Source organism: Gekko japonicus, unplaced genomic scaffold (assembly GCF_001447785.1).
Source record: "Gekko japonicus isolate JY-2015 unplaced genomic scaffold, Gekko_japonicus_V1.1 scaffold264, whole genome shotgun sequence".
In the NCBI taxonomy this organism is placed as follows: Eukaryota; Metazoa; Chordata; class Lepidosauria; order Squamata; family Gekkonidae; genus Gekko; species Gekko japonicus.
Window position 1 is genome coordinate 263283 of NW_015162484.1, and position 72089 is coordinate 335371.

General features: G+C 42.2%; 1 protein-coding gene across 1 annotated transcript; it reads right to left on the minus strand.

Annotated features, from left to right (window-relative positions):
* Positions 1-18685: 18685 nt before the first annotated feature.
* Positions 18686-55475, minus strand: SYNPO2 (synaptopodin 2). Its single transcript, XM_015405924.1, has 4 exons — positions 55409-55475; positions 50329-51131; positions 43576-45788; positions 18686-19252 (listed from the first exon to the last, which is right to left on the minus strand). The coding sequence occupies exons 1-4, from the start codon at positions 55447-55449 to the stop codon at positions 18686-18688; spliced, it is 3624 nt and encodes a 1207-aa protein (XP_015261410.1). The 5' UTR covers positions 55450-55475.
* Between the last annotated feature and the right edge of the window lie 16614 nt (positions 55476-72089).

Below are 72089 nucleotides of genomic sequence, written 5' to 3' on the forward strand. Positions count from 1 at the left end.
TGTATTCTGGGGCTGTTCTTTCTAAGGATGGAGACAATGTGCTAAAAGACTCGGTAGACAAAAAGAATGAGACAGCCCTTAAAAAATCTCATGAGGCATCTTCCTTCATGATTAGGGCTTCAGCTGTTCTCTCAAATCTTACCAGAGCAATCATGATCTGAGCTGACAATCTTCTGCAGGATGTAGAGACTGATCCCCTGACATACAGGAGATTCCTTTTTAAAATCAAGAGAGTGGCAGAGTTTGCAGCAGATGCATTGCAAGACACTATGCAATTCACACTAGAGCGCAGGCAGCAAATGTGGTGGTCAAAAGAAATTTGTGTCTAAAGCTAGGGGTTTTTTGGTAGAAAAAGCCCAGCAGGAACTCATTAGCATAATAGGCCACACCCAACACCAGAAACTTATTAGCATATTAGGCCACACCCCTGACAGCACAGCTCATTGGCATATTAGGCCACTCCCCCATGTTACCAGAAGTGTGCTCATCCAGCCACACCCACCTTTTGCTTCTTATTCTGTTTACTTTGTTTGTTGTCCAATCCTAATGAGTTTCTACTGTTGGGTGTGGCCTATTATGCTAATGAGTTCATGCTGGGCATGGCCAACTTGGGAGCCAGCCGGAACTCCATTCCTGTGTGTTCCTGCCCCAAAATAGCTCTGTCTAAAGCACTGGAATTGTGACCAGTTATCCGCCTCCTAGTTCCCAAATAAATCTTAGAAATGGATTTAAATTCATATAACTTTGTAACACAGGCAAGTATGTTCTTATCCCCCACCCCCACAACATGCACAGGGTGAACTTTCTAGAAATATCTTTTGATATTTCTGGTGCAGTTTGTGCCTCTCTGCTCAGTCTCTAGTTCTAATCTGCCCCTTGGAGCATCCTGCCTTGGGCAACCTTCTGTACAGCAAGTCCACCCTGTCCCACTCACATGAATGCTGTGCTAGGGACAGCTCATCCTGTTTCCCCATGGGCTAGTTTGCAAAGGCATAGGGGCAGCTTCCAAAGGCATAGGAGCCAGACTGAACAGAAGGAATTGGCAACACCATTCATCAGACCTCACCATGATTTGCTGCTCAATAAAGTCAGAGGTGTTCTACAACACCGTCCCTGCCCGCTTGCTTTTGAGTGAACTAAAGTTCATGATGAATTTTGGCTGGTTCATGAAGTCAAGTTTGTGTCAGTTCAACTGGCACAAACTTTCCACAAACTTTCAAGCTCTTTGTGGAGGTTCATGCGGGTTCATGAGCAGAGACATTTCCAGATGGTCATTTTGACAGGTGCAGGTTCAGGAGTGTATAGAATGGATCTGGTGCAAGCTGGAATCACCAAACTTGCAGTGGACCTCCCCTGAATGCTCCTCTATATGCCCTCCATGTTTGATGCCTCTATCTTGCACTGGATCCGTTTTATATACTCCTGAACCTCATGAACCTGCACCTGTCAAAATGACTACTGCATTTCTCCAGTTCTTGCTCAGCTGTGCTGTTGACAAGGGCATGGGGAGGGAAGAAGAGCACCGTTTGAAACTTGGGGAAAGATTTCCTTCTGCTGGCCAGACTGGTGAAGAAGTTTCCTGTCTCAGCCGCAGGGAGTTTTCCAACTTATCCCAGCCTTTCCATTAACCTGCTCCAGCGAAAAAGAGGGTTCAGTTCTGTTCCTCTTGCTTGTAGTATTGTCCTGTGTCTTTTTCACTGTGGTTTGGGTCAGCTTGCTTATAGATTTGATCTGCTTCTTGCACGGTTGGGTACTGATGCTTTTTATCAGTGATTTGGTTTAACGCTGAAGGCATTTGGTCTAGTAACTGTTCAAAAGCCTCTTTGACTGCCTGCCTCACTGATTCCACAATCACAGCCTGAATCTTTTCCTAAGATATTTGAAACACATTCGATTCTACAGAGCTCTCCATATCTGTATCATCTGGCATGTTTTCCAGAGAGTGCTGAGCACCGAATGACAACAGTCTCAGTTCAGTCTAACAATGCCCAGCATCTCTGCAGGTAACTTTCAGCCGTCTCTTTCAAGCTGCTGGCCTCTGCCAGCTAATACTCCCCTCCACAGTCAACAGTCTCTCACACAAGCCAGATGTTTTGCAGCTTTATGGTAAAGACAAAACAGAGTGTGCTTCTACTCTGTTCTCAGCAGTAAAGCGTGACGTCACAAAGAATTGTTGCAAGGTGGTGAGTTTCACTCTGTATATATCTTTCTTTTTTAAAGAAGAAAATGTATAGTTCTCTTGTAGAAGCTCAAACAAAAGTCCCTCTTAGCCCCGGAAAGGGTTTATCTCAACATTCTTTTCATAGCTCTTATCTCGTCCTGGCCGCTTCACTCCGAACCGGGGGGGGGGATCCCACCTCTCCTTTCTGTCTCATTTTAAAAATGTAAAGGTTTTTTTAAACAAAGTCATTAGATTCTTCAGTGTTGCTGCACATTTACTTACGGTGCATGTCTTCATCAGTGTTATGGATGAGGCTCAGAATAACTCTCTTACTTTGGGGGCATTTACATCTGGTGCTGTTATGGCTACCATAACAGCTCTTCTCAGTTCCCTGCTTCTTGGACGATCCAGGACTTCCACCCGCTTGTTGCCTCAAGTGGGGGGCCTGAATCAAGTCCCTTGCTTCAGACCTCCCTGCAGGAGGTCCAGTGATGCTCAGGATCCCCTGAACCCCCCTAAAAAGAACTAAGAAATGGTCGTAGTCAGGAGCCATTCCTGGTGTTGACCGAGTTGATGTGCTGAAGCCCCACCTCTCCAGCATTTGGACTATTTCTGAAGAGGATTAATAGGACTGTGTTTGTATTTAGATCACGAGTTTTTGAGTTTCTGACTATTTTTCGAGTTTTCTTGTGCAGTCCCTTTAAAGGGAGCGCACAAGAAGGCTGAAACAGCTGAATGGTGGAGATCACCTCCCCACTTCTCAGCTGGTTTTCAGGGTTTCTTGTGCAGTCCCTTTAAAGTTCTCCCTGCTGCTGAACTGTTTTTTGGGTATTCTGCAAACCCTGTTTAAAGGGACTATGGGTTTCAATGGTGTTTGCAGGGCTGGGTTCGGTTCAGTTCAGTTCAACAGAAACTGCATTTTTCCAGTTTGTGTCTATCCCTAGAGATGAGCAGACTTGAAGATGACAAGCTTTAAAGATAATTCATGACATAATTTGAATATAAATAAATCGTCTTTGTCGTTTTGTTAAACCTCCTCTTTCAGTGATCTCCATGTTCTTCTTGCTCGCCACAAAACTTACCTTGTGGCAGTGAACCCAAAGCCTTTACACTTTCTACACTAAGGCTTATGTCTCAGAAACAAGCAGGTCCCTGAGATTCATCAGATAGGCAGTGTGGGTACCATTGGTTTCAAGGAAGGGCCTACTTTCTATTTGTCTTCATGGGTCAGTGGTTAGGATGCTAGTCTTGGGTGTGAGTTTCAGCCTGGCCTCTGTCTGTTGTTGTTCTTTTAACTTTTCCAGGGGTGCATGGCTTCTAGCAGGGATGGTTACACATGGGCAGCACATTTGCTGTCAGGCAGACCCTGCTGGTAGAGGTTTGGGTGTCCTGTGGCTGCATGGGTGCTGTTCCCTATGGGCTGGATGGGAATGCTCAGGCCACACCTCACTCTGGAAGCTGTGCTGTTGCTGAGCCCTTCCTCCCTTTCTGCATTGAGGGGCAGTCGCTGGGTCAGCATGCAGTGATTGGCTGCACCTCTGAATGCTACTCAGAGGGATGCATTGACCACGACTGCCTGGTTGGTGGGTGCTGCTGGGGTTGCTATGGACTCTGTTGCACCTGCTTTGCTGTCTGTGCCAGTGGTACCTCTCATGAGCTCTTGTCTGGACACCTCCGCAAGAGTCGTCCTCAGGCTTACTCTGATATTAGCCTTTAGATTTTAAAGAAAAGGTTTTAGAAAGTAATACCTCTAGCTTACCGAAGATGCGATGGGTCCTGGGGCTGTGAATCGGTTTCTAAGGCTTTTTCTGTCACTTACCATTTGACCTTGGGCAATTGTCATTTTTTCCCCCCCCCCCCATGTTTCGATTGCAATAGCTATGCATTTAAAAGGATTGCTGGGAGGTTTAATCAGCTAATGTTTATAGTGTTAACGGTGTTCCAGCTATGTCTAACATTCCAGTAGCACTCTTGTGACTATGAATCAGGATTCATAGCCCTAATTTCAGGCAAGGGTGTGTGACTGGCCCAAGGTCAGTGTATTGTTGTGAGAATGCAGTGGAGGAGAGGAGAATGATGTAAGGCACTTTGGATCCCCACTGAAGAGAATAGCAGCGTATAAAGGTATTAAATAAATAGAATGCTATTGTATGGATGGATACAGTGTTCTCTGCCACTAGAAACCCTACCTGAATACATTCCACATGTTTCCAATTTTTTTTTAACAAAATAATGAGGACTGGAGACTTGACCCTTTAAAGAATTAACGTGAAACCTGTGACTTGGCTCATTTTTTTAGCCTAGGGAAGCCTATGATAAAAAACACTGGGCTAAAGGTTGGCTCAGCGATATACATTAGATAATGTTTTAAAATATTTAAATTGTGATGTCATCATAGAATAATGTTAAATTCTGTAAATGTTAAAAGTTTTACTTCTCTGTGCATCACATTCTATCGAAAAATGTATACATACATACATACTTATACTGACACTATACCAGAGTCACTCTAGCTGTATAATGGCATACGTGAAATTACCTTTTATTGAAATGAATCAATGACCATACTTTCTTCTAGCCATACATTGTTTGTACTAAGAGGTGGTGCAGGAACTCCAAGACAGATTTTCCTCCGCTCTTCTGCCTAAGTTCTTTAATTGAGGTGCTAGAGGATGAAACTGGAATCTTGCAGTCTGAAGGCTATTCTTCCTTGCTGAGCAATTGGGCTACCCATAAACTGCCTGCTTGCCTCCATTTAAAACCAACCTAACTGGTTTTAAGGCAGAATTGTTCATGGCATGATTTAAATTCCAGTAACAGCTGAAAGTCTGACAGCAAACACAACAATAAGAGGAGGCCTGAAACTATGCAGTACATAGGGGCATTGAAACCAACATACTGATAAGCACACCCTGTGAAATCACAGTTTTCCAAACAAATCCCCCAGCCCCCTTCAATTTAATTTGCTTCACTCTCACACTGCCAAAGAGACATTATGACAGTGTAAGCAGGGTGGGAAGCATGTTAGAAGGGGCACTGACATAGCCCCACATCTGTGAACCCCCATCGTGGGGAGTGGAGGGTTGGGTGAAGCTGGCTTCAAAGAGTATGCATGTTGGAAAGGCTGCCTACACTTTGACTTTACCAAACCAAAGTGAATAAAGTATAAGAACTGGCACATAACTACTTGCATTTGGTTGCACTATAATCACACAGGACTGGTTAAGTAGAATGAATACGTACTATACCATGTTGAATAAAAAAACCCCATCCTAATACCTTTATTAGGATCATTAGGCTGGTCCTAATAAAAGGTAGTTCTCATTTTGGCATTTTACTCTGGACCAAGGCTACTGCCTGCAGCTTCTAGAATCTTAGTGTCTTGTGTTACAGGATGTTACTGCCCTCTACAGTAGGCAACTTGATTTGTTTTAATGTTTGGCTTTTTGACAGTTCCGAAACTGGCTTCTTACTCATTCAGTACTTTCAGTATCCCAAGCAGCATTCTATACATGTAACAAAGGGGGAAAAACATGAATATTCAGCTTGTTACATATAAATATTGACTATAATATCAGGGCTCTTTTTGTAGAAAAAGCCCAGCAGGAACTCATTAGCATAATAGGCCACACCCAACAGCAGGAACTCGTTAGCATATTGGGCCACACCCCTGACAGCACAGCTCATTAGCACATTAGGCCACACCCCCATGTTACCAGAAGTGTGGTTATCCAGCTACACCCACCTTTTGCTTGTTATTCTGTTTACCTTGTTTGTTGTCAAAACCCAGGGCCTTTTTTTTGTAGCAGGAACTCCTTTGCATGTTAGGCCACACACCCCTAATGTAGCCAATCCTAATGAGTTTCTGCTGTTGGGTGTGGCCTGTTATGCTAATGAGTTCCTGCTGGGCGTGGCCAACTTGGGAGCCAGCCGGAACTCCGTTCCTGTGCGTTCCTGCCCAAAAATAGCCCTGAATAAAATAGTAAATGCTACTGAATATAATATTCAGTTGGTTGTGTGTACTGTTAAAACAATAATTTTTGTATTTTTCAGTTTTCAAAAGCATAATGGACAGTTCTTGTTTGCATGGGCTTCCTTGTTCATGTCTACATCTGGGCCACACTTCACATATAGTGAGTCTGTGTTTGAATCTATCAAGCTCTCTTTGCATTGCAAGGACTTTGACAGTTTTAGATTCCATACTGCAAGCCGTTACCTGTGATTCAACATGAAATCACACCCTGCAAATGCTGCAGTAAATCTAGATTTTAAATTATGTGACCATTTAAAAAATGACCCTGTTGATATCTTACATCCATTATAAAAGCATTATATATCCTATTTGTATGATTAAAATCATTATGCTTACATATGTGGCTTCTGTATTTTATCTGTCCCTTGATGTAAAGTGTATTGGAAATGCTGCAGGGATGACTGTCATTCAAATATTATGTTTTCCAGCAATCCCTGAGTAATGATCTCAGATTAAAACTAAAGCTGGCCATTAATATCAGGAAATGGCTGATTAAATCTGAGAGGGCTTAACATCTTATTAACTACACTGAAAAATTGTACTAATTTTAAAGCAATTTCTACAGTCCTATGTAGTTTCTGATAATGAAGAAAATCACCTAGCCCATTTCTTCATAGCTAAATTGTGGCTCTTTATTCCCCTAAGGAAAATCAGAGCACTTTTGAAAACCCAGTTCAGTGACTGAAAGTGCAGGAGATATTTTATGATCTAGAATAAAAAAGCCTCTATTTTTGTGTTGTTGTTGTTGTTGTTCAGTTGCACAGTCGAGTCTGACTCTTTGTGACCCCATGGACCACATCATGCCAGGCCCTCCTGTCTTCTGCCGTCCTCCAGAGTTTGCTTAATTTCATGTTCCTTGCATCGATAACACTGTCTAACTATCTCATCCTTTGCCGTCCCCTTCTTCTTTTACCTTCAGTCTTTCTCAGTGAGTGCTCCCTTCTCCCTTTCTCCAGTGAGTGCTCCCTTCTCATTTGGTAGCCAAAGTATTTGCGCTTCAGCTTCAGTATCTGGACTCTCAGGAAACAGTCAGGGTTGATTTCTTTTAGGATTGACTGATTTGATCTCCCTGCATGGCCAGGGTCCGGCATACCCGAGGGACCGCCTTTCCCCATACAGGCCCCAAAGAGCACTACGGTTGGGGTCGCAACACCGTCTGGTGACCCTGGGCCCCAAAGAGGCCAGGCTTGCTACCACGAGGGCCAGGTCCTTCTCAGTGGCAGCTCCTACCTGGTGGAATGAGCTCCCGGAGGAGATCAGGGCCCTGCGGGACCTTTTACAGTTCCACAGGGCCTGCAAGATGGAGCTCTTCTGCCAGGCTTTAGCGTAGGAGCCACCGCCACCACCACCACCATGTAACTGCAGAGCAGCATCGCTGGGTTGGGCCGACTGGTCATCTGGAACATCATGGCCCATGGCGTCCACCCTCTGCTTTGTTCCCTTCCTGATATTCAATGGGGGTGTGTATTTATAGTTCTCATGTATCCTGTGCGTATGTATTTATAGTTCTCATGTTTGATGTGCATTTGGTTTTAACTTGTCTTTACTGTTTTACTGTGTCACACTTTGTGCCTATGTAAGCTGCCCTGATCCTGCGTGCAGGAAGGGCGGGGTATAAATGAAATAAAGTAAATAAATAAATAAATATTGCAGTCCAAAGGACTCTCAAGAGTCTTCCCCAGCACCATAAATCAAAAGCATCTATTCTTCGGCACTCAGCCTTCCTTATGGTTCAACTCTCGCAGCCATGCATTAATACTGGGAATACCATTGCTTTGACCATACAGACTTTTGTTGTTAGGGTGATGTCTCTACTTTTTATTATGCTGTCTAGGTTTGCCATAGCTTTCCTCCCAAGGAGAAGGCGTCCTTTAATTTTATGGCTGCAGTCACCATCTGCAGTGATCTTGGATCCCAGGAATGTGAAGTCTGTCACTGCTTCCATAACTTCCTCTTCTATTTGCCAGGGAGTGATGGGTCTGGATGCCATGATCTTAGTTTTTTTGATGTTAAGTTTCAAGCCAACTTTTGTGCTCTCCTCTTTCATTCTGAGCAAGAGGCTCTTTAGGTCCTCTTCACTTTCCACCATTAGAGTGGTATCATCTGCATATCTGAGGTTGTTGATATTTTTCCTGTTGGAAATTTGATCTCTAATTCCTCTACCTTTTTGAAATCCAGCTTGTACTTCTGGCAGTTCTCTATCCACATACTGCTGAAGCCTAGCTTGTAGGATTTTGAGCATGACCTTGCTAGCATGTGAAATGAGTGCAATTGTGTGATAGTTTGAACATTCCTTGGCATTGCCCTTCTTTGGGATTGGAATGTAAACTGATCTTTCCAATCCTGTGGCCACTGTTGCATTTTCCAAATTTGCTGTACGTACATGCTTCAGCAAGGAGATCAGCCTATTCCTCCAGGATCACAGCAGAAAATGCCCTATTATAATTGTTCCATTTCTATTTTAATTTTTACTGTTCTTTAATCATAATTGAAAAACTGAGTATTGGAGTTAGCGGGATTAGTTTTCTGTCTTGTCACCATTGTTCAATAAAATACTATAAGTCTTTCTTCGTCTTGAGGAATAACTAAGCCAGAATACTTGTATTTTAGCTGGATTGTGTCCCATTAACAAGAGCCTAAAGCCATGTAGTGATGTAAAGTGCCTTCAAGTTGCAGCTGATTTATGGAAATCTCATGGGGTTTTCAAGGCAGGTGGTTTCCTGTTTAGTAGCCCTGGACTTCTGCATTGGTCTCCCATCCAAGATAGCAACTAGAGCTGACCTTTCTTAGCTTCTGAGATCTGACAAGATCAGACTAGCCTGGGCCATCCAGGTCAGGGCCAAAGCCATGTCCTTCATCTTAATTACTGTATAGATCATGGTCCTCAAGAGCCAGCTTGGTGTAGTGGTTAAGTGCGTGGACTCTAATCTGGGAGAACCGGGTTTGATTCCCCACTCCTCCACTTGCACCTGGCTGGATGACCTTGGGCAAACCATAGTTCCAGCACAGCTGTTCTTGAAAAAGAGCAGTTTCTGTCAAGAGTTCTCTCAGCCCCACCTACCTCACAGGGTGTCTGTTGTGGGGATGGGAAGGGAAAGGAGTTTGTAAGCTGCTCTGAGACACCTTTGGGTAGTGAAGGGCGGGGTATATATCCAATCTCTTCTTCTTCAGTAAAATGTGACTTCTAAGTAAATATGCTATTTCTTTTTTTTGCCAGATGTCTTTATATCTACATACATGTGCACACTCACACACACACACACACAAAGCGCTAGGAGTATAGGTTATATGAATTCTATTCTTTCCTATCATTTATTCTTCTTTTGGTGGGTATTTGCATTCAGTTTGGAATTGGAAGGGGAAGTGTGAAGTTATTTTTTCAAAGGCATTAATCTCATATTTGTTCTCCTATAGTGTTCAGGCTAGAAATCACCTCCAGTTCTGTAAGTAAAGGGATCAAATACAAGATACGTTTTCCTAGGGCCTGTGGAGCAAGATAAAAGAGGCAGAAAGCCCCTTGCCACTGTTGAAAATGGTGCAGGAGGGAATCAGGAAACTCATTCTCCCCACCTCCATTGCTCCCTCACAGAGCAGAGTGAACAAGCGTTGTTTAAGATGAATTCCTCCAATGTGCATCTGACTGTGAGACCAGTTGCACGCCCATGACCTGGCACGTCAGGTGTATCATGTATTTGAGCCCTGAGTCATGAAGTTGTCATAATCTGCTTAGGACTCTAGGATTTACACAGCATTGTATTTGTAATGTTTCACACTGTTTTCAGAATGATTTGCTTGGGCTATGTGAGTGACTCATTATTTTCGTAGAGTCTGAACTGAAATTGTGTTGTCTTTATATAGTATGGTAATATATTAGAACAACAACAAAAATACTCTGTAAAAGATAAATAATGAAGTCTAAAGCACTTTCACATATTAATGCCCAAAATGTTCCAGCTGCTTAAACTCATGATGTAGCTCTCTTTAATTTTATTCCACTTTCCTCTTCTTTGAAAGAACTCAGACCAGTTTATACATGGCAAGATCCCATTTAGGCAGGCAAGGAGACCAAGCTTGCTTAATTTTACCAATTGAACAGCATTATTTTTCTTCAGAATTACATCACATGCCTCCAGATCCATGGTCAATGGCCTTCCTATGAATCCAAAATTTTAATTATCCAAATTCACCAAAGCTGATTAAATAAATATAGTGGTTGTTATTTATAACTCATCATTTCTCAGGAGCTCAAGGCAGAAACAATAATATTCAAGATGAAAGAAAGCATTGTCTACTATAAAGTCTCAAAAGCGACATTAGATAATGTAGTGCTGGAACAACAAGAGATACATGTTAAACGTGTGGTGTGTACTGGATTCTTCACTCGAGGGTGTAAAGCAAGGGTTTTGTTTTGCTTTGTTTTTTATCATGGGACATACACTATAGCAACAAATGCAACAATTTCCGCAATCAGTCTTTCTGCCCCCTTGTTCACTGCTAGGGATGCTGCAAATTTTGCATTGAACATGTTCAACAGTCAAACTTACCATGTTTAAAGGTGTTGGCAAGACATGAGCCAATCACCCAGTCTGAATGGCCATGTACTGAATGGCCATGAAGCCTGTCAAACAGGTTTGCATCATTTTTTTCTCTTTCAGAATTGAGCATGTGCTAAAACACTGCCAATCCAAACAGATTGCCAGAAACTACTTAAATAAACACTGAAGTGTATGATTTTTTAAAAACAGTATTTATTTACGTTTTATGACTTATCTATGTATAGCTGAATCCATACAATGAGCCATCATTTCCCCTGCATTTTTTGCCTGCTGAGCCACCAAAAGGCGTTTTAAAAATGGCAATTGCTGTTGCATTCATATGAACTAATGTTTTAGGATCTATTACCAGAATCACTGAAGATCTTTGTTGATTCTCCATTTCCCATTACAGTTCCCAAAAGACTGATCCAGAGGATTGGGGGAGCCTTAGGAATGATGTGAGAGGTGTGCAATTTCCACCAGTTCTGTCACTCTGGGGTGGCTTTTCAGGAGGAAGAGGGAACTGCAGTGGAAAGGTGGAATTATTCTGTGTTCTGATCACAGGTCTCTGTATCCAACTCATTATCAATGTTATCTATTTTCTTTTGTTTACTGATAAGATTTGTTGCGTTGTATATGGTGACACAGGTTCTGATATTCCGTAGCATAGAATAAAATGGGGTTACTTCTGAGTAGTCCTGCTTAGGCATGCTACCTAAAGGGTTTTTTTTATTATTATGTAGAATATGTCCTGGCAAGATAAATTACAAGGAAAATAAAATTAAGCCTTCAGTTTGATTTTAAAAATCATTTTATTATGTAATATAATTTTATGTCTCTACCATGCATTCTAACAAGGTGTCCTTCCCTGTCACAGCTGCTGGTGAAACCGAAAATACAATTGTGTATTTATGATATAAATGTTACCTGTAATGCAAAGGCAGTGGTCATAGATATTTACTCACACCAAAGCTCATCAAAGCAAACACAAAATGTATCTTCTAAGATAAATTCAGGAACTAAACTTTTGTTAATACATATTGAGACAGCCATCCTAAACATGCTCACCAAAAACTAGAATCAGCTCACAAGAATTCAGTGGAATCACAGCAACTGAGTAAACGGGCTTCAGATTGCTGCTGTAATACAAAAGTCTCAGGGATGTAAGAACCAGTTAGGAGTCAGAATGGCCAGTCCCATCCTAAGCAGAGTGACACTCTTCCATTGAAGTTAATTAGCTTCCCACTAGGACTGCACTGACCAACAGCTACCTTAATATTGCTGGAATATTTCTTGCATTTGATAGTACACCTGTTCACACAAGGCCACACCAAAAACACAAAGGACTTGAGTGGATCATCAGAATCCATACAAAATGCACATGTTTCTATCACAATAAACAGTATGTTCCTGCAAATAGGACTGGGGGGAAAGAAAGTGTACAGTGCAAGCAAAGCAAAAAGGGTGCAGTGTGCAGAGGTCATTTCGGGGGGGAACGCGGGGGAACACAGTTCCCCCGGGTGAGGTGCAGGGGGCGTGGCACATGACGAAGCCCCGCCCCCTGCTTCCGGCCGCCCCACTTCCAGCCCTCATTCAGCCAGGAGGAGGCAGGAGAAGAGGGAGGGTAAGTTGCTTCCTCCCCGCCTCTCCCCACCCCTGCCTGCCTGGGGCCAGGGAGGGCCTTGGCGGGGCTTCCTCGCACTCCCGCTAGCCTTGCAGGTCCACCGCCGGGCCCCTGATGTCAGGGTGTGTGGCATATGCTAATGAGTTATGCTAATGAGTTCCCCTAGCTCTTTTTCTATGAAATGACCCCTGGCAGTGTGACTATCTCCAGGCATGTTGTAGCATGCATTGCAACTCTTGCTATTCCTACATCCTCCTGTTTGCTCTATTGATGATGTCACAAAGTTATTTCCATAATCAGTGAATGCAGAATGCAACCTTAGGATAATTTCAAGAAAGCTGTGCCTAGTATTTCTACACAGCAATGCAATAAATAGACACCCCCTTTCCACAGTTTAAATAATCCTTCTGCCAAACTCAGCATCTTGTTTTTCTTTCCTCAGTGTTTCAGTTCTTTTCTGGGACCTTTAGCTTTCCTGTGGTGGTCAAAATGTGCAGCAGCCTGATCATATGAGAGTGAACAATCGCTTTCAGTGGGGGAGTCCAATGCACAAGATCACTGTAGATAGTCAGTGATTCATGTAATGAATAATATATACCAACATTGCAGGTCTTGAATCAGTAAGCATAGTCTCACCTGTCACCTATTCAGATGGGATTTGCAGTATAATTTCCTATTTTCCTTTCTGATCTTCTGTAACTCTGCTTTTGTCGTAGACAGTTTCATCTAAAAAGTAGTTTCTCCACTGAAGTTTCCTAAAACAATCGACTTTCAATCCACTTTCAATGCACTTTCCAACTGGATTTTGCCAGTTCATACCAGTAAAATCCAGTTGGAAAGTGCACTGAAAGTGGATTATTTAGAGTGTGTGATCGCAGCCAAAGCTTGCACATCTGCTGCTAGATCATAAGATCTCTACACTGTAATTTTTTAAAAAAACTCCAGGAACATCTAAGCAGACTGCCTTGTAAGACAATAGCTCCCTTGCCAGCAGGTAAAATCTCTCGAACTGATTTTTCAATGCAGAATAATAAACACTTAAATTTGGTTCCCAGTCTTATGGTACAGCAGTACTAAGCACCTTAATGTTTTTACTTGTGGGTTTAGCATACATTTAAGACTATACTCTGCATGAATGTAAACACTAAAATCTCCTCCCTTGTATTCATGGCTTAATTTTGTCATGGGTCAAGTACTGTGGACAAACAAGGGGATGTTGAGGCCAAGGGGAAGTTTCCAAATATTCATTTTCTGGATTTTCAAAAGACAGACTGAAATTCAACAGGTGTGGCTCTACCCCCCCCCCCCAGTGCTGCTCTATGCTGAGAAGAGCTGTATATATTCTGCCTGTCACTTAGGTATTAAAGGCACATAACTTATTGGAGGGGGTGACAACTACCATTAAAAGTCAAAGGACTAGATCAGATCCCAGTGTGAGTCCAGCCAGCACTAATGTTGATAATAAGCCAGTTATTAATATGAAAATAATTGTAAGTCAGTCTTCTGATCAATGCAAAGGTTTTTCCATTGAGAAAGATTCCCTTACCACACTGCCAGAGAAATCTAAGTTCGCTTAAATTCCATTGATTTCAATGAGGTAGCAATGCACTTGACTTTCTCTGGCTTGTGCCCACTATTTTTATTTTGCTTTTACTTTTAACACGGTATAATTAAGCATGAAAAATAATTTTTCTCAGGCAAAGTTGTGCCAGAATTAAAATAGAGATGACTCTGTTTCAGCTTGATCTGCTAGCACTTCCTGTGCTGGCTCAGGTATACGCAATCAGAACGTCAAAACATGGCCTAGCTTGTTATGAATAATACTTATGCCTTTGATTAATTTTGAAGTGCCTTTGACTCATAGAGGAAAAACACCCACTGAATTCAGTGGATCTAAGAGGCCACAGTAGTCCCACAGACACTATGTAAATAGGGGCTCGGTATTTGTAATATTGCACAAATGTTCAATCACATGATGATTAGATATTTATATATATCTAATAGCCAAGTTGCCCCCTCCGTGTGGATATCTAAATACGCACATCGGGGGCACTGGGGGGGCAGAGAAATTTTCCTGCACACTTGGAGCAGTCCCCAGGTGTGCAGAAAAATCTAAAAAGTTGAAAAAAGATACGGAGGATACTTAAATCCCCCCCAAAAGTGAAAGAGCATTCCCTGTGCAGAGAATGCCCTGGCAACTGTCTCACCCTTGCTGCTGGCATGGGGAGGGAGAAGGCTTGGCGGGCCGCCGCCACTGTGTGAGGGGGAGAAGGCTTGATGAGCAGCCGCCACGGGGGAGGGAGAGGCGTGGTGGGCCACCGCTGCTGGGGAGAGGGGGAGTGCTTTGTAGGGAAGGGAGAAGGTTTGGTGGGCCCGGCGGCTGGGAGCCATGTAGCCCTTGCTGCTGGTGCCAGGAGGTGGGGGAGAAGGCTCACCTATTTCCTCCTTCTCCTCTTCCATCCACATGGAGCTCCCCCCCCCGTGAGTATTGCGGGTCTCCCTTCTTGTAATCTTCTGATTTTCCCATGATATTCTTCTGATGTGTCTTGTTGTGTGGTGTGTCATGGTGGACTCATAAAGGACAACATTCAGGGTATTTCACAGAAATCTTAGGGAACCAATGGTGTGCCTAAAATGTTCCCAAAGTACAGCACCCTGTTCACTTCTTTTTGGAAATCATCTTGTGACAGGAAAGTCATTGGAAGGAATCCTTATTATCTATGTTGAGACTGGATATTATGTCATTTTTTTTTAACATGCAACGATGGATATTGTGCAAATATTTACAAAGAATACACATATGATAGCTCTCTCAATACCAAGAAAAAACAACAAGTATTTTTTACTTGGACACATTCTTGTTTTCTAAAGGTAAAGGTAAAGGTTCCCTTGCTCGAAAGCCAGTTGAGTCTGACTCTAGGGTTGCGGTGCTCATCTTCGTTTCAAAGCCGAAGAGCCAGCGCTGTCCGAAGACGTTTCCGTGGTCATGTGGCCGGCATGACTAAACACCAAGGTGCACGGAATGCTGTTTTCTAGAAACTGATTAATCATGGTCAAAACCTGATTATTTGAGATTTAATAAGGACTCTGATTCCCTGCCACACCAGTCTTAAGTACAGTTACCTAGGACCAAGTTCCCATACAGTATATCTCCAAATAACTATACTTAAGATTTCAGACACATGCACAAAGATATTCATGGGAATTTGAAGATATACATATCCTTATAGTGTTCTGTTAATTTTGTGGGCATTAGAACTGGATCATTTGGAGTAAAGTTTAGTTTGTATTGGACTCATGTTGTTTGTTTTAAATGTTAGTCCTATTGACATGTGAGATTTATAAATCAAATACCTGGTTACTTTAATATATTGATTTTGATGATGGTCTCTTCATTTATACTGGATTAAAACCAGTATACACTTACCATAAATCTACTTCTATACAAAAACCAATGCTACATTCTTGCTGTATATCCTTATTTTTACCTAATCAAAAGCTTCTGAAATATTCCATGACAAATACTCACTTACTAGTGACACAAGAGAATGTCATTCACTGCATGACTAGGGAGATCAACATTTCACAAACAAATGCTCTTGCTCAAGCCCAAAAGGCTTGTATATTACATCAATGTTGCAACATTCGCTTCTCTTTCGCTGAAACTTAAACCACTGCTTTCCACTTACACTATCCATCATATCAGTCGGTCATCTTGAGGTCATCTCATTCCTGTTGTGTTCAACATACTAGGAATGATTTCTTCATATTCCAAACCTTCCCCAATGCTTTCAAACATATGATCTTGTGAGATAATCCTACCATGTTTACGAGTCATGAGACAGTGACTATCGGCTTGATAGTTTCTCATTGTCAGAGTGTCTGTGCATAATCAAAAACCTTGGAAATTGCTTCCAAGCTTCTATTTGTTTAAGGACCCAACTACATACAGTGCTAGAGTTCTGTGACTGGATACCTCTGTTTACTCTCTACCAAGGTTTAAAGCAGGGGTCCCCAACTATGTTGAACCTTTGGGTAATTTTGGAATTTTGAGAACAGGTAGTGAGTGCCACAATGAAATGGCTGCCAGAAAGTGGGAGCAGGAAGCTTCCTATAGACACAAAGATGATGCCTCCTGGGCCATTCAGAAACAGCTCCTACTCCAAAGATGTGGAAGAAAGCCATGATTGGCTCTTTGTTTCAAAGAACTGGGCATCAGGAAACATATTGGCAGGTGCCATTTTGCTCATAGGCACCATGTTGGGGATCACTAGCTCAAAGCAGCCTGAGGGGCAATTCTATTGGAGCAACAGAGTAGGAGGGAAAGAAAAAAATGACCCTAATCTAGATTGAGCCCCCCGCCAGGGTTCCTTTTTAGGAGCAAATTACATCTCTGGAGTTCCAGCATCACATATAGTTTGGCTGTAAGTACCAAATCCTATTTGTTTGATGAAAAACAGGAAAAAAACACCCTGATTTGCTTAATCAAGTGAGAATGTTCTCACGCAGTTCAAGTCTCAGACTTTAAAGGAACAAAAATGTCATCCTCAAAGAGTCTGAGAAGAGCCAGTACTAATCATTTTAATGGGGCTGGGGCAAGCAGAATATATTAGGACTCAACAAAATTTGCAGTTATAGGCTGTGATCACACTGGCAGCTTGGCACGATATGGTGCCGCCTCTAATTGAACCGGGTTAAAGTGTAGTGGGATATATCAGCCACACAGCACATCCTGCTGTGGGCTACCGACGGAGACATCCCTTGGTAAAGCATCCACATTATTGTGGCGTCTCAGCCATGGAGCGAGCTGCAAAAAAACCCAACCATGTGTGTGCACATGCGCATGCATGCACACATAGGCAATTCTTTTTAAAAACCGACTCCGTAGCGGCAAAACAGATCTGCATATTCACACTGCCAAATCTGTTCTGCGTGTGCTCCCCCATGTTCAGACATCCGGCCATGCGCAATGAATGCGCGGGGAAACAAAAACACCACTTTGGAGGTGGTGGCTTTTTAACTTGGCTCCAAGTCGTCCTCTGACGGGGTGAGTATGCCTGGGGAATGCCTGACAAATGTGGCTGTGTGATCGTGCCCATTTAATCTGTTTGTAAAATGTGCCTGTATGGGGCCAAACTGCCAGTCTGAACACAACCATAGAATGGCTGTAGAGTTCAAGCAGAAGCTAGAGCAGGGTATCCATTAAAAAAGCAAACAAACATAAGATGGCCTTCATAGTCCACCTTCTTCTTCTTCTATTTGCTAGAACTTAAGGACATGTGAAAAGAACTACATCTTCACGTTTCATTCATTCCTTTGAAACCGTAGTCAAATAACATTCCAGGAAGGAGGCTATTCTCAGCACAGCTGCAATCAGCTCTGAACTGATAAATTGCATGAAGAAATCTTTTGGCTAAATTATAGGCTTGCGATATGCTGGAACAAGAACAGAGAGCAGTATTGCTTCAAGGATTTGAAACCTGGCTTTGAGAAATATAACTATACATCATGTAGGCTAATAAATCATTAACATTTACTCTTTAGATCTGATATTCTGCTATAAATCAATACCAATGGTATCTATCCTTTAACTGTAGCATGGTTTGATATTAGACATAAAACGATTCTGCAAATACATGAAGATAAAATGCTCAGTAATGGATATAACAAGTAAAAGGTGAATCATCATTGGTCAGATTTGACTTTTAGTTTAAGGGGCTACTGGGTGAGTACATTACAGTGGAGCCCAGCTTCAGTTTGCTAATCGTCATCCTCAGACAGCTACTGATAGACAGAAACCTATTTGTTCTAGCAGAAAATCCAAATATCTCAACTAAAATTTTGTTTTAAGTTAATGATGATATTTATGCTAAAAAGAGACTAGCAAGTTTTATCACAGCCAAGAACATCTGGCAATAGAGCTGAACCTTTAACCAGCTTTGACCAGTTGAGGTTTAGAAAACTAAAAAGAATATTTTCAAGAGCCCTAGGATTACATTCTGGGTAAAGGTTGAGTCTTCAATTGTTGCAGTCTTCTCAACTGAAGCTTTCACTTACAGAAACAGCTTCTTTCTGCTTGTTATACTAATTTAACAGAGGACATAGAAAAAAACACGCTGGATGAAAACAGAATCTATTGTACAATGGATAAATTAGAGCCATCATGTCTGCTGTGCTCTGCTCCAGCTAACTCTTGATCTCTTTGGCCAAGACACCGTCAGGCCAGCCAAAACCTATCCACACACCACTTTCCATATTCAATTCATTCTAGAATCTATTTGATTTGTAGAACTACAAGGAAGACAATTAAGATGGTCTTTTTGTTTGTTTTTTCATGTTTGGCGCTTCCATCCCTTTGGATATGGATTATAGTTGGAATCAACTACTGACAGACAGTAATCAGACCTGGAATCCATGGAGACCATGTCAGGATCAGTTCGGGCTCGTTGGCCATAATAGGCATACTGAAGAGGAGAGCCACAACGCATGGTGGAGCTAGGTGCAGATATTGTGCTCTTTGCAGGGGATATGGCTGCTGGATGGCTTCTTCCAAATGCAGCTAATTTAGCATGGGCACTTGGGGCAGGAGGCTGATAAGCAACTTTTTGTTTCCAGTCATCTGGAGGTGCTGGCAGTGTTTTCCTGCGAGCAGCTGAAACAACATTTGCCACAATCGATTCTTGGATGGTCTGAGGGCCAAAGGCATCATCCACAAGGCCAAGAGGGGATTTAGCGGCTGCTTCCCAAGGAGTCAGCCTCTTCCCAGGCTTGTCAACTGCTGGAGGTGGTTTGCCAAAATAATCCGTAGCCGACTGGAACGTCACAGGAGAAGCAGGGGACGTGGATTGCAAAGTGGCTGAAGGTGGCCATCCAGGGAGTGATAAGGACCGTTCTCCGTTCTTTTCCTAGAAATGGCAAGACGTCAAATGTAATTACATCTGCTGAATAGCAATGAAAGAGACTCCTACATTAAAGCAGAGGGCTATTTTGCTTGCAACCTATAATGTTGTAATTATAAAATAAATATATAGCTTTCTAATTTAAAAAAATAACATATTATAAGAACTAATATTAGCTGAAAAATCCTAACTGTAGTGAACCCCTCTAATTTTAACACCCTATGTAGTGGTGATTTCAGGTATCTCTTGTCACGTTTTTTGGACAAAACAGGATCCCCCCCCCAATTAAATGTTAACAGTTTACAGTTATGACACTCAAAGAAATTGTAAAAACACATGAAACCAACAGCCAGTAAATGCCAGCTCAGATTTACGTAAATCAGTCAGAATGTTTGGTGGTCCAGGTTCATGGCTGAATTAAATTCAAAGACTCAAGCAGTGATCTATGAATACCAGAGTAAACATTCAGGACATGGGGGGGGGGCAGCTTTGATGAAAGTAAAGCAGCAGGTTGACAGAGTCCCAGTCTGACTGAAAGTATACAGCAGTGAATGGGGGCAAAAACCATTGACCAGTTTACTGACTGCCTCTTCCTGCTTCTTTTGCTGGTCGTGCTAGAATCCCTTGAGGCAAAAGGGAGACACTACATGACATTTTAATGAGTGGGATTTGGGGTTCCCCACGCCTACCTCACTTTCCCCACAGTTGGACAGGGAAATGCCACTTTAAAAGCCTGCAGAGCCCTATTTAGCTCAGGACCGCAGTGTGGGGGGAGGAGGAGTGAATGTCTCCTTCCCATGCCTTTTTCCTGAGCTGAAACAGCCTCAGCGAGGAAGATATCTGCATAACTTTTGAGCTGCATGTGAAGCAGTCTGAGCATGTGCAGCTTCAAAGTGGGGCCATTTTGGTTCAGGAAAAAAAGGAGCCACTCCTACCCCCCATGCCACTATCTTGAGCCATATGGGACTCCTGCTGGCTTTGACAGTGATATTGCCTGCAGGTGCTGCGTGTCTTCGGGGAAGGAGAGCCAAGTCTAGGAAAACGTATTTTAGTTTGGCCTAAAGGCAGGCACCGTTGCAAACTAAGATTGTTCAGGTAGCCAGTGCAAAGCTGGGGAGTAAATCTTCTGCCATTCATTTTGGTACTTAGGGTTGCTAACTCTGGACTGGGAAATACCTGGAGATTTGGGGAGTAAAGCCTGTGGGTGGTGGGGTTTGGGGAGGGGAGGGACCACAGCAGGGTAACAATTTCATAAAGTCCACTTTCCAAAGCAGCCATTTTCTCTAGGAGAACTGGTCATCTGGAAATCAATTGTAATAGCAGGAGATCTCCAAGTGCCACCTTGAGGTTGGTAACCCTAGTTGTGATAACAGAGATATAAGTATGAAGAGATGTATTTTCAAAAAGACATTGTTTCTCATCTTGTCCTCAGCTGCTCTGTTCTAATGAGACTAATTCCAAACTACCAGTCACTGTTGCCATTTCTGTGGAGCAAATTCTGGCTGCAGTCACACACACGAAATAATCCACTTTCAATCCACTTACAGTGTACTTTCCAACTGGATTTTACTGTGTGAACTTCTAAAATCCAGTTGGAAAGTAGACTGAAAGTGGATTGAAAGTGGATTATTTCATGTGTGTGACTGCAGCCTCTCTGATAGAGCCTGACTTTTATATGAAGTATTCCTGAAGATAAATGATTATACCATTGCCAACCTACACTTCACAATAATTTGCCTCTTCTGCTGACATGCTCTATTATTAGACTATTTATATCATGATTTTTCATCCAAAGACAACTTCCACAAAATAGTAAACAAAAACTGGGCCAAATAAAACAAATATTGACATAAAAACTAAAGGAATATAAAGAAGAGGAGGAGGAGGAGATTGCATTTATACCCCACCCCTCACTACCCGAAGGAGTTTCAGAGCAGCTTACAATCTCCTTTCCCTTCCCTTCCCCAAATCACAGCAGCAAAAAGGAGTACAACTGGTAAATGTGATATGAAGGAGAGTCTTCAGCATGTTCAGTCTATAAAGATATCCTGCCTGGCACCCACAAGGACCTGTGCTTGTCAGTGGTTGCTCCCAATTTATGGAACAGGTTCTCCAAGGAGTTGAGGGGGTGCTGTCCTTGGAAATAGGGGTGTGCAAAAAAAATAAAAATCGGCCGATTCGGATTCGGCCGAATTGGGCAGAATCAATTTTGGCCGGCATAAAGACTCCTGTATGTCAATTTTGGCAGTAGCAGCCGATTCAGGAGTCTTTCGGACAGCTGAATGTCAGTTTCAGCCCCATTATATCCTATGGGCCATTGAAGTCAATGGTGAAAACATAGGGTATATTCTGGGGGCTGGAGGGGAGGGGGTTTGAGGGAGAGGCTCCTAACTTGTAGATTAGCTGCTGGAGCCTCTCCCCAAGATACCAACCAAGTTTCAAAAGCATTGGACCAGGGGGTCCAATTCTACAGGCCCTCAAACAGGTTGCCCCTATCCCCTCCATTGTTCTCTATGGTGGGAAAAAAGTTATCTTCTTCAAACTAGGGTGGTATCTTGGGGAGATGCTCCAGCAGCTACCCTGCATGTTTGGAGCCTCTCCCTCAAACCCCCTCCCCTCCAGCCCCCAGAATATACCCAATGTTTTCACCATTGACTTCAATGGCCCATAGGATATAATGGGGCCGAATTGCCACCGAAATTTGGTGGCAATTCGGCGGCAAGCCGATTCAGATCCGAGAATCTGAATTGGCCTGCAGCAGCCCGAAAGGGGTCCGAATGGGCCATTTTCAGGGGTGCATTTGGTTTGGACGAACCGAATGCACATCCCTACTTGAAAACCTTTAAGATGTGCTTTAAGGCTGTTTTATTCACTAGAGCTTTAAATAAATATTTGGAATCAATTTTATTGCATTTTATTATGCTTTATTAGGCCGGGGAGCGGAGCTGAGGTTTCATTGTTATTTGATATTTTTAAATGTATATTGTAAGCTGCTTTGAGCCATGGGGATGGGCAGAATATAAATGTATTATGAAATTAATAATAAAATTCCTACTCTCAGTCGATAACTGCACTGGGCAATAATGGCCTTCTGCCTAGCTCAAAAGCTTTAAGAAGATTTTTTCATTGACTGTCAAAATGAAATAAGTGATTGGCCAGGCAGGTCTCTATTGGTTGGGCACTCATACTGTTTAGGTGCCACGATTGAAAAGTGCCAAGACAGAGCTTGGTACATTCACGTTACATTTTAGCTATTCAGTATAAACTATTTGGTCAAAAAAGCTCTAAAGTTACAGTTGTCTTTCACTAAGAAAGCTGTTGCCTAGTAAATTAAGACATTCTGGGCCATTTACAGGAGGAATCTATCCATATTTTACAAATCTTAATCTTTTAAGGATATAACCACATTCATCCAAAAACTCTCTCTACAATCAAGGATTGCCACAGCAACCATCATCCAGGCATATATATCCTGTTTGTGCGGGTCAGTTCGGCCATAACAATGATTTTATTCTGGACATTTGAAGACAAAGCTTTTATTGGATACATGGAATTAAGTGAGAGAGAAATTTTAATAAACACCTAAATTTGGCAGTTGCACAATCCTGTACACAAATATGGCAGCAAGTTCTGATAACTGGAATATCTGGAAAACTCTTTTTTACTCATATTTTGAATTAGTCACAGCAGTATGCTGGAGAAATCCTCCAATTCAAAATCTGCTCTGATTTCTCTTTGTATCAGTATGATTGAGCAATATATGAAACATGCTATCAGTCACTATGTACAAAGTATACTAAATTCTGTGTATGAAATAAACGAAGCTTTCTATTGTAGTTATAACATAGTAAATATGGATTTGGAATATAAACACTCCTAAACCAATGCCTTACTTCTTAAGAACATGAGAATCCCTTAGTACATCCACCCACCCCACTTCAACAAGGGCATAAGAAAAATCCTGCTCCTTCACACGGTTTGCCCAACTTGAAACGGTCCCAAGTAGGGATGGGCATGAACTGCATTTTTGTGGTTCAGTTTGTGGATGAACCATGAACCAAACCACAAACTGATATGCTGGTTCACAAATGGGTTCACACCAGTTTGTGAGCCACTTAAAGTTTAAACCCCTGCTTTCTGCTCCCTATGGTTTTTTATAGGGAGCAGAAAGAAGGGGTTTAAATGTCTCCAAACTATTTAAACCAAACAGCTGAGCAACAGGGAGCTCCCCACCACACAGCTGTTTTTCGTAACCCCCTGCTTTTGCTCTTTAAGAACCGCTGTGAATGGCATTAAAATTCGTGGAAGTTCATGGTGGTTCTTCAGTTTGCGAACATCACTTCGCGAACCACGAACAGGCCAAAATTCATTATGAACTTTAGTTTGTCAGCCAGTTCATGCCCATCCCTAGCCCCATTACCCCCTGTTTGCACAGCTGTGGAAACTTATGTGTAGCCATCTTTTCCTGTAAGTTTCTCCAATAGGCAAATAGTGGCTTTACAGATGGGTAGCTGTGTTAGTCTGTAGCAGTAGAAAACAGCAAAAGTCCATTAGCACCTTAAAGATTAACAAAGGTCCTTTCCGCACTAGACCTTAAATCCTGGTTCAACCCTGTCCCCGAACTTACATTCTACACTACACCCGAGTTCACCCCTGTAATTATCTCAGGGTATTTTTACATTTTACACTACACTTTAGTTCACCCCGGTTTCACCCCACACTTATCCTGGGATAAACGGATGTTGTTATAACCAGGAATAAATGCAAGGTATTGTGTTGTGAACTGAACTCTGATAAAACCAGGGATGAGATCCAAGTGTGGAAACGACCAAACTTTGTGGCAGGGTATGGGCTTTTGTGAATCACTACAACTTATTGAAATATCTGACGAAGTGAGCAGTGACTCATGAAAGCTCATACCCTGCCACAAATTTTGTTAGCCTTTAAGATGCTACTAGACTGTTGCTCTTTTCATTGGCTTCCCAGGTATGGGGAAGAAGGCTTAATCTTGCACACACCATGGTCTTTTAACTGGAAATGCCAGGGATTGAACCTGAGACTTTCTTCATGAAAAGCAGAGTTACTTCCACTGAGCCACAGCCCCTCTCAAAGACAAAGAATATTTAGAATGGGGGCGGAGAGGTTCCTTCCTTCCTTCCTTAAAAATACACTACTGTTCACCCATTAAGCCATTTGCAAACACAGCTTTGTTTGAACTCAGTCAGTATAAAACCTTTGTTTCAAGCTGGTCTGTCCTTTGGTGCTCATGAACTTTGGTTGTCATAAGTACAGTTACATAATAAGTTGGTGTAATTAATTTTCATTTCACATATCCCTTTTTAATTATTTTTAGCAAACAACCTGTTTTCTGTAGCAAAAAGGTGTTTAGCACTGCCACCTTCTGGAGACCAACAATAATCACATATGGATGACAAGAACAAGATACTAAAGACATTTGATAACAGGTGCAGTTTATGTGCCTGTCAGGAGGATGTCCATAATTTGACGATCAATGGTTTCAGCCAATGCTTCTCAGCCATTCTCCTAGGCCCCTCTTCAAACCTTCTTAATCTTTTGGATCCTTTCAGTATAAAACCCTGAACACTGCAGTTTATGATGTATTAATAAAATTATCATTAAGTTATCATATTGGGATTCAGAAATACATAAAATTACCAAAATATGCAATTATTCTGGATTATAAATTAAATTACAATAAAAAAAATAATGGAATGTTTTGTTGGATCCGAAAAGCACAGAATTCACGGATTTGCACAATGTAGTGCAGGATTCAGCTATAACCTGCATACATATTGCATTATTTTAAACAGAATGTGAATTTGGATGCATATTTGAGTATATATTACCATTTTTTACACACACCCCTAGACTGGGGCAGAAATAATTTAGGACACATTCCAACATTGGTCCCCCTGTGAACCATCTCACAAATGGGTGCAAAAATCACCAAAAAGGAAGGGGCACAATTTGTAGTTAGCAATCATAGAATAGAATCATAGAGTTGAAAGGGATCTTCAGGGTCATCTAGTTCAACCCCCTGCACAATGCAGGAAATTCATAACTACTTCTCCCCACACCCTCAGTGACCTCTGCTCCATGCCCAGAAGATGCCCAGAAGATGGCAAAAAACCCTCCACAATCCCTCGCCAAACTGGCCTAGAGAAACTTGCTACCTGACCCCAAAATGGCGATCAGCATTTCCCTGGGCGTGTAAGAAAGGGCCACGAGAACTAAGCACTGATGCAACCCTTGCTGCTCTCCCTCTCATGATCTGCCTAAGTTCACAGAATCAGCATTTCTGTCAGAGGCTAGATGACCATCAATCAATGAATAAATAAACAATTATGAGATGTGTCTTGCTTTGGCTCAGAATCAATACAGGCCTCAAACTAACCTTGTTTAAAGACCAACACTATAAATAAAACATGAAAAAGAATGAAATGAATAATGAAAACAATAAGAAGGTAGATCACAGTTTCCTTCCGGTTGTCTCACAAATAAAAGCTGCATATAGCTCTAACAACCAGGAATCAGCAGTCCTTTCATTTCTCTTCCCTTGCACCACAAACATGATGTACAAATACTATCCTGAGAGCCAGTTTGCCAGATGTGCGCTCCTACATGGTTAATTTGTTCATATATATATGTGAAATTCCCACCTTGAAAAACACTCAATTTCTTTAAATAACAAACATAAAAGAAACAAGACTCGAAACAAATCCATATCTGTCCTTTCCAGGCCTCATAAAACGCTATTACTAGACCTAAGAAACTCAACCTCAGACTCATTAACTTCATTCTGACTTCATATGTACCTTCAGCTATCTAGGGTATGTATGTTTTTTGTGTTAGGAAACTGAATACTTTGGTGGCAGGACCCTCATTCCCACATTCCTGCGGCAGTGTGCAGGCTAAGTCAGGTGCTGACCTGATATTACTAATATTTGTTCTGCAGTGCCATTTTTAAAAAGCCAAAACCGTGTAGTGAAACTTTTCTGTCCTGTGGTATCAGGTCATCTAAGATGCCAATATGGTCCCATGAGGCCATGGCTTTATATAATGGTGACTGGCCTGGCTCCTCAATTAGTATTAATGGTACTGCCTGAGAAGCCAAGCTAGTCACTAGCTTTTGTACCTGTGAACACTTCATGTTAGTATTTGCTGCAATGAGGGTTACTAACTCCAGGTTGGGAAATTTCTGGAGATTTTGGGGTGGAACCTGGGAATGACAGGGTTTGGGGAGGGGTGGGACGTTAGCAGGGTATAATGCCACAGAATCCATCCTCCAAGGCAGCCACTTTCTCCAAGGGAACTTATCTCTGTAGTCTGGAGGTCGGTTGTAATTCGGGGGGGGGGGTCCTCCAGGGGCCACTGGGAAGCTGGTAACTCTAGCTGAAACATGATAGGCCACCACGTGAAAGAATTAACATCAGAGAATGGATATAGATCAGACAATAAAATACAAACAAAAACCAAGCGTGAGCGAGTACATTTCTCCCAAGGTATTCTGACTGTAGCAACCCAACCACAAGCTTAAACAAATCAACTTCAAAACTCAGCAAGAAGCTGAAACTGCAGAAATAAAATTCATATCTAAGGGACTGCCTCTTCCCATATATACCTCGAAGAGCATTATGCTCTAAAGAGCAACACCTTCTAATGATCCCTTCTGATCACCCACATATGGCCTCCCTGAGGTTGTTGTCACCAGCCCACCTACTTGTTCTAAAGAAAAACTATGGGACCCCTTTGGTTGTATAATTTCCATATATGCATCCGTCAGCAGTTAGTGGGTTGGATCCAACCAGCTTTAGTGCTGGTGAAAAAGGGAGGAGAGAGTGTCCTTTGACCAACAAAAAGCATATGCTGCAAATTATGGGATATACTTGGACGAAAGCCATGTGGGACAGGGGCTATAGTAAGGAGAGAAATTTGGAGAGCTTGAACAACAAGGTGGCTACCACAGTCTTAGGGTTGTCAGGGTTACCAGCTCCAGTCTGAGAAACTTCTCAAGGTTTGGGAATGGAGCCTGGGAAGGACAGGGACCTCAGTGGGGTGCAATGCCATAGATTCCACCCTCCAAACATCCATTTTCTCCAGCAGATCTCTGTAGTCTGAAAATGAGCTGTAATTCCAGGGGATCCCCAGGTCCCAACTGGATGTTAGCATCCACAGCTGTGGCATTCCAGGATCTCAGGCAGAGAAAGGTCTTTCCTATCCTCTGAGGTGTTCTGACTAGAGATGCCAGGGCTGAAGCTGACAAGATAAGCCATGTCTCCATGCAGTGAGTGCCACCACAAAGGAAGCTTTTAATTCTTGAACACATAGAAAGTGGTTGTTAATTTCCACTTTTACAGTGCAGTCCTCCACAGGGTTGAAATCAGTGGGCTGCATTAACTGTTAGCCACTTTTTGTTTCTGCATGTCTTTCTAGTTTGGTGATTGATACACATGTGAGCTTGTAAGGAGGGGCCTGTGCATCTGGTTCATGTAGTTCATGTACAGTGCATAGGATAATCCAGGCACTTCTATAAATACTAGATGATGATGATGACGACAATGATGACAACAATGATGATGAAGACAGCAGTGACTGGGAGCCTTACTGGTGGCCTGGCCTGGCTGGGTACTTGCTAGCTTTGGCGGTTTGTGCTTGCTGTGCACTTGCGACTATCACAGGGTTTTCGAATCATTCAGTTCAATATTCACTGTGGGCCTCATGCTTTAAAAGTAGGCTTGCCAGCTTTTAACCTGGTCCCTTTGGATGTCCTTTTATTATCAGTTTGATCTGAAAGCAATTATCAGGTGATGTTCTTTAATTTCACACCATGGGAAGCATCAAATGCCCATTTCCACTCACTGAACTTGTGTTAAAGGGACAGAACCATTTTTTTCCTGTCCAGTTGGCAACCTTATTTAAACCTGTACCAGTCATTCAAACTAGCCCCTGATGTCACACGACTGTCACATTGCAGGCGCTTAATAATGGGGTCAGGCAGAAGAATGCAGGCCTCTACATTAACTTTAATAGACTATATCAGACTAAAGAATCTTTGAAGGTAGGTATGCTATAACTGGGCATAGAAGGGGGCGGGAACCCAGAAGACAAACAACCCCCTCACACACTATGTCCTGTGTTTAAAATTATGGTTTTACATGACAATTTTACACAAACAAGTTACCAATTATTACAACTAACATACTTGGCTCTCCTCATTTAATTTATGTAATCTGCATGAGTCAAAATTTGATAAGTCCGGCGGAGCCTTTACATATCTATCTACCTTTTATGCAAGTTACCAATTATTACAACTAACATACTTGGCTCTTTACTTGGCCTTTACATATCTATCTACCTTTTATGCAAGTACAATAGAATATATAACAGTTTTTTCTGCACTATTAGACCATGTGAGCTTCTTTGAAGTAAGTGACAATCCTGCGAGTGATCACTGTCCTCTAAGATTGGTAATCAATTGCAATAACAAAATTCTTTTGACCCCTTCTCTTGAAACTCCTGTGGATGCATCCGTAGGCTTTAGGAGACTTAGGTGGACTGACCAGTTGCATAACACAGTTGTGTTATCCCTGAATAACGCCAACATCAAATCCACCCAACAATTCCTCCTCCAATCAGCTACAATACGATTGAACATTACGAAAAGATAGTTCATTCCCTTAAACCATTACTGGTGAATAACAACCCCCTTAAACAACAGCTACATCCCAATAATGGTTGGTTTGACCAAGAGTGTAGAGCCTTTAAAAGAAAATTAGCTAAAGAAGCAAGGTTCACTCGTCATTATAAGGATGCATTTAGGGTCCAACAGCTAATAGACCTTAGAGCTCAGAACAAATACTTGCTTAAAAGTAAGAAAGTGATGTATGCTAGATTTGTATGGAAAGAACTAGCTCAAGCCGTCTTTGAGAGGAAGGATGTTCGTTTCTGGGAACTGGGAACACCAAGTCTAGGTAGACCCCCTCAGTTAGAGGCCCAAATCCCTGGGGAAATCTGGCACACTCATTTTTTCAAAATCTATGAATCTACACCACCTGCCTGTAAATTATTAATAACAAGATGCCTGTGGAAAAGAATGGGAATCCCATCACAGTTTACCCAGCACTCCCTGAGTCGCCCCCTGTGACAGAAGCTGAAGTAAGATCTCTTGTTTCATCTTTAGCTTCCGGCAAAGCACCAGGAGAGGGACTAATTTCCATTGATCTAATAAAAGTGTTTCCTAATTGGTGGGACCCGATTCTAGCCAAATTATTATCTCAAATTAACAGCACAGGCAAATTTCCTGTAGGATGGAAAACTAGTATAGTAATTCCTATCCACAAAAAAGGGGATATAACCAACTCAAACAATTATCATCCCATAAGTCTGTTGGACACAGTATCCAAACTCTATGGAAAGTATCTTTTCCAAAAACTAGAGGACTGGGCTAGTGATAACTACATTCTACATCCCCATCAAGCTGGCTTTAGAAGAGGCCAAAGTACATTAGATCATTGTCAAACGCTTTATCAGCTGGCTTATACCAACATAAATGGTCCTACTAAAGCCATGTATGTGGTTTTTGTTGATTTGGCCTCAGCTTTCGATTCTATCAATAGGACCTGTTTATGGGAGAAGCTTGGGAAGACAAATATTGACAGGAGATTATTGTTCCTAATCCGGGAGCTACACACAGATACAGTGGCCAAAATCAAAGTAGGCATTTCGGGCTCTTTAACAAGTGAACTACCTGTATGTAAGGGAGTGAAGCAAGGATGTGTTTTAGCCCCCCTACTTTTTAATTTATATATCAGTGATATAGTACAGAGACTGTCAGGCCCAGAATTTACTGCACCCTCTTTAAGCCAGCAAAAAATATCAATCTTATTGTATGCTGATGACATCGTACTGATTTCTTTAACAAGAATGGGATTGAAGAAGCTTTTGAGCTGTCTAGGTAACTACTGTAAAGAGGAGAAACTTACCATAAGTTATGGGAAAACTAAAGTAATGGTTTTCCAAAGGAGGCCAAGAAAGCTCCGATGGAGCATACAGGGTGTCCCAATAGAGCAATGCCGATCTTACAAATATCTGGGTTTAACCTTTAGTGAAACCCTTAAATGGGATACCCATATAGAATCTACTAAAGCTATGGCCCTTAAGAGGATGGAAGTTGTAATAAAATTCTACTACTCCAGGGGAGTTTTCCTCCAGAGCTGAAACGTTTTGTTAGTAAAATAATTTCTCAGTTACTGCATGACATCGAGATATAGGGATGGAAAGATCATTTACTCCTTAGTTTAGAGACATTTCAAAACCTATTTATGCGAGGCATCCTGGCACTTCCAAAAGGAACACCGGCTGCCCTGTTACGAGCTGAACTGGGACTTCCATCAGTGAGGGTTCGAGCCCACTTGATGATTTTAAAATTCTGGAAAAAATCCGACTAAAAAGTCCAGACAATTTCAGTAAACTTAGTTACCATATACTGAATGCTTTGCGGGGAGGCTTTGTTATCCCCTGCCAAAGCTTGCCCAGATTTTTTAAATTATATCATTACTAGATACACTATTCCAGATGACCTGCTACAACATACAGGGAACAATACTAACCTACGCAAATGGTTGTTTAGAGAGGATGCTCTAATAGACGCCACTTTGATCTCCCAATCGAGGTTTGCTCCATGGTTTAAAATAATTAAAAAGGATCATTCCAGAGCCTCTTACTTAAACAACATAACCTTGTATAATCTCAGGAGATCCCTTACCTCAGTGCATTTATAATTGATGCCTTTGGAGATGCTAGCTGGTCACTATAAGAAAACCCCAGTAGACCAACATATCTGCATATGTGGGCAGTCAGTGGAAGACCTTCCCCATTATATTCTGGCTTTTCCTTTATACGTAGAACCTAGGGCCAAATTTCTAGCAAAGCTATTGACAGCCTTATACCCCCTGTCTGATTATGATAAGATGGCCATGCTCTCAGATGATGACCCCTTCATCTCTTCAAGATTGGCTCTCTTTGCCTTGGCCGCGAGAAAAATTAGAGCAACGAAATCAAATAGTACCATTGCAAATAAGTGAGTGTTCTTAAGAGGTCTTATTGGATTTAAATATTATAGGCTGAGGTAGTTTTAACAGGTTTTATACATTTTATAGAGGTTGAATTTTCCCTCTTTTATCCAATGTTATGCACAAACTTTCTGAGAGTGTTTGATATTGTGAAGGCCTATGGCCACATACAATAAATTGATTCTGAACTAACATACTTGGAGCAAAAACAATTCCAGTGTGTATATCCAACCACTTAGTCTTGAGTTCGGGTGTCTACAGACCTCCCCATAGGGTCTACATCACTCAGAGGGAAAAGTGCCGATGTACCAGGCCTGGCATCAAATCTCAGCTCAGCTCATAAAGTGACCGTTAATTGCCTGTCAGTCTTTTGTGCCCCACCTATCAGGTGGAAATGATAGTAGAATATCCCCAAAAGTTGTTGAAATAATGAACAAGGGTTTTAAAGCACTCTGAGCAATAATCATGCCCTGTAAAAAGTTTTTTTTAAATGTAGGCTTACTTGCTAGGTACCCTAAGATTTAAGAAATGTTCTCAGCATGAGCATCTCCCGATCACATTTTTATCCCCCCTTCCTCTGTACCCTCACAAGAAACCTGTAAAGTGGGTTAGGCCGAGAGAGAGCAACCAGCCTTGGTTTATACAGTGAAAAGTGGGAAATGACACCTTGTAGAGCTGAGGGTTCTCCTGAATTCCTGCAAGCACAATCATGACTGTAGTGCCTGTGGAGAAGGGGCTTCAGTCCCCCTCCCATCTCCCTGACTCAAAATGGTCCTGTGGGGGGGCCCTGATGTTTGGACCACTAGGGAAACCTACAACTGCATGTGTGGGTTTCCTCAGTGGGCCATATAGTGCTCCCTCATGACATGCTACGTGCAAAGGCAAACTGAACTGGAAGCAAGGAAGAAATACTGGCTATTCCTTGCAGGAGGGTAGGGAGGTTTGGATTGGCTGCCTCTGAGCATCTGCAGAATGAAATTCCAAAATTCTGTATAGCTTCCCTTTCTGCTCCTCTGCCCTTTGAATTTCACTTGTGGTCAAAATGGAATTGATTTGAAACAGACTCCAGATTCCTAAAAAGAGGGAAAGAAATGGATTTTTGGATTTCAGGGAGAAATCCCTCTCAACAAGTTACCCCTTTACTGGGATTCCTTTAGAAGCAGCATAGATGGAGTGTGTACAGTTCTGAAAGAGTAAGCCATACCAAAACAACAACAATTGATTAAGTCTTGGGAATCTGGGGGGGGGGGCTGCTGCTTGATGTACCCTTGAGAGCACCCGCCTTTAACCTGAAGGGGTAAAAACCTCTAAATGTCTCTCAGAGTCAAAGGAGTACAGCACACATTTTGAATTGTGTGATGAAAAATGAACTTCCAGAGTTGTTTCTGGAACTGGGGGGGCCATTGTCTTGTTCACTAGCATTCTCACCTTTTCAGAACACACAAGGAAAATCTTGTCTGAGAAACTGGAGCAGCTGAGCATCTCTGTAATCCAGACAGCATGTTCAGGCAACGTCCTGGATATTGTGTGTAAGCAGTTCTCTCTGTCATGGGCAGGCTTTCAGTTACAGGAATTTCCTTCCCAATGCCTGCAAAGGACATGATTTCTTGCATACAGATCTCAATGTTGTATTTTTCAAGAAGTGTTCTTGGCAGAGTTTTTCCACGACATTTTTGTGTGTGTGTGCCCTAGCGGGCAGAGCAGCTTATCCAAAATGTACTTCAAATTCACATCCAGTGCATTGTGCTGGGGAGATATACAGTGGCTTTTTTATCCCTAGAGACTGATGGTCATAATTTCATTTTGACCTGATTTTATTTATTGGATCATGCGTAAAATATCTTAGGTACCTTTCCAACCACAAGACACTCACACGCAAGGCAATGCATTATTTTTCTAAAATAAGACTGTAAACCAACAAAGCCAAAATATAACAATTTTAAAAATCACACAAGTATATGTAGCAGAAATGCCTTTGCAAATAAATGCATTTGCTGCCAGAAGCCATATAAGGGGCCAATCTTACCTCCCAGGGAAAGGAGTTCCATAGGGTGAATGCCAAAGCATGAAAGTTGTGTACCATTTCCTCCTAGAACTGATGGAGCAGAGGTCCATCAGTGGCTATTAGCCACAAGGTGTAGATAGGAACTCTCGGTCTGTGGCAAGTGATGTTTTGTATTCTTGGTGCTGGGGGGGGGGGGACAACAGTGGGAGGGCTTCTAGTGCCCTTGCCCCACTGGTGGACCTCCTGATGGCACTTGGTATTTTTGGCCACTGTGTGGCAGAGTGTTGGACTGGATGGGCCATTGGCCTGATCCAACACTGGCTTCTCTTATGTTCTTATGTTAACTTACTACAGTAAATGGGAGAATGCTGAGTTAAAACCTTTCCAGGTACCCTTCATAAGCAGGAAAGCACCAAATGTTTAGGATGTTTAAGGTAAGAAACAGCACCCTGAACTGGGACCAGAAGCTCATAAGCAACTGATACAATGGAACTAAGATAGGAGTAATATATGACTTTTTTGTTTGCCCTCCATTCATTAGGCCAATGGCTGCACATTGCACCAACCAAAGCTTCCAGAAAATTTGCAAGTAGAATTGCCAAGTACCTACCTACAAACCATCGGGGGACACATGCTTCCCTGCCGGAAGATTCTTGCTTGTAACACAGGCGCTGCACTATTCCGTCGCCCAGACGTGACGTAGGCACGTAGCTGGGCGACGCTCTAGTAATGGAGCTGGAAACTCGATGGTACCAAACTGACACCAGGAAACCTTTACCTGTTTGCAAGGTCTGTACCACATAAGGTATATTACATTAATTCAAACAGGGTGTTAGCAGGACACAGAGTAGATATAAGATTACAATGGAGGGTTCAGGGCACTACTGGTTTATCAGCTGAAGCTTGTAAAAGGTTCTCTTGGCCACTGTCACTACCAGACTGCTCTTAAAACCCCTTTATGGTAGCTCTGATCTGGCTAAAGGCTAAAATATAAAGATGTTACCATCATCAATACTGTGGGACTTTCAACGAAGCATGAGTCGAGCTGGAGAATCAGTGAATGTCATCATCATCATGATCATCATCACTGATGATGATCATGATATAAAACTGTAACCAGGAGACTTCAGTCTTGTGGTATAATGGAAGCACTTTGTAGAACAATAGATTCACCTCTTCTCTTAGTGTAACCTCATTTTCTCTAATACAATGAGCAGACTGAATAATGTAACAGTAGCAAAGAAAGGTCAACTATTGTTCAGCATCTATCAATTATGGAACTCCCTCCTCCCCATTACTAACCACTTAATGCTCACATTACTTGCCTAAAACAGAGCTTTCATAACCACTACACTTAAGTAATCCCTGATTCATTTTATAAAGTTCTGAAACCCTCATCTTCCTAGGTCTTAAGGGTAAATCCAAAATAACATTTCCGATGCAATCTGTCCTTGATGATACCACAAGGACATGGTCTGTCTACACCTCATTCTTGTGATCTGTCCACAATTAGAGCTCTACTTTCTGTTTGTTTAGATATTATTCTGTATTAACGATTTTATAATTAGCCTGTGGGCTTCAGCCAAGACTCAAGACACAAAATGTGACCAAGTTTAACTCGATTTCTGCAGAGGGTTTTCTTTTTCCTTTTCTTTCTAGCATGACAAGATTCAAAGCAGGTTTCCTGCTCCTTTAACAAATGGAATCTCAGCATACAGGAGTGAGTAAAGTGGCATCCCTTCAAATCAACTGTGGTACGCAACTATTAAAGACACAGGGTCCCCTGTTGTCCTTTGTATCTTTTTCTCACTCTTTTTAAAGTTGAGTGGCTCAAGTGGTTAAGACGCTGAACTGCAGGCTGTGGAAGGTCAGTAGTTCAGCAGTTTGAGACCCGAGTTGCCGCATGACGGAGTGAGCTCCCGTCTCTAGTTCCAGCTCCTGCCAACCTAGCAGTTTGAAAGCAAGAAATTGCAAGTAGATAAATAGGTACCACTTCGGTGGGAAGGTAACAGCGTTCCGTGCGCCTCGGTGTTTAGTCATGCCGGCCACATGACCACAGAAACGTCTTCGGACAGCGCTGGCTCTTCGGCTTTGAAACGGAGATGAGCACTGCAACCCTAGAGTCGGACTCGACTGGCTTTCGAGCAAGGGAACCTTTACCTAACAACAAAATAAATGATGGTGGTGCAATTCATCTAAAGTCAGAGCATAACCCATTTGTAGATCCTGAGTCACTATCTAAAGACCAGTGATCTAGATAAAACTCTTGCACTTGCCCTATTCTTAGACCTTATCCAGCCCATCCTACCTCAAGCCTTTAGAATGGCTACAGACTGGCTGCGGTCACACACACTAAATAATCCACTTTCAGTGCACTTTTTTCAACTGTGTGAACTCGCAAAATCCAGTTGGAAAGTGCATTGAAAGTGGATTGAAAGTGGATTATTTAGTGTGTGTGACCACAGCCTTTGCATAAATATATCGATACATCCATTAATTTGAGTCATTCTTCTGATTTCTCCTGTAATCTTTCTGTCTCCCCCTACATTATTGTTATAAGTGGAAGAAGCTCTTTTTTTCTATGACAACAAACTGATGCAACTAAAAGCAGGATTTGGTTGCCTGTCTGCTCTCCATCTCTAGCTGAAGTACCACCAATAATCTGACCAGCAGACTGTTCAGAGCAATAGATACAAATGCCACATAGCCTGAAACGAGATATTTGAATGACCAGAACTTTGGTGAAGATTGCATTGCCAAGGCCAGGTAGAACAGGAAAGCACAATGCTTGTACTTTTTCCTGCTGCAATGGAACCACCAGGGCTTCCCAACTTTGCTGGAACAGTGGGCATTTTTGTAATTTTGACTACAGGTTGTGAAGGCTGTGACAAAATAGCTGCCATGTTAGCCTGGCCCAGTCACAAAGCATGGGGAGGTTTCAAGCCAAGTATCCTCCTGAAATGGAGGCAGCTGTTTTCAAATGGGTGTACCCTGAAAGCACAAAGGGGTTCCCTTGACTTCAATTTGGGCCTGTTCTGCAGCAACTCATATGCTAGTGAAGTGGAGGAAAGCCAGGACTGGCTCTCTGTTGGAGTATGACTCAAACTGACACCAGGAAACACATTGACAGGTGCCATTGTGCCTGCACCACATTAGGAATCACTGATCTAAATGAAGCTATAGAGAGTTGAATGATTTGGGCAAGGAAGGATCCCTGGAGTCTCTGTTTAGAAAGGCAGATAAATTCTCCCACTTGAAGCAAAAGGGAAATGGTTTGTCTATAGAAATGCCTCCCACCACATGTGTGTTTGTAAAGTGCTGTCAAATCACAGCCAATTTATGGTGACCCTGTAGGGTTTTCAAGGCAAGAGACTAACAGAGATGGTTTTGCCATTGCCTGCCTCTACATAGCAATCCTAGAGTTCCTTGGTGATCTTCCATCCAAATACTAACCAGATCCAAATCTTCCAGCCAAATACTAACCCTGCTTAGCTTCTGAGACCTGATAAGATTGGACCGGCCTGGGCCATCCGGGTCAGGGCCTCCTACCACATGCACTCACTCATGTGTTGTAGTGGTTGAGAACGTTGCACTGGTATCAGGTAGGGCCAGGTTCAAATCCCCACTTGGGCCAGTCACACTCTCACAGCCTAAACTTTCTCGTAGGGTTGTTGTGAGGGTAAAATGGAGGAGAGGAGAATGCTGTCAGCCGCTTTGGATCCCCACTGGGGAGAAAGGTGGGGTGCAAACCAATTGAATAAATAAAATACTGAATATTATTCAGCAATAAATGGGGAAATCCTGTGTTTGCTTGCTTAAAGTGTTGACCAGATAAATTGTTTGGATCGTCTTTTATCAGAAGGGGACGAGAGTGTGTGTGGTGGGAGGCATCAAGAGAAGTTCCAAGTATGATACGAGATGTATAAGTTGGCATCAAGTTCTGTCATCATGTTCTAGCCACATTATCATGCACAAAACCTTGGAAAGGCTGCTGTGGGATGATTGTGAGTGAATGTGCCCCACAGCTTCTCCAGATATGTTCCTAGCCCTTCTCATTCCAGGGACTTTGTAAACCCATTCCTGTCTTATTTTTGCCTGCAAAATTCCAAATAATTTGAAAGCTGGAGTGCCAGGGAAAGGATTTCCCTTGAAACATAATTTGCACTTTGGGGCTTGCACTACATAGTCTTAAAGCACAGAATTATTTTCACATCTGTTAATACGTTTACTCAGCCTTCTGAGTCTTCTGATGGACATTTCAGTAAATCCTTTGGGGGGTTGTGTGTGGTTTGGTGTGAGACAAACGCTCGGCTTAAACGGGACTGACAGTCACCATCCACTGATGTCACTCAGGCTCCTCAGCAGCTGGCCATGGCTCTCAGTCATTCCTGCCCTAGGCCATATTTGAACAAGAGGTGAGAGGCACTGTATTCTGTTACCGATTCCCTTTGCAACCCATTCCCTGCGGAGTTAAAAATGAAAAGCATTTAAAACTCTCTTCTCGGCACTGGAAGAAGACAGAGTTTCCCTGTGTCATGGCAATGAGTAGGTGCCACAGTACAGTGCTTTGGAAAAGCTGACCTTACAAATCCCATTTCCAAACAAAATGGCTTAGAAAGTTATTTTGAAAAGGACTTTCTAGTTTTGTTTGTCCAGCAACCAAACACATGCATTTAGAAGGAATTTCTGATTCATGCAGCCATTGAAAAAGTTAAATCCAACACATTTACTTTTTCTGTGAATTTCCATGAGAAGAATTAGCATATATCCAAACTAAAAGACCCAGCCTTTGTCCAATACAGCCTTTTAATGTATTTCAATGAAATACATTGAAAAGATGAGTTAACATGAGCTAGTATTTCAGTGGATTTCAGTGGAAGGCATTGGAAGCTATACTGAGTAAAGGGTTGGTGAGCTGCACATTAAAAACAATTGTGCAAACCAGGCCAAGCTAATTCATTTTCATTCAAATTTCCAACCATACATTTGTCAGATCCACAACTATCTACTCAGTTCCTAAACCAGTTCAGTCGGATATGCTTACCTTACCCAAAGCAGGAAGATTCTCAAGGAGCAGACCCAGAGAAACATAGCAGGATGATGTCAGAGATCTGCAAGGCCAGCAAAATGGCTGATTCTAGTCAGCCTTTAGTGACCAGACCAGGAACAAATGATGGCACGGAGATGCTATCACACTGATACAGCATCAGCACTAAAAGAACTACAGACATCATGAAAGAATAATCTTTTGATGTTCAGTCCTAAGGACACTTTCCACAGAGTAAGTCCCTTTGAGAAGACCTGAGTAGTATTCTGAGTAGACCTACTTAGGAATACTCTCTAAATCTTTCCAAACAATCTACCAAAGACTAACATGAGTGGTCAGCTGGGGGGACCACTCTCCACAATGTTTTTGAACGTACTTTAGCTAGGTCAGCCTCGTATGAAATTGGGCCTAGATACTGTGTTTAAGCCTTTGTAAATTGTACTGATGTCAGTGGGTATTGGGTACAAGAACTCAGATTTAAAAGGGCTGCTGATCAATACATTTCAGTAGAATAGGATGGAATTCTGTGAAAGAGGAAGATAAGGGAAGAAACTGAAGCTATACATTTGTTTCAGACACAGTATGTGAAACCAAAGAAAAAGTAAAAGAACTAGTAAAGAAGAAAGAAACAATTTTAATAATAGAGAAAAATTACAGCAGGTTGTAACTGGAAAATAAACAGAAAGATCTCAAGAGGATTAAAATATTGGTACCATATATCCTTAGGTTAGCTGTGTTGCAAAAGAATTCTCTGTACATTTCTACGCAGAATTGGATGGTTTCTTAAAATGTATACTTTTGATTCCTGATATGCACTACTTTAGTCAACAAAGCCTGATCCATGACCAGTTAATATTTTAATCCTTGGAAGAAAGCCTTGTTGGGTTTAACAGGACTACTTATGAGTAAGCATGTCCAGGACGTTGATCAGTGACAGTCATTGTATTTACACACACATGGGATTATGTCAGACTGCCTTAGAGTTTGTCAGACCATTGGTCTATTGAGATCAGTAATGTCTGCTCTGACTGGCAATGACTCTTTAGGGTCTCAGATAGTGGTCACATCACCTGATCATTTAATCTTAAGGCACCAGGGACTTCTGCATGCCAAACAGATCATCTACCACTGAGTCACATGTCCTTTGCCTTCCTCTGTGTTAGGAGGAGTCTCTTGCTTTTTAAAAAATACAGTGGCTCATATATATCGAATGTTTCCCAAGCACATGACACTGTGAGGCACATTTCATCTTTGTTTTTCAGTTCTGTGACTGACCTGCCTTTTCACACCTTACAATTATATATCACACAGTCATGATGTTCTCCTAGAGATGGGAGAAGTCTGTTCTCAGCTGCTTGTGTCCACATAGCATCTGGATATGTGACCTGGTCTTTTAACAGAGGCATCCAAGGCCGCCTCACAGAAATTTCTGTGATCATTTTAGCACATTTTTGGCTCTCAATACGTTCCAAATTGATGTCAAAAAGATGCAGACGTACCTGTGTATGGCCCAGGCCATACATAGCATTGTCAGTTTGAATATGTTCCTGAGAACAGTCAGATCACATTGCATGGAAATACCTGACCTGGCCCACTGAGATGAGGCAGTGCTCTCATTAAATGTCAGAGCTCATCCCAACATGACTTGAGTGGCTTAACTGTTACAACATATGTCCTGCATGCATTGGTCTAGCCCCGGAAACGTAAGCAGCAACTGTTTATGTGAACTGGATTATAGGTATGCCCAGGGCTTTTTTTCTGGGGGTACGTGCTGAAACAGAGTTCTGGAACCTCTTCGACAAAATTATTTTTAAAAAGTTTAAAAGTTCATGAGTTTTCAGTATACAGATTGAAAACTTCATTTTCCTCTTGAGAATTCTGGCACCTCTTTTGCAAAAAATAAAAAATGCCCTGGGTATGCCACTGCCATCATTGTTCATCTAACATTCTAAAGGAATTCAAAATGGTGGATCACAATTGCAAAATTTGGCAATGGAGGTAACATAACCTTTATTTTAGGCTGCTTTATAGTGATTCTGGGTCTCTTGGACATTCTCTATGGCTGAGTTCAGACTGGCAGTGAGAGGGAGTTGTGGCAAAAAAGACCCGGAACAGTTTTCCCAGTCACACTGCACCGACTGATGTGGAAGGATACCGGGGAGGAGGCACAAGGGAACGTTCACACTGTTGGCCCGCCCAATAAAAAATGCCCTGGGTATGCCACTGCCATCATTGTTCATCTAACATTCTAAAGGAATTCAAAATGGTGGATCACAATTGCAAAATTTGGCAATGGAGGTAACATAACCTTTATTTTAGGCTGCTTTATAGTGATTCTGGGTCTCTTGGACATTCTCTATGGCTGAGTTCAGACTGGCAGTGAGAGGGAGTTGTGGCAAAAAAGACCCGGAACAGTTTTCCCAGTCACACTGCACCGACTGATGTGGAAGGATACCGGGGAGGAGGCACAAGGGAACGTTCACACTGTTGGCCCGCCCCTACTGGAGGCACGGCTGCAAAACGTGGCTTTCTATTTGGTAATCTGGAGATATGTGTTTATGCGCATAAGGGCACAAGAAAAATGTGGCTTTTGGTGTTCACACCTTGTTGGTGCGGGATGGACATGGTATAATCACGCTTTCCAGGGTTCAATACCACTTTCACCTGGTATCTTTTAAACTTGGGAGGGAAGCATTACGAGATGGGTTGAGTACGGCTGGGGAACGCCGGACAGATGTCCCTGTGTGAAAGGCCCCTTTAATCCGTTTGTGAAACGTTTCTGAAATGTGCCTATATTGGGCCAAACTGCCAGTCTGAACTCAGCCTATGCCTTGGCAAGTAGAGCAAAGAAGAGGAAACAAAGCATGACACTGAGGTCACAATTGGCTCTAAGGCCTCCAAGACCTAGTTTGCAGGGATAATGTTGCTGCTTTATACCAAGGCCTAGAAGCTTCTATGTGATATGGGAGGTGTTTCAAATATCTGAAATAACAATCTAGACTCAGTTTGGAACTCTAGAGCAGGGATGTCAAGCATAAGGCTCGGGGCTGATACTGGCCCATCCAGGGCACTTACCCAGCCCATAAGCAACTGGTATGTATGGAATTATAAGGCATTCCCCCTTGGAAAAAGTCTTGCATATGATTAAATACATTTATTGGGCTTTTGTGCGTTCTCCAGTAAATCAATTACTTTTGTTTGTATTTTAAGTAAACAATAATCGCTTTAATTGGGTTTGCCTGTGTGCATTATAAACTTTATATCTCCAGTACCTGGGATTACATTTTATGACACACATGGCCTGGCCTGACAAAGTAATATTTATGTCAGATCCAGCCCTTGTAATAAATGAGTTTGATACCTCTGCTCTAGATAAACAGTTTAATTTGTCTAAATCATTTTCAAACTAGACTGAAGAGAATTCGCCTACTTCTGGTGACTGCATTTGTCCAAGCTGTGACTCTACTACCTTACTGTTTATCTGTATCCATCTCAAAAATTCTCCTATCTTAAATTAATTCATGTAATCTATCCATTGGGCTGCTTTAGCTGGAGTATCTTTACATTGTGAATATACATTAAAGTAAACAGTCTAAATTTTCCGTAAAAGGGTGGGAAAAGTCCACCCACCCATTTTAACTGACCTAATTATGTTAACAATAGCATTGTTAAATCTGCATTCAATGATTTAGTGACTGTTTAGAGACTATTTTCTAGAATTACAGCACAGACAATATAGAGATACTGGGCATGGTAAACATTGTTCTTTTGAATCACAACCTTAATAAAACAGGCAGAAACTAGCCCTGGAAACTCAGCAGAACGTGGCATGGTAACAGTGTCTTGATCCTCCTGGTCCACAGTGTATTAATTAAAAGCAGGGTGAAAGAGCAGGAACAGAAGAAAAAGAAATACCAGTGGAAGAAGCAGGATTGGAAAGCCCACAGTGAAAATGAGAATGTGCCCAAGTGATCAGCAGAAAGATGAGGTCAGGAATCATGGCAATGTCATTAGACAGTTATTTATAAGGCACATACTGCTCTGGTTGCAAAACTGGTATTCAAGGACATATCCCTTCAGTTTTTAGTAGTTATGTTTTCATACGAACATATTGCACCACATCCACAGCTGTAGAATCCAGCTTATTCTCTGACTCTTCAACAGTTCTAATAGTCTTTCTCCCATGATTCTTCATTTTCTGCTAGCACTGAGGAGGTCAGCATTTCCTAAAAATTGGAAACATTGGACCTTTCCTGCCTATACCTCCCTAAAACATTCCTTCTTCCAAACACAGTAAAACCTGTCCCCCAACTGGCACCTCTGAGGGGGGAGGGGAAATCAGAGGTAATTCATGATTGTGGCTCACAGCTGAGATGCCAATTTACCTTCTAAGCTCCCAGTTTTGCAAAGGAGCCCCAAGAGCACAGAACCAGAGGCTGACCACCAGTTCTCATTTGCATACATTATTTTTGTGGTTATGAGGACTTGAAATTGCATGAAGCAATTCACTGTGAAGCAATCACAGTGAATATATGAGAGGGCCTATGATGGTGAAAGAGCTGAAGCTTTAAGTGGAGAATCCAGGTGATGTTGCTTATGATTTCGCCATGTCCAAATTGCAGATTCAGAAAAGGAAAATATCCCCAACTGCAAATTTGGGCACAATACTTTGTCCTTATTTTTAATTTATTCTCAGAAGACTGTGAAGGCACTTTTAAAAATAAATCTAATATCATTCACTGGGACTGTGATTGCCTTCAACCCCTTTGGCCAACAGACAACTGTTGTTTCCCCTTTCCTGCCCCAAACCCCATGAAAGCTATATTCTAACTGTTGAAATACTGTTGAAATACAGTCTTCACTGTATATGTGTGTACTGAAGCACTAACACCTAGTATCCTGCTTACTTAATTTTGAGTGGCACATGTCCATTGTTGGACACTGTGTTTGCATATGTATTAAAAATGTGTCGTCTCAAATTTGTATTCTTTTGGATTCATTTAAAATTTTAGGGGGTTTTTTTTGGACCCAGATATCTTGTGATATATCTGAACATTATTAAGTAAGCTGAGGATCACTTTGGGTGCCAGATCACCACTGCAAACAATTCATTGCAAGCAAAGTGGACACTGAATTGTAGCTATAAGTTTTACTCTTCAATGGCTGATGGCTTCCACACCTGTGCTGTAACACCGACTTTCTTGGCTGAAAACTTTGGCCTTGGAGTAGTACATGAAGAAGATACAGCTGGTTCTTGCTTCAGAAAAGTAGGGTAGCCTGTTGACTCACAGGACTCAATTACAGGGCTAGAGGCATTTGACTGAAAGAAAGGCTGTGAACTGTAGGCTGGAACAGAGTACACTGAAGATGCTCTGACATTAGCTGGAGAACCAGCGTTAAATGATCTCGAAGGTAACTCTTGTTTTGAAGCAGGCACTGAGTCAAACTTTGCAGGTTGCTTAGGAACTAAGCCTTCCTTTTTATCAGAGGGAGGTTGAAAAGTAAATAAGGATGCATTAAGCTGGTATGGCTGATGCTTCATAACCTCCAAAGCACTGAGTGCTTTCTTGGGTTTCTTCTTGGTAGTCTTGGCAACACTGGCTGACTTTGATTGTGGTTTGGTAGCAGCAAGAGGATAAGATGGGGATTGGATGGGGTTATAAGCCACAGGCGGTGGTGCTCGGACATTAGATGAATATTTCCAGGAAGATGGTAAAGATGGGGTGGGTGATGATGCCCTGGCCATATGGGCCTGCACAGTTTCTGAGTCCACTATGTACTTTTCCATCCGTGATTGTCTTTTGGCAAATAGTTTTGCTCCCTTCCCACTCAAAGCCTGTGGCATCTCAAAAGCTGGCCCCACTCCTCCAGCAAGGACAGCATTTCCTAGTGGTGTGGTGGGTGTCATTTTTGGTGTATAGTTTTGGTGTGATGCAGCTATTTGAGGCCCTTTCAAAGGCCCAGCCAGGTTAAGAGTACTTGGGGGCTGCGGAGGGGGATAAGCAGGTTGTGCTGTTTTGACAGGGGCTGGACTCGCCACTTCAGGTGATCTTGGCACTGGAAAAGCAGGTGGCTGGGCAACAGCAACAGCTGGAGGTGACCAGACTGGTGAAATGGGTGTTGTGTCAGTAGGAGAAACCTTTAGTGAGGGTTTTGGAGCAACTGGAGGAGGAACTTTCTGTTTGGCTGCCTGGATTTGCATGAAATTGCAGGCCTCTGCTCCCAAACTGAGGTAGTCTTCTTCCGGACCTGATTCGAAGCCCGTGGCTGTACCTTTCTTGCCTTCTGAATTCTGCACCAGGGACAAAAGGGCGGGATTAGGACTCAATTTGGGAGTATCTTTGAAAGTAAACATAGGCTTTGCCGTGTTTCTTCTTTTTGCTTCCTGCAAGATTCCAGTTCTTTTGGCAGGCACCGCGATCCTTTCATCCCTGGATGCAATCTGTTCTGTTGATTCTGTTGGAGACCATAAAGCTGGCTGAGCTGTGTTGGCAACTGGAGTCAAAGCAGTTCTATATAGGGCTTCAGGTGGTGGGCTGGCTGAAGTGTAGGGAGCTGGTGCAGGAAGATCTGAGAGAGGGCTGGTCATGCTCCTGGTGGGTGAAAATGGTGCCGCTGCTTTGTTCTGTATATTTGGGAAAGGCTTGGCTGTTCTGTTTAAGCTTGCCGATTTAAGGCTTTCAGAAGATTGATATGACAGGTTTGCCTCAGGGGCTCCTCCGATGCCATTTTGTTGTATTGTAGTGCTAGGACTGCGGCTCACCTCTATGTAGCTCTTGCTCACATGGCTCTGCTTTCTCGAAGCTTCTTCCCGTTTCACCTGGTATAAGGAGGAGCTAATTTTGGAGGTGTTCTCTGTTGTGGTAGTCTCTCGGTGCCCCTCAGTACTATGCACCACCTGCATCTTTATTGCTTCTTGCTCAGCTGTTACCTGATCTACCCTTTGCCGCCTTTTGGCAAACATGAGTGCCCCTTTGCCTTTGCTCTCTGGAAGCATCTGCATCTCGTCCACACTTTTTGGTTTCTTCTCAACCTCAAGGAGACCGGAGTCCCAGTCAAATGTCACAATCCGGTCTTCTTTGTCAAGGTCAGAGAATAAATCTTCATCGATTTCTGACTCACTTGTGCCAAGTAAGGTTACTTCAAAGGTGTTATCTTTTTCACTTTCTTCTTCACCCTCAAATTCGTCACCCTCGTCCTCGTACCGCTCTAGTTCTCCAGTGCCGTAGCTTACCAAAGTATATTTCCTGGCCCTTTGGCGACGCTTCTTGAACATCAACACCCCCTTGGAGTTGGGATTGGGAGCTGCCGTCAGTAATAGGGCAATGCTCTTACATTTAGACTTGGCTTCTTTCACCTGCTTTTCTGACAGGCTCTCGCTTCGTCTGAGCCCTGTGGAAAAAGATTAAAGAACATATGTCAATGCGCAGAGCCCAGTGTAACATGAGAGCAATTTTAACCCAGAAGCTACACAATAGCTATTTGGGATTCGAGAGACAGTAATACTAAATCTTTCTTTCTCTGGAGCTGGAATACCCCCTTACGCAAATATGCTTGGGCACGGCATTAAAATTAATCTTTTCCCACAGTTCCAACCATGATAAAAATTTCATAGCAGTCATTCCTCCCTGACTGACGTTCTTTGAACAATTTTTTTCTTACAGATTTGCTAGCTCAACTTACAAGAGCTTTTGATGTTACATATCTCTTACTGTCTGTGTACTTATATAAGCCCATATAAGACAAGAGTGAAATCAGCCATGTCACCTAGATGTACACATATTATAGATGTTGACTTAGGCATAGATGCTGTAAGAATGTTATCTGTTCATCTGCACAAGAGCCAGTCCTGATACGGTAACTGGTTCCCTTAAGACATATGAGTAAATTCTTCATTGAAACACTGGCTGAAGAGGCATTTAGAGTGTAACTTGTCCAGAGGTCTTATTCCAAACGCATTATGAAATAAAGTAATTTCATATAAGAAACACAATACTAGCTTTTAGTCTAGAGGGTGTAACAACTCCTGCAAGAAACAGTGTATTTCAGTGGTGTATACTTTCTAAGAGACAGTTGTAGTTTGACTGGGGAGATACAAACTTGTGGAATTTATTCTCAAAGACAATATATTTTATTTAATGTTTTCAGTCTGGCCGAAGATGCATTATTTAAGCTGAGTATTCAGGAACCCACAGGACACATATTTAAATAACTAGATAGGTGAACATTACAGTCCTATGCAGAGTGATTACAGTCTGTCCAGTGATTTCCATGGGTTTATCCTGAAAGAACCGCGCACAGGATTGCAAACTAAGGCTCATGGACTGCAGCAGCTGCTGCTACTTTTGCTACTACTACTTGCTGCTCCCATTTATATCTTTTTTATAACAAGTGAGATCTGATTCCATTGAGAGGAGTAGGTCAGGTTCAAAGGAGCAAGCAGATCCAGTTATAGTGTGGGCCTAAACAGAGGTTACACCCTTCTGAGTCCACTGATGTCAAGGAATGTAGAAGGGTTCATTGTAGTCCATGGGCTTAGAAGGGTGTAACATCTGCTTACAGCTGTCCTGTTAATTTATTATTGGTAGTGTGAAAATAATGGCTGGAAATGACTAGAAATCTTATTAAAGAACTGCCTAAACTTCATTAAGTGAATCACTCCAGGAAAAAAAACAATGTAGGAGAGCATACAAAAATTGCACAATTACTTCCACATGCCCAAGGAAGCTTTGTGTTTGTTTTTCTCAAAGAGCGGTTTCTCATGTGGCCTAATAAATCACTGTTGCAACTGAGGGGGGTTTCAAACATGTGGCATGCATTTTCCAAAGGGGAAAAAAGTCCACTCATTATGTCCAAGCCCTTGGCCATGCGTAAAGTGGCTACCTGGATTTTGGACAACAGCATCCTCTCTTGTCTTATAGCAGGCTGTGTACTTTTGCCGCTGAATTACAGGACACAAGATATCTCAGAAACTTGTACAATGACAGGCACCCTTTTTAGTTGTTATGATTTTGGCACATATGCTGTCCTCTGTGTGTTGCCCTGTTCACACAAATCAGCTGGCTGGATCCCACCCCTGTATTTTCATACATGTATCTTCATGTTCAAGCAAGCATATATTCATTCTGTCATATAAGAATGCTTGTAAACAATATCTGGAAACTGATCACTCTTTGGGCAAATACATGTATCAGACAAATAATAATATTTTCACATTACAAAACACATGCATCTTCAGACACTTCTGAACATGTGACATGATAAGCAGTCAGTCTGAATGTTAAAACTACAGAATATGGTCCATACATGCTTTGTCCTTTCACAGTCTTGTTTACTTGCAGGGTGGGATATGCTTCCTCTTTTGCTTTGGAAACATCACACAGTGTTGTAACCAATGTTCCCTCTAAGCTGTGGAGTCTTGTGAACAAAAAGTCTACTTTATGAGCTACTGGCATTGACGTTGTGAGCCAGTGATTTGGCTGCTGCATAAATTAGCTTGCTCTGGAGCCATCCTTCCTGAGCGAAGACAAAAATGTGTGAGCCAGAGGCTAAAAAACTGTGAGCTAGCTCACACTAACTCAGCTTAGAGGGAACACTGGTTGTAACATAACCATGTCTGCAGTCACACGGAGCATTAGCCACGCTACTGAGATGGATGATAGGCGGATTTTCCAGGCACGATCACACCGCAACATCTGGGAAGCTTAGAGCTCCCATGGCGAACCCAAGGCTTCCCACCGAAGATGCGGAGTTAAAAACTAGTACCTTTGGGGTACTAGTTTCCGGAAACCGTGGGGCAAGGGCTGGTGTCTGATCGCGTTTCCGATGGTAGTCCGTGGCATCCGGTGCCTGCCCATATCCCATCGCAAACAGGTTTTCCCCCCAAGTCTCCACAGGATGCGCACAAGCACCCAATGGCGCATGCGCACAAAGAGGAAAGTGAAAGTTCCGTTGCTCCGCAGAATCGCGCATGCCGTTGGTGAGATTGCGCTGCGCCGCTTCTTTGCCGCGCTGCAGGATCGTCGTGTGATCGCCACCTCCCCCCGAACCACGGGACATCGGCGGGACGTGGGATCCGGCGGCCGTGCGTTAATTTGCTCCGGGGCAAACAGCCATGCTCCCCCCCCCCCGCATTTTTTGGCCTTTGTGACCGGGGCCCATGTGATTTTTTTCCCCCAGAGACCAAAAGGGAGCAATTCTGAGCAGATGTATTCAGAGGTAAATCCAATGTTATTCAAAAGAGCTTAATTCCCCCCCCCCCAAAAAAAGGATTGCACTATAAAAGATTGGTCCAATTCAGGGAATATCAGTGCACTCCTAAACAGTTATATCATTCTAAATCCATTGAACTGTATTCAGGATTGCACTGAATGATTTGAGCAGTCAAATCCATTTCAGATACATACCAGGAGACAAAAACCCTACCACTAGCTCCACATGCACCAAGGGACTTTGAACATACTTCTCAAGCAGCATTTTTCATGCCACATAGCAAACTGCTTCTGAAACTGCAGAGTTTCTAAAGCACTTTCTGCCTGACTGTGCGCGGCAGCCTGCTGTTCAAAGAAAAAGAATCCCACTGAGCATATTCTAGCGCTTGGACATACCTAAACCTAAAGCTTCTCTTTGAGTAACAGCCTAAGTTTATATTTTTAGAAATGGATGCCTTTCTTTTAAAGACAAGTTAAAGTTTAAGAGAAGTTAAAGAGAAATTAAATGCATTTCATGCATTTGCAAATTGGCAATGATTTTTTTAAAAAAAATACATATTATATGAAAATATAAATGCAACTCTCCCCCCCCCCTTTCTAAACAGACTATGTAATTTGACAGGCACAACCCGACAGTTGCCACTTGCTTCAATACCAAAATGCAAAGTATGCATACTGCTCTTTTATTCTCCATTTAATATGACATAAATATGTGGATTACGCACAGACACTTTAAGCATAAGTAACAGCTTAATCCACATGCCAATACAAACAGTTATCATTCTAAAAATATGCTTATAGAGGAATTAGTGACGGGTTAGCATGCTTATCCCAGCCGTCTGCGTAAGATAGTTCAATGCGACCGTATATCGCTGTGCCGTTGCCATTTTGCAATGAAATCCCTTGACAGAATTCTTGAAATAGTCAGGAATGAATGAATGAGTGCCAGCAAGAGAAGCAAACTGATAAACAGGTGCTTTCAGAACCCAGCATTAGAATTTTGTCTTTTTAGTGCTGTGATTATTTTGTTCTCCACTTTATTTCAGATGAAGGCGTTTGCTTAGATTTTGCACTGACCTCTGGGCATGGAAGGTAGAAGGAATAGTAAGTTCACTTTACAGTCTAGGGAAGCCTTGCAAAACTGAAAGGATCATATAACTGGCCAAAAATACACATGCTGGTGTCTGTCAAACTGACTTTCTGCAAGCATCATCAAGCCTCACTACTATGCCTTTTTTTAATTCTTCCTGGCTTTTAATAGAAGTAGCATCATTTGTATTTTTAAAGATGCCTGTCAATGAAAGTATGCAACGGTCTGCTCAACAAAGCTGTCTCTCCTGGTATAAACTTTATTGAAATGACTTTCAAATCTTTGTTAAGAAACCTGGTAAAGGCTGTCTTTGTATGAGAATTTTTTATTTTATTATCTTTTTTTGTGAAAAGTGGAAAAATAGTAGCCACAGTGTCACAAAACAGTATTATACAGTCACACAGCAGTCATTATAATGTCTTCAATTCCCATAACACTGAATCTGAAAGAACTATATCAAAACAAAAGACTTGTACTAAACATTTTTACAGGCGCACGAAGAAGCAAGAAAACCTCAGGAAAATCCTGTTTATGTATTAATACTTATGCAATTGTGCTTTGAAATATATATTAAGAAATGGAACCCCACCCCACCCCAGCAATGCAACCGGTTTAGCTGTGGCATACTTACTGGCGTGCCTTGCCCTGTGTTTGTGAGGTCTGCTATGTTCCCTTTCAGAGTGCTGGTCGTCTTCTCCCTGCTCTGTGCCTTCGGATGAGATTCCAAAGGAGACCACAGAAGGAGGTGCTTCGGACTGCCCTCCTTCCACTTGAGAATTTACACACCCCTTTTCAGTCAGAGACCTGGAGGCTTCCTTCTCCCTGTCGGAACAGTCTAGGATCACTTCCACCTTAGTGAAAGGTGGCTCCTTTGTCTCAGCTTCTGAGGCTGCTTTGACCTCTTTGCAAGGAGCAATCTGGAATGTTCGGCTCGAGTACTGGACAGATGGGTCCTTTTCAGCAGCGGGAGCTGAAGTCACCAAGCGACTCCCATGTTGCTGTAGATTGGATCCTGTTTCTGAAGACTTGTACTTTTCAGCTCCCAGAACATTCAGGCTAGGAACACTGCTGTCTTTGTGCCTGTCATGCGAGAGGGACAACTGCAGCTCCACTGTAGGAACTGCCCTTTCTCCAGAGAAAGCCGGCACACTGATCAAGTGTGCTTTGGGGGCTTCTATCACTTTGGGAGGGATCTTATGATAATGTGCTATTTCTCTTTCTTGCTTTGCCATGGAAGGGTCCACCACAGCACTTTGCTGCTCAATTTGGAACATTTCCTTGGTTGCCCCTGTGACCTGCACTTCCATGTGGGGCCTTTGTATGGCTGTCCTGATTTGCAGAGTGGTGCTTTCTTTATATTCGTTATTTTTAATGTTATAGCTGTCTCTGTTTTCTGTTTCAGGACCGAGAGTCTCATTTGTCCCACTTGAAGACCTGCAGACACAAACACACAAAACCCAAAAATAATATTATGCTTACTATATTAATATACCCTCAAAGAAATCTTTCATATAGCCAGTGTAATATAGCAGATAACATTGCTTGACTGAAGGTAGAGAGGTGAGACCAGATTCTCAGTGGTGAAGTTGATTTGGTAATTGTGTGTTGCCAACCCTGGATTGAGAAATTCCTAGAGATTTGGGGGTGTGCAGGCTGGGAAAAGCAGGGTTTGTGAGGGGGTATAATGTCACAGAGTCCACCCTCCAAAGCAGCCATTTTCTCCAGGGAAACTTATCTCTGCAAATCAGCTGTAAATTTCGGGAGATCTCCAGGCCAACTCTGGTTTTGGAAATTCTTGGAGATTTGGGAGTAGAACCTGGTGAGGGCAGAGTTTGGGGAATGGAGGGACCTCAGTGGGGTGTAATGCTGTAGAATCCACCCTCCAAAGCAGCTATTTTCTCCGCAGGAACTGATCTCTGTCATCTGGACATCATTTGTAATTCCACAGGATATCCAGGCCCCACCTGGAGGTTGGCAAATTGGGTTGCCAAGTCTAGGTGGGGAAATTCCTGGCATTCTAGGGGTGGAGCCAGGGGAGGGTGGGGTCTGGGAAGGGAGATATCTCAGCAAGGTATTATGGTATCTACCCTCCAGGGGAATTAATCTGTATAGTCTGGAGATTAGTTGCAATTCTAGGAGATCTCCATCCCCATCTGGAGGTTTGCAGCCCTAAGCCACACCTGGATATTGGAAACCCTATTTACCTCAGAGGTTGTTTTGATAATAAAGTGGCATAACCTTGTGTGGTGCTTGCTGCCCTGAGCTCCACAGAGAAATTATAACATACAAATACAGACAAGGAATCCTAGAATTCAGAGAGGCCTTACAGGACATCAAGTCCAACCTCCTGCTCAATGAAAGAAATCTAAAGGTAGAGAGTTTCTCATAGATACGATGTACAGCCTGTAGTAAAAGACCTTTAGTGAAGGGTAGCCCCAACCTCAGGAAACTGGCTACATAGTTGTACTGCTCTAACCATTCAAATATAAGGCCTACACAGTTGATACTTTCAGTAAAAAATTGGAATATCCTTGTCAGTGTATCTTTGTAATTTTTCTCTAAGGATTGTGAATATCCTATATTCTGAGGTCTCGTTGGACAGAATTTCAACTATATCAATTATTTTAGTTACTATTTTGACTAATGTGCCTTTAGATAATTCATAAGTACTAATTATACCTGGTTTTCATAAATACTCCCACATTGCCTTCATGCAACCATTGGAAATGCCACTAGTCAAAGGATTTCCTTATCCTGCAGATTTTGGGGAAAGGACACTGAGGTGCTCGTAAGACCATGTCATACATTCATATACCAAATAGCTCCTTTTTGGCCCAGGATTGGTCTAGCTAGTTCAGTATTCTGTAGTACTCTGACTGGATGCAGCTTTCAAGGTCTCTGGCAGTGAAAATCTTTCCCAACCTTTGGTACTCCATGAACTCCTTGCCCCCATGTTTGAATGGTCTTTTATATTAAAAATCATTCCTTGTTCACTTACAAATTTGCCACCATATAATGTATGACATGTCACTATAGCATTTCTGAAAGGAAAGGGTAAAAGTCTCTAACTGGTGCAGACTGTGTTACCTCAGTGTTGAGTGTCTCAGTGATACAATGAATTTTCTTTTGGGCTGTAATGAAACCTCCTGCTCAGTGACAGAAATCTAAAGTCTTCGATTATCCTCACAGATAAGATGTGCAGCCTCTACTAAAAGACCTTTAGTGAAGGAAAGCCCAAACCCCAAGACACTGGCTCCATATTTGAATCGCTGTAATGGCTGTAATGAAGTAAGACTTCAGTGCGCTCAGCAAGAGAATTAATGTAGTATAAAATATCTGGCAATGTTTGACAATTTAAAAATAAAAAAGCAGGCTGCTGGTTTGAGGGATTCTGAAACTACTAAATCACACAGCACAAGAGATTGGAAGCTTCATATATGCGGACAAGGGATGGCTAAATCAGACAGTACGTCAAAGATGCCTCACTATGGCTCAGTTCTGCACTGGGTTCTGGAAACAGGATATGGACTCAAGATCAATCTACAATGTCTATCAGAGTTTCCAAAAGGTCAAACATATTAATTTATGTAGTCCTCCAACTATAGCTGGTTTCCATCTTGTTACGTTATTTGAAGAATCATTTGTGGTGCTAGAGAGATATAAACTATGAAACCATAAACATTTCCTTGTAGGAAGGAAGCCTGGGGGAAAGCCAGATAAATGTTAGCCTTTATTGGTAGCTTAGGAAGTCTGTACTTGTGGGAGACAGATTAAAAGAAAGAAAGGGAGGGAAAGAAATTTCCCCCTTAAAAGGCCTCTCTGCCTATGGATATGCTCAGAGTCTTTCTGCACAATCTTTTTTCTGCTTTCAAGCAATAAATGTAGAATTGCTTGTCCTTTGATCTGAGCCATCTGATGGCTGTCTTCAAAGTCGCACTTCTGGTGTGGGATACTCTGCATTTTCCCAGGATTCAAAATATTATACCTGGTAAAATATTGAACTTTTGCCTTGATTGTCCAATATATTGCCTGTGATATGACTGGTGAGGATACATATAAAGTCCTAAAAAACATCTGTGATCTGGGCATCCAAATAACTGTTTGCTCCCCCATGATCCTGCTCAGTTGTTAAATTGTCATTTTAAGGCTCTGGATCACCCATTCATGGAAGGTTAGATGATTACTACTAGCAAACCTCTCTGTGATATATGTACAAGATCTTTTAGACCTGGTTTCTGATTTAATGGTAGTTTGATTTTGTAAGACTCTCTGATTACTAAGGTCAAAAGATAGGTTTAAATGTATCTTAAATGTCCTTCCTATAACTCAATTTTTATTTCTTATTTTTATTCATTTATTGCCCATTTTTCTTCCCAATGGAGACCCAAACTGGCCTATAACATTCTGTACATCTCCATTTTATCCTCACAACAACTCTTTGAGGTAGGGTTAGGCAGAGAGTATGTGACTGGCCCAAGGTCACCCAGCAAGACATCCACATCTGGGAAATGTCCGTCTTCTGTGAGCATCCTGTTTTGCCGCCCTTCGGAGCTGTACTAAAAAGATACTACTTTAAATCTGGAGTTTCTGGTTCCAATGGGCCACTCGCGGACTTTCCCCCATCTGATCGTTCCAGCGCGCAATTAAAAATGATGCCACCATTTTTTAAAAAATCTTGATTCTGCGCATACGTGGATAAACAAGGCCGCGATATCATGCCTATGCACATGCACAAAAAGGTTTTTTTGTAAAAAAGAAAAAAGAAACACCGCACGTGCCTCCTTCAGTGGTCGCCGTCTAGACAATCCACAGTGGAAGCAGCGTGCGGTAAGGCAATTCCCCCGGAGGATGTCTGGTCATGCGAGAATGTATTAAAAAGATCGGGATCAAATTTGAGCCGGCATAATGGTGGGATTAGCTATCCGTCTGAACGCACCCTTAGGGTAGCAAAGATTTTGGGGAGGGGAGGAAGCTCAGTGGGGATGTGATGCCATCGAATGCAGCCTCCAAAGCAACCATTTCTCCCAGGGGCACTGATCTCCTTAGTCTGGAGATCGGTTGCAGTTCCAGGAGATCCTCAAGCAATCACCTGAAGGCAAGCAACCATATATGTGGCTAAAAAATAAAATATGACAAAGTCATAAAACAGCACCAAATCATTAAATCTACAAACAACCAGAAATCCACTCATTAAAAATCTATCTAGAAACTAAAAACCGTTTCCTCCATTACGGAGCTAGTGATATGGCTGATGAAGACCCCTGGGAGTGGTTTTTAGATTTAATTCATGGTTCACATACAGTCTACAGGATGTCATGGGGATCCCCTGGAATTACAGCTCATCTCCAGACTAGAGACCAATTCCCCTGGAGACAATGGTAGCTTTGGAAGGTGGACTGTATGGCATTGTATTTCACTGAGGTCCCTGTCCTCCTCAGGCTCCATTCCCCAAATCTCTAGGAGTTTCCCAACCTGGATCTGACAACCCTGCCCCCACCCCACCCCCTGCTGGTGGCAAGGGGGGACCAGCAACCCTACCTACGCCCTACCCCACCCCATTTTTCAATGAATTAATCTGAATAAATGAGGGGGTTTTTTATACAATGAATTGCAAAACACCAGGGCTACACAAGAAATCAATAACACAGAAATAGTCATGTGACTGTAACATGGACCTATCCAAACACATGCCAAAGCTGCGGTTCCTTTACCTTTTGACAAGCATCTGGAGAGTGTCAGCCAAGCCTTCCATAAGGGTGATAACCTCAGAGTAAGCCAAGTCAGCACAAGGATTGCCATTGATAGATATAACTTCATCTCCCTCACACAGTCCAGCCTTGGATGCTTTGCTCTTGTTGCGAATCTGAAATAAATATAAAATAGAACCAAATCTTTTCATATAACTCATTGAAATCCAAACACAAAAAATGGAACTGCAAATACTGTATACCAGTAGGCTGATATGGATGATAACTTTCCCTTGCCAGTACTGTTACCTCTATACACAGTAGAGAATTGCCTTCCAGCCCTGCCCACGTTCTGGATGTCTGTGCTTGGGACACACACCAGCAAGCCAGTGCATGTGGCCCTAAACTGTACTGTCGATTACTGAATTTGGGGAGAAAAATAAACTACATGATTCAGGTCTGCTGCACATTAAATTAAACACACAATTTCTTTACATATTGCACCCATATATAGGAGGATGGAAGGCACAATTGTGATTTACCCATTATGAATCAAGAAAAGGTAAGGGGTGGTATCATTGAACCCGTTTCCCTCCAGTAACCAAGTAGATTGACCTTTTTATTTCCCATGAATTTTGATAGATTGATTTAAGCTTATGGAGCTTATTCTGATTTTATTGAACTTTCTGCTCTCTTGATTTGGTCCCTCTGTGCTTGGTCCTTGAGAGAAGATTGTACATCTGAACAAAATACACTGCTGCTCTAAGAGGCTTACTCCTCAAATTATATGAATCTGGATGCACTCGAACAGTTTCTATTTTTGCATCTTTGCCATCTAGCTGTGAAATGACGGGCACTGAACAGGTGAATGAAGTAGTGGGCAGAAGAATGTGAGTCATTTAAACAGAAAACAGATTATGATTATTCACACAACAATATGAGCCTGCGGAGCCTCCTTTCCTGCACAACTGTGATTTGCGTTTGTCATTTTTTAAAACTTTATTTATACCTCCACATTTCTTCCCGATGGGAACCCAAGAGGCTTACATCTCCCTCCTCTCCATTTTATCCTCATAACAACCCTGTGAGGCAGGTTACACTGAGAATGTATGACTAGTCCAAGGTCACCCAGTGAGCTTCCATGGCAGACTGGAGATTCGATCATGGGACTACCAGATCCTGTTCCAGTACTCTAACTGCTACACATGTAATGCTGCTTGTTGCAGATTTCATGAACTGTTGCAGCTTGTGAAAAGTTGTGCTGCTGTGCAAATACTTGGTCTCAGCAGGCAGCTTTCACATTCTCTGCCCATGGTTGTGTAATGAAACAAATCAATAATTTAAAAAGTGCTTATTGTGGACTAATTTGCTGCTATTCACAGGTTTTACCAACTGCTTTAATCCAGTCTTAGTGATACTTATCACTCACTTATGCATTTTGACTCCAATTAGCCCTTCCTGGCAACTAACACACACACACCCTCACTGGACTCAAACTTCGTTCAATGGTAACAAGTAAAGGATGCTTAGATTAGCTAGATATCAACTGTTAAATTACATGTACTTTGCTAGTTATCGATATGTTATTAATGCAAAACGTCAAAAACAACATCATTCTTAAGGTGAGAAGGAATTAATTCTTCCTAATGATACACCCTGGACTTCCCAGATTCATCATCCCATATGCTATCTGAGTCATACTCAGCTGCAGTAAAAATAAATTTAAGACCTGACTTGACTCACAGAGAACTCTGCTTCTACCACTGCCATAAGGGGTCAACTAGAGGGGGTGGGCGGGCATGCAGAACATTTTCCTTTTAGGCCAGATCATCCGGCCAAACCTGATTTGTTTTTAATAAAACAGATTTTGACCAGAAGCATGCTGAATTCATGGGACCCAAGGACTAGTGGAATCCAAAGGTATGACAGTTGGAATGGGTTGGATTGCACTGTTCAGCTGCTTTTATACTCAGATAGCAAATATTGGTTTATCATTCCTATTGGTTTGCAACTATTCCAAGCAAACAAGATCCTTTAAATGATCAATGAAAGACAAGAGAAAGTCATCCTCATGCTTATTAAATATGAAGTGTGGTCCTCATGAAGTGTGGCCTCCAAGCACAGCCATGTTGTGAATAATATGAATTTCCAATCGTTGGATAAGCTCAGGTTACTTGGGTAGACAAGAAAGGTCTGAGATTTCAATAACCCACATCATGTAAAGCATTATAGGCCATAAATAGAATCTTACATTGTTGGAACTGGCAGCTAATCCTTGCAGGCACTGGCAAGATGAATTGCTAGTGTTTTATGTGTGCCAGGGTCAATTAAGATCTTTGCATTCTTTTATAATTTATATAGCGATAAAATATTTGGAGAAATATTTAGAAATGAGTAATGATGTTAACCATATGGTAGTCTAAGAACTTGATTCTATTAGCCAGTATGCCAGGAATAGTGAAAATAGGGGTGGCCACCAATTGAACTCAAGAATACAGGACACTCCCTGCTATCTCTGTGCACACACAAATCATCATTCGGGCTGATCTAATTTTAGAGGAGTATTGCAACTGCATTTGCATACTATGAATTACATTTTTGTTAAATAAAATTAACAACAATTATAAGGAACATCAAAAATTGAAAGGAAAGGATGCTCTGTCATCTTGGTGCTTGGGGGGGTCAACAGTGGGAGGGCTTCTAATGTTCTGGCCCCACTGGTGGACCTCCTGATGGCACTGGTATTTCTGGCCACTGTGTGATACAGAGTGTTGGACTGGATGGGCCTTTGGCCTGATCCAACATTGGCATCTCTTATGTTCTTATATTCTTATGAATGTGTACTCAAAATTGTGAGAATGGCTAGTGTTTATACTTTGTACTTTTTGTTAGAAGATATTGTAGGAAAAACAAAAACTCATATGAACCTGTACTACCAAGAATCATCAGGTAGTGATGGCCACATGCACAGACATAAAAGGGGATTGGACACATTCATGGAGGACAGGGCTATCAATCGCTACTAGACATAGTGACTAAAGGAAACCTTGACATTCACTGAATCCCAATGCCAGGAGGCAACATCAAGGGAAGACCTAAGCCTATATGTCCTGCTGTTGACCCTGCAGAGTAACTGGTTGGCCACTGTGAGACAAGATGCTGGACTAGATGGACCACTGGTCTGATTCAGTAGGGTTCTTCTTATGTTATTTTCTTACCATAAGGAATAATCAAAACATGAGCCAATTTTTAATGGGATGGTTGTCTGAAAAATTATGTTTTTTAAGGAAATTTGTAATTTTACATATACTATTGTCCATGCATAATGTGGGAGCGGTTATCTTTTTTTAAAGAAAAAGACACAGCTGGTATATCAGCTGAAAATCTCTGAATGTACTCTTCGCCAGCACCTTCACCTAAGAATTTAGCAGGAACCAGGAGCTGCAAACTTTTTTTTAATAGAACATTTACATTGGATTTCACAGGCTTTGCATGAATTTCTAGTTCATAGTGCTATGGTATCCCTGAGAAGATCCACATCTTAGCACCAATGGTGTAACATATCAGCCATCACTAAGGCGGCAGCCAGAGGTCATTTCGGGGGGGAACGCGGGGGAACGCAGTTCCCCCGGGTGAGGTGCATGGGGGCGGGGCACATGACGAAGCCCCGCCCCCTGCTTCCGGCCGCCCCACTTCCAGCCCTCATTCAGCCAGGAGGAGGCAGGAGAAGAGGGAGGGGAAGTTGCTTCCTCCCCGCCTCTCACCCACCACTGCCTGCCTGGGGCCAGGGAGGGCCTTGGCGGGGCTTCCTCGCACTCCCGCTGGCCTTGCAGGTCCACCGCCGGGCCCCTGATGTCAGGGGGTGTGGCATATGCTAATGAGTTATGCTAATGAGTTCCCCTAGCTCTTTTTCTACGAAATGACCCCTGGCGGCAGCCAAACAGAGTGCTTATCATGTTGTGGGTGCACCTCTAAGTTTATCTCGGTTTATTTGTTCTGCAGAGATTTGATCAGACATCCCACTCTTCACCTGCTTCACTGTGTACTCACCCCATGGGCAACTGTCCAGACCATTGCTGCATGGTAACCACAGAGCCAGTGTATGGGCAGTGTTTTTTTAAACCTTGTCACTTGTGCATGCTTACAAACACTTATTCAAGGCACTGGGCAGAATTTTTAAAAATTCATTGTCAGCACATGCACATAAATGCATATTTGAAGCACCGCTCCCCAAAAATAGGAGGGGGAGTTGGAGGGAGTTTTCCTCTCAAAGACAATTCTCCTGGTCACCCCAAGCCTGAAGGATGGTCTGGGCACTGAAGCACGTCAGGGGTGATGCAGAGGAATGGGGGTGATTGACTGCTTATGCGTATATCGCTAACTGCCTTTTAAAAAATGGCACCAAAACAGAACAGTGTGAAATAGCTTGACTTCACAAGAGAGTAAACAGACATCCAGAAATGCATGCTGAAACTGGCAAGATCAGACTTTATCTGGTGTCAGGAAAGTCAGGAGTGAGAATGGGTTTGCCGACGGCTGGATACCAATGATGCCTCCTGACTGAATTTAAATCCAGAGGACAGAAGCAAGGACACCAGAACAAAAAGTCCATCAGACCTCAGCCTAAGAATGCATAATAGGTATTGTAAATAAGCATAACAAAAATACACAATAAAAGAAACCCTGATTCTGGGTTTGTATGATTGCATTTTGGATATTACTGGCACAGTCTGGAAACTGGGGCAAGTGATGCTCTGTCTTCTTGGTGCTTGGGGGGGGGTCAACAGTGGGAGGGCTTCTAATGTCCTGGCCCCACTGGTGGACCTCCCGATGGCACCTGGTATTTCTGGCCACTGTGTGACACAGTGTTGGACTGGATGGGCCTTTGGCCTGATCCAACATTGGCGTCTCTTATGTTCTTATGTTAACTTACACTTTATTTGTGTAAGAGATTGTGTTAAATGCCTGTTTGTTTATTTATTTAGGACCTGCTCTGTTTACTCTCTACTTAAGAAGAAAAGGAAATCAAACTTTGAGGAAAATCTTCTAGTTTATCTTGGCCTTTTCATGATGCAGTCGATGTGAGACTTTCTCCTTAATTATAAATTCTCTGGCTTTGGCTAGCCAGTACCCCAAAGATGGAGCTGTCATTGGTTTCCAAATCCTAGCAACCTTTTGTTTAGGTATGAATAAAAGAAATATCAAGTGCTGTCCAATCTAGGACAAATAACTACTATTTTCCCATCTTTGTGACCACCCACCATGAAAAAGTCCACCTTGTGTGGTTTCAATTTATTCGTCATCCTGCAGCTCATTATCAATTGCAGACAGTCAATCAACATCTGCTTTCAATAAAAAGACCGGGTGGTGCTGAGCATTACCAACAGAAAAAATCCATTTCCAAACTCTGAATGGAGGAGGAGGAGATTGGATTTATACCCCGCCCTTCACTACCCAAGGGAGTATCAGAGCAGCTTACAAACTCCTTCCCCTTCCCCTCCGCACAACAGACACCCTGTGAGGTAGGTGGGGCTGAGAGAGCTGTTGACAGAAACTGCCCTTTTTCAAGAACAGCTCTGCCAGGACTATGGCTTACCCAAGGCCATCCAGAAGGTGCAAGTGGAGGAGTGAGGAATCAAACCTGGTTCTCCCAGATTAGAGTCCATGCACTTAACCACTACACCAAACTGGCTACACCAAAATGGCATTCCCCATTGTTGTCATGTAGATGTTATAGAAGCATAGGTGGCAGAAAGGATCCCAGCGAAGCCAAAAGACCACGTGTGAACTCCCAGATCAACAACCTCTTACTTTACTTCTAGTGAAGTAAGAGTAGAACTATTGCAGCCTTTACTCCCAACTCATGCAGTCAATGCAGAATGATATAACTGATGGCACTAGAAGCAGCCAAGAGGTCCAGGATGGTCAACAAGTCACATTTCCCCTTTCTCTCTCCTGGCCTATGTGATCAACAAAGGTAATCAATGCAGTCCTGAAAGCCAGCTGGAAACCATATTGGAACTGGTGAAGATAATCTGTTGGATCCTATGACTCCTTTCAACAAAGACTTTTCTCCATCAGAAAAAATCATGCTCTATTGGCAGATATCTTTCTCCCTTGAAGTAAGATTTAGCAGAAGGGAGTAACAGGATCCAAGTCTATCTGTATCACCATCTTTATCTGGAACTTTGTGAGCAAAGTTTACGTGATCACTGATTAAAAATGGGAAATTAAGAAATAGGTCCTTAGTTCCCCAATGGTGTTGAAGGGGCTTTTAAAAGACCATAGTCTCACTATTGCCTCTTTCAAACAGAGCTACTGCAACTCACACGGTGTCTTGAGGACAACTCAATATACTAATCCTTGGTAACTGTGGACCATTCATCTTAAGTGTTTAAAATCATAGAGATTCTTTGAGACAATGCAGCAGCATTCCCCCTCCCCCGAGCGCCTTTTTCCTCTTTGCAGAGTTGCTAAACATGTACAAATACGGAGTGGTATGCTGTCCATATCTTTTCCTTGCAAGGATATATAAACATCTGTGCACTTTTGGAAAGACTCAAGTATTTGGGATGCCCCTCTAACAGCTGCAAATAAATTATGTTCCAGTGTTGTTCCTTGATACATCTAGGACTTTTCCAGCACAATTTTTACAGTAGCCTTTAATTACAATATTTGGTATCAGAGGAGAGTCTGCTCTTATAGCATAGTGAGCAATGCACATCCCAAAACAATAATGGAATATATTTAATTTGTGAAAATGAAGGGATGCTAGAGTTGCTGAGGAGGAAAGCGACTTTCTAGCTTGGATCTACATGGAAACATTAATCCCTGTCCATAGGATGCAGGTCTAAATGCTACAAATGAAACAGAACTCCTCACGTTCACTGCTGGTCTTTAAATTAAAGAAATATTGCACTTGATGTAAAGACCCATCAGCTCTGCAACAGTCAATATCCAATTGAGGCCTTCAGCATTTGTGGCTGCAGCCTTGAACCACCTTATGCTGAATATGTCTAGACAACAGCTGCTGTATGGGAACATTCAAAATCTCCCTTCCTTTCCCTCCCCCAGCGCCTTCCCCTGGTGCAGGGTGAGTTGCTCCTGATGAAAGATGAGTCCCATTTAGATCAGTCCTATAGTGCACCACCTGCTGGTTAGGAATGCATATAGCAAAATAAATATGAACTACTTACTGCACAAAACCAAAGGTCTGAGTTTCCTGGACCTAGTCAAATATGAACTACTCACTGCACAAACTTAACCAAAGGTCTGAGTTTCCTGGACCTAGTATGATTTGTTTATGTCACTTTAAAATTGCCTTATAAGCCTTGTTGAGATGGTTAGCATTCTGTTCTCTAAACATGGTTGGTTGTCCACAATTATATAATGAGCTTTTATTCAATTTAAGGTTGCCAACAGGCCTAGAGAAAAATTACCTGTCCCTTTAATACAGGCTTTTTATATGAGGTTTTTCATGACATGGAGGTAAGTAACATCATTTAATAAACAATATTTCATTAAACCTGTATTAAAGGGGGATTTTACATTAGGCCTGTTTGCAACCATAATCTATTTTGGCATACACTCTCAGGACTAATTTTAAAGAAGAAGAAGAAGAAGAAGAAGAAGAAGAAGAAGAAGAAGAAGAAGAAGAAGAAGAAGAAGAAGAAGAAGAAGAAGAAGAAGAAGAAGAACTATGGCTTGCCCAAGGTCATCCAGCCAGGTGCAAGTGGAGGAGTGGGGAATCAAACCCGGTTCTTCCAGATTAGAGTCCGCGCACTTAACCACTACACCAAACTGGCCCTTCACTTGCTATCCCCAACCCTTGCCTCTACTTGATCTGCAGTCAAGAGACCCACACACAGTCCAGCTAGTTCTGGTAGTGTGGATCCCTTTATTTTCTATTTCTTCCCATCCATTCTCCATTGGAACAACCAAGCTGCAAGACAGATAAGTATTGCCCACCATCACCCTACCTGCTAATGCAGTTGTGCTTATTCTAATACTGTATTTCTAAGGAACTTGTTTGAATGTGTGAGTGCATCAGTATTGTTTGTATGAGATATATTTTTAAGTAAAAGACATCTATTTTAACTACAACCGACTCAAATCTTTTACTGGTAACCCTTGGTGGGAACAGGACCTTGGTATAGTTGGCAAGAACCCATTTATAAATTGCCAATTGCTGTAAATAAAGCAATTCGGCTAACAATTATCACAACTCTCATGAATGTCTGTGACTTTAAATTAGAAAATTAATAATATAATCATTAATAAAGACCACTTTTATGTACGTTATCTCATATTACATAAAAACATTTGCAACAGTGATCTGTTCCTATGGACCTGTTCTGCTTTCTCTTGGAATCAGTTTCCATCCCCTGATACATGGGGCCCTTCCACCAGAAGAAGAGCTTCTTTCATCAGTCAGAATCCTTGCCCTGGATGAAAATGCTGCTATTAGCATAATGAATATGCACAATTCAACCTAGTATTCACATATTTATTTGCAATTATATTTAACTAGCAGCCTACAGTACAGTAGATTACATGCAGGGAAAGGCATGTTTGAGTAATGCCAATAGTATTTCATGCAGTGGTGCAAATCTTTTTAAATTAAATTTAAATTAAATTTAGTTAGTTATTGCAAATTCATAGTTAGGCTATCCGATCTCAAAGTCAGGTTTACATGAAGTTCACTTGTTTCCTAGTAATATAATACTGAGTACAAATTTACTTTCCATTGAACTCAACAGCACTTACTTCCAAGTTAACATGCTTAGGATGCTGCTGCATGTCATTTCGTAAAAAATACTGAGATACCATTAAGTAGCTAAAGAAGCCATTTGATTGTTTGATAACATATGACAGGAATTTCAGTATTGCTGTGACACATTTTGTCCTTGGTTTGATATGCAAAAGTGCCCCAGTATAATGACAATATTATTATATCCTGTTCACATATAAAGGATGTGATGGCAGAAAGCCATACAAAAGGGAACAAAACTATGCTGCTGTGTAAGTGGAGGTAGGATTGTCAGGCCCAGTGGGACAACCAACAGGAGACCGAGTGGGACAGGGATATGGGTTTCAGTTTCCCTAGAAGTATCATCACGCTTTTGTTGACATCAATTTTTAAAAACTTTTTATCCTACTGGCTGTTGGAGTGCTGGTAGGCCCATAGGAACACTAGGTGAGGGAAGGAAAAACAGAATAGTCATACTATTATTAATTCCTGCCTTCTTTTTGTTTACATTTAGTAGGATGTATGTTTTGGTATAGAAGGAAAACAGCATGCTCATATAAAGCGTTAACAATTAAGGGAAAATTGGATTAAATTATACATTGCATGCTGGGGCAGATGAGGGGAGAGACCCCTAAGATAATGAGAGGGACAGAGCAGTGTATCATTCCTAATTTACTGAATCTTAAATTATAACATTCACAAACTTTTCCGAACCCAGGGGTTGTTTCGTAGAAAAAGAGCTAGGGGAACTCATTAGCATAACTCATTAGCATATGCCACACCCCCTGACATCACTGGAAGTGTGTCATAAGGCTAAACCCCCTGACATCACCGGAAGTGTGTCATAAGGCCACACACCCCGCCCCCAACGGTCCCGGCCGCTGGCGGCAGCCTTGCAGCTCCACTGCCAAGCCTCATGAGGGGCCTGGTGGTGGACCTGCAAGGCCGGCGGGAGTGCAAAAAAACCTTTAGTAAAGACAACATTTATTTAAGGACTAGCGTGTTGTCTCACTTCCTGGGATATAGCCGAGCGTCTCATTCGCCATCCGACCTCTGTATAGACTGGTATAGAACTTACGCACAGCCACAAACACCCAATTTTCCTTGGTAGATAACTTGGATTGGGTCTCCAGGAATTTCCTGGAGAAGTTGGCATAACAGTACCTCACCGAGGGAACTGCGATCCCCTGCGATTCCCCCGAAATGACCTCTGTCCGAACCTATAATCTTTGGAACACTGCTTTGGATGTTCAAACAAAATAGAACCATCTGTAGCTGAATGCTCTGGGATGTTAGTGGAAATCGGTGCCTTCAGCAAACTAATACCTTATTACTAGAGGAGGTGGAGTAAGAGGACCCAAAATGAGGCTGGAGAAGGGGTTGGGGAAGAAGCAGACAGTGCGTGGAGGGCTTTTGCCTTGGACTAGACTTTGGGAGCATTAATGAGGAAAAGGAATTCTAACTACTTTCCTACCTGCTCTCACCCTAGAACATTTCCAGTAATTTAGCTAGTAATAAAATACTTATCAGAATCTGACTTGAGTGGAGACCACTCCACTCCACTTTCAAATATAGAGAAGAAGGAACCCTGCTTTTTGCGGTTCAGCTCAGTTTTGTCATGCACTAAAAATGAAAAGTTTGAAGAGACTATGTAGATCATTTTCACTAGCTGTACCCAAACAGCAAGTGGAAGGAAAAGCTCTCTTGAATTTCAAAAGCAGAACCTAGAGGAGCTATCATTATCATCTTGCTTATGACTGTCTTCACTTCTCTGGCAGAAGTCCAAGGTGAGCAAATGAAGGACGGATGAGGTAATGGTCTTCAAAATGTTAATCTAGTAAGGTGATGACACAGCAAATTTCCCAGCTGTGAGCACTGCGCATCATACCAGAGCTCCATGTTCTACCCAAGTATATTGTCAAAGTCTCAGTTTCAACGTTTTATGAGTGTAATGTTTGCCTTTATTTTGCCTATTCTCAAATATCTTGCTTTATGAAACTAGAAGCTACATCACTTATACTTCCAATGTGTTGTGTCTTGCCATTAACTTGTAATGTTAAACTTGAAACCTCAGCCAGATTGTAATCTGGAACAACACCATTGGCTGAAGCCTGTTCAGTAAACAATCAAATGTAAGAGAACTGTGCTGGAGGGAACTGTGTTTATTGGTTGTTATCTTTGTAATACGATTGGACCTTAACCTTGTGAGGGTGTGGCTGCACCAGCCCGGGAGAGTTTAAAAGGAGCTATGCTCCACTGTTGTTTGTTGTGTGTTGGTCGTGTGTCGTCTGATGCTGTGTGATCTTTGGAAGTTCTCGTTCTCAATAAAGCTGAATCACTTGTTACTTACTTCATTGTTGAGTTGCATACTTAACACAATGCATCTGTGCTTTTGCTTGAAGACTGTGTGACTGGAATAAGGGGAAAGTGGTCTATATAGAGTAAAGGAAAGGGGTTGTACATAGGATAGCCTTTCTTTTTCCTATTGCTGTTATCTGCTTCATGCTTTGTTTTTACTCTTCATGAAACCTAGCTTTTAATTAACTCAATTCTCTCCTTGCTGCCCGACACTTTTCCCCCTAGGGGTTTAGAACATAGGAAGAGCCCTGCTGGATCAAACCAATGGTCCATCGAGTCCAGCATCCTATCTCACACAATGGCCAACCACTTCTGGATGGCCAACAACAGGGCATAGAGGCTGAGGCCTTCCCCTGATATTGCCACCTGGTTCTGGGATTCAGAGATTAGTGCCTCTGAATGTGGAGGTTCCCCTCAGTTACCATGGCTGAGAACTATTGAACAGTTACACTTTCTTAAGAGTCTGAGAAACCTCCATCTGTTGTATTATTTATTTACATGTTTACAATATTTCTATGCTGCCTCTTCAGAGTCCTGCTCAAGGCGGTTTTACAGAAATCCTAATTACCTAGGGTTTTTTACTCTATTTATTTGGGGGGGGAGGAATTATATTCCATGCTCTTAATAAAGTATTTTGAGGTAGGTTATAAAATCTATTACAACAGCAAATCTGGAAGCAGAAAAACCAACTAGGAGCAGCAGAAAAATAATTAAACGGAGCAAAATAGAATGAATAAATCATAAAAGCAGCAACACCCAACTTAAACCCTCAATACAAACAATAAGAATGGGCTGCAGCGAAATGCTTAGCCATAAATATGAGGCAGGGAGGGGCAATGAAAGGCTCTGGAAAAGAGAAATGCTTTGGCTTGATGTTTAAAGGTCAACAGATTTAACACCAGCACGTTTCTATGGGAAGGGCGTTTCAAAGTCTCAACATAACAGAGAAAGCACTGTCCCTGGTGTTTACCCGCCCTGCTCCCGAAAGTAGGGGCACACAGAGAATCTACTAGACTGATCCAGCATTACAGCAAATCAAGTCTGGGTCCATTGCCTCCCTGCTTTTCAACATAGATCCTAAAGTTGTGAGAGCCAGCATAATGTAGTGGGAAGAGTGTCAGATTAGGATCTGGGAGACCCAAGTTCACTTCTCTACTTTGCCATGAAGCTTGCTGGATGACCTTGGACTTGTAATTCACTCTCAGCCTTACCTACCTCAAAGGGTTGTGCTGAGGACAGAATGACAGAGGAGAGAATTATGCATGTCACTCTGAGCTCCTTGGAGAAGGGGTAGGATAAAAAGGTACCAAATAAATAAGGAAACAGCATTTCAGAATCAGGTACCAAGTTTCAGAACAAAACCAGGGTGGGTTTACAGTTTCCAGCAACCTTCTTGATCAGGGGGGCAGAACAGAACCTCATGCAAAGCCAATGGCTCTGAAACCCCACACTGCCTGCTTCCACCTAAGAATCCCTCAGTAAGGATTTGCTGATCATGAGTTTGTCACCAGCAAAATATATGTAGCCCCAAATTGCCTCCCGTTTTTTGTTCAGGAAAAAGTGTTGCTTCTTCTCCTTATGAACCATCCATTTAATTGTTGATAGGTGATGACATCTATTACAAATCATACTTGACCATTGTCTCAGCAAAAGCAAACTCCATAACAGCTAAGGCTAATTGCTGGCTGTATCGTTTATTGCTTTCCTGTACATGATGACATAAATAAACCAAGGAGGTATGCAAGTCTCTCTCCAACCGGAATATTGGGAACAACATGAAAAGAAACAAGAGTTATTTTATCAGACTTGTTTTCATCCAGCCAGTTATGTCATTGTACAATACTGAAATGCACACTCAAGAAGATCTTTTCAGTTCTTGTCTTGTTACTTGAACAATGTCCCAGTTGACTAAGGGCCACAGAGCAAAGAGAATGATAGTGTCTCCTGAGCTTCATTTAAGTCAGTTGGTTTTGGCAGCGACTCTGTTTAGGATAAATCAGTTTATTCTCATATTTTATTCTCAGTTTATTCTCATACTGTGCTATTAAACTCTGTTGGATTTCTGCCATGTTTGTCACATGATTTTCTTTTCTATTTATACTCATTTAAAGATAAGATTGCCAGATTTTTCGATTAGTTTCCAGTGTTGGTACATATATTTTTTAAAAATGTTATAACTTTACAGAACATAAAAATGATCTCTGGTTCACCACATATGTTCTTAATGTCCACTCATGGTCGACTTTTGATTTGACAGATGCTAGATGAGTGCATTAACAGTTCAATCTTATACATTGGAGAGGGGCCATGGCTCAGCAGTAGAGCATCTGCTTGGCATGCAAAAGGACTAGGGCTGCCAAGTGGGGGCGGGTGGCGGGTAAACCCCCGCTTTGGAGGCCCGGACCCAGTTTCAATTCTCGGCATCTCCACTGAAAAGGCACAGGTAGCGGGTAATGAAAAAGATCTCTACAAAAAACCCTGGAGAGCTGTTGCCTGTTTGAGTAGAAAATACCGACACTGATGGACTGATGGTCTGATTCAGTATAAGTAGCAAATAAGGGGACCATTGCTGTCAATATTATTGACAACTTATTCACAGTGTGTTTATTCTCTTCAGTTTCACTGATCCAGTATAAAGCAGCTTCATGTATTCATGGGTGCTGAGTTACTCCAGTCTAAGACTGTACATATAGCTAAGAGTAACTCTGCATAGGATTGCACTGTAAGAGTACTATTTGCAATTTCGATTTTCCAATTTTAATTACAATTGGCAGAAGGCCCAGGACAGTAATAATACAGGGACTCTTCTGGAACATTATGACCCTCTTCTTATTTTCTGATAGGCATTCTAACAACCACTTGGCATGCTGGTGTAGGATGACTGTGCATGTGATGTCATGCACATCCATTCCATTTGCAGAACTACCATCCTGAAGGCCCTGAAGGCAGACATCTGGAGTGGTTTGTCAGAACTTGATGAAGCCTGGTGGAAACTGTGAGGAACCACTTAATCCCTTGCCTATCCTTTTTAAGTTTACTTGAAGCTACTTGCACTTTCTTTGGCTCTGGTCTTCTGACAGTCCCTATAAGCAACCATGGTGTAGTGGTTACAGTGTCAGACTAGGTTCTAGAAGACCCACATTTGAATCTTCACTATGCCATGGAAGTTTCCTGCGTGACTCTGGGCCACTCACACACACTCAATCTAACATGCGTCATAGGGTTGTTGTAAGGATAAAATGGCAAAGGGAACAGAGTTGTAATCAACTTTGGGTCTCCATTGAAGAATAAAGTAAATAAATAAATAAGAGAGGCTGTTGGCTGCTTGGTCAACATCTTCAGTTGAACCCCTTGGCTGAACCTGCAGTCTTCGGTGCTTCCTTTGATTGCCCTTGTCTTGTTCTGCCCTGTCTCTCCCTGAATCAGACCCTGCCTACATCACTTATACCTCTGATAAGATATTGGCCAGAGTCTGGGAACAAGAATAGGCAGAATTTTCATGCAAATAATTTTCATACAAATGATTTCAGAGGGCTATATTATTCAGTCTTTATGATGAATGCATACTTTGACTCCTCTCTCACACACCCAGGCTGTATCATAGTAGTGGCTATGCAACAGCCATTTAAACCGGTTTAGCAATTGCTCTCTGAGGCAGCATTTGGTTATAGCAATAGGGCAGTTCAATAATGCCAAACGCATGCCTCACCCTACCACACCCTGATCAATGCTATGCACTCTGATCCTGTAAACATGGGCCCTAATGTTGCAAAGCCTATCTTTTAAAATTAGTTAACATTTCCTCATCAACATCTAGGAAGTGTGCATTATATCCTTGAGTCTCAAAGAGTGTAACTCGACCAGTGTCACACCAAGAGTGTCCTACATTTTATTATTCTTATTATTCTCTATTATTTTAAGAACATTTGATGGGCCAGTCTGTGGATTTTATACAGTTGCCAGATGATTAAAGGAATACTGGATGCATTTTCCTAAACGTCAGCCTGAAATATAACAGTTTCCATATTGCCTGGCACCTCAAAGTCAAAGAGAATGCTATTTTTAGAGAGACTCTCCATTCAAGCAGCTATATAAGGCTGTGCTGGAGAGACCGGTGCTTTTGGATAATGCATCAAAGCTGCAGTAATTCCAAGAAGGAAAACAATTTGTTTCTTAGAATATTAATATATATATGAGAGAGAAAGCCACTGGTGTCAGTATGAAATCAATACAAACAGGATCTGACTTGGCCAGTATTTTAATGTTATGTTTTACAGGTATATACTTCTCTCCCTCAAATATAATTCCTGTCTGAGCCATACCAACACATGTCTTCTTTGGTACAATAATTATAGTATTATTTTAATAAACACGAGAGACGATCAGGACAGAATCACTTCGCACACAAACATACAGCCATTCATACCATGCATTACCCATAATCCAAAGACAGATAGACAGTAATTTTAATGTTTCCAAGCCTGCTCTTACTACCCTAGAATAATTTGGTTTTATGGCCCTGTTAACTCAGTCGGTCCTTTCCAAACCCTGTGATTCTATGAAACAGGAGCGTAACTGCCCAGTGGACCATTCCTGTAACATGATTTCCTGAGCCTGCCTCAGCAGGGAAGGCGGGGTATAAATCTAATAAAATAAATAATATAATTAATGTAATATAATATAATGACTCCAGAAAGATGTCAAAAATATCTCCTAATATTTACATAATGTGTTGCATTTCTAAATGTGTACAGTACATGTAAACCCACTTTCTCTCAGCACACCCAGCTGAGCATGACTGGATTGTAGAATTGCCAGGTCCCTCTCCACCCACATGGAATGGTGGGGTAGGGTTGTCAGATCCAGGTTGGGAGACTTCTCGAGATTTGGGGATGGAGCCTGGGGAGGACAGTGACCTCAGTGGGGTACAATGCCATAGAGTCCACAGTCCAAAGCATCCATTCCTGTAGTCTGAAGATGAGCTATAATTCCAGAGGATCCCCAGGTCCTTGGAGACTGGCATCCCTACTACATTGGTTAATGAAATGGTTTGTGTAAAAAGGCAATGCCCATTTTCCTTGCAAATTCCCCTAGGGGACCAAACCTGTAGGGTTACAACACACAGCTGCAGTTTGCATTGTTATAACACCTAAATGATCTTCTAAGTGCCAAATACACATGCATGAGACAAGTTGGATGAAGGGTGCCTGATTCAACATGTAGTCAATATTGTGGAAACTCAACATCAAAGTGCTCCTTTGCTTTGTTCAGCCTGTGAGCACTGCGGGGAGGGGCTTCAGGCTTCTCCCCCGCACTGTCTTTGCCAGTGGAAACAGCTGGAGGGGACTATAGGGCCCTCCTCCCACTTTTCAGCTCTCCTGAGCCAGATGGAACATTGGAATGCTTTAAGCATGAGTTACCCTGATTGCACGAGTCCAACCAAACAGCCATAACTCCATTCACTTCACTTGCATCATGTATTTGGGCCCTGAGGGTGGGGATTGCAAGGGTACAAGTCCCAGTTCTTAACAGCAGAAAACAGCTCTAGCAGCAGTTGCTGCAAAACACAATGTTAGTGTGGCAGACTTTCAGAAGGCC

Coding starts and splice junctions, on each gene's coding strand:
- SYNPO2 (XM_015405924.1), bottom strand. CDS start 55,449: ATGGAAGGCTTGGCTGACACTCTCCAGATGCTTGTCAAAAG. Junction 51,132..55,408: donor CTCCAGATGCTTGTCAAAAG/GTAAAGGAACCG, acceptor TTGTGTCTGCAG/GTCTTCAAGTGGGACAAATG. Junction 45,789..50,328: donor ACACAGGGCAAGGCACGCCA/GTAAGTATGCCA, acceptor CTTTTTCCACAG/GGCTCAGACGAAGCGAGAGC.